The 72,089-nt window shown below is 40.7% G+C and overlaps 1 pseudogene; it reads right to left on the bottom strand.

Annotated features, from left to right (window-relative positions):
• Positions 1-53,596: 53,596 nt before the first annotated feature.
• Positions 53,597-54,918, bottom strand: LOC118591506 (annotated as a pseudogene).
• Between the last annotated feature and the right edge of the window lie 17,171 nt (positions 54,919-72,089).

The following is a 72,089-nucleotide window of genomic DNA, read 5'->3' as shown; positions in this document are numbered from 1 at the left end:
TTCATATTCCCTGGCTTTACTGTAACTACCTAGACTCCCAGTCTCTCAGCATGAGGCAAGAGACCTGCAGCGGGAAACATTCTAAGGGGTATTTATGCCCCTATGAAAGAGAGGAAAAACACTCTGGCATTTTCCCTGTGCTGGCAGAAGTCACAGAAGAATAACAATCAGGTGAGTCACTGGGCTGCTCCAAGTGGTAAGCACCTCTTTTAGGATTATGGGGTTTAACTGAATTGGAATGGGAGAACACAGGCTTGGAGTGGTAAATCTCTCGCTGTACTGGAAAAACAGGAACAGCTCTATGAGTTGGGGAGGGTACTGGAGGAACGAATCTGTCTTTCTTCCTTCTATGGTTAGAATCCAGGCTGTCGGAGAAGCCATTGGCTTAGTTCCCATTATCTGTCTCCTCACTTCCAGAGACAGGACAGGACTGGCAAGAGGGCATGTAAAATGCCCAGGAGGAGGTGCCTGGGTCCATTATGCAGCTCCTCCCAGTGGGAAGTTAGGATAGTCTTTGGTAATCAACTTCCCTTCCAGAAAAGACACTTTCCTCCACCAGAAAAATGAGTGTAATCAGTCTGGCTGGCTGATTTTGTGCTTTGAGATTTCCTGGATGAGAGGCTCTGTGTAAACTGGGGGCACTGTTGTTTTTGTACCTGGCTGCTGGACCAAGAGAGAAGGGAAATGGGAAGGCGAAGCTAGAATGACTCCTTGGCAGGCAGTCTCCTGGCCTCTCAATCATGCCTGATGCTGCTGCAGAAGGTTTGGCACAGAGCAGCTGCAGAAGGAGTGTGAGGCAGGCCAGGCTGGGGCACAGAGGGAGAAGGATGTAAGCAGTAAGAGATCTGGAGGGTCAGCTGGCTGAGCAGACCCTGCTCTACTACCTGCTGTCTCTTTGCCTTCCTTGTGAGCCTTTGGACCCTCCTGTCATTTCTGGAACTCACGTTACAGGATTGCCAGAATTCCTCTTTAGCAAATAATAGAGGGCATCTAGGTCAGTAGAAGGACCACCCAGGAGAAGAAGAGGCAATCAAGAAGATGAGGATGAGGAGAGTGGGAGGGAGGAGTGGAGAGGAAGGGTATTAGAAACCAGCTCCTAATCTGGAGTCAGCAGAGGGCATCTTCCTGATCCATGTCCTGCTGCCTCCCAGACCACTTCAAGCCGGAAGCAGTGGCAGCTGTGCAGACAGACTGGGCCTCTCCCACCCAACTTCAGGACCAGAACTCCTTGGCAAAGTTTTCCTGGCCTTCCCAGGTGGTCTCCAATCTAGGGTGCTTTTAAGAAAAGAAGAGAATGTTGTTTCTGAGCAGAATGCCGCTACAAAGGGTAGACATGAGTCCAGGCCCATTGCTTTCGGTGTTTGCTTATTTTGGAGCTTTGAGATGGGAAGAATCCTACCAGTTGGAGGGGCTTCTTGGATGATGCAAGTGTCCTTTTCCATCACTCCTGCCTTGCCACCAGACTTGAAATGCCACTGCAGCGAGTGATGTCTGTCGGCTGCTTAATATGCAGGAGGAAAGAGCCATAAAGTCAAGTGTCTACAGCATTTAGTGTGACTATCAGCAAAATGCTGGCACTCCTTGCTTCTGTGCCTCATTATGCATGGCTGGCAAAGGTTCCACCTGGCACTGTAGACAGAGGCTTCAGTTGTATGTGTACATACAAGGGGACCTCACATATTTGCCATCCCTGTATATAAATACACTTGTGTGCTATTACAGATAACAGTTGACCACAAAACGGTAGCTGAGATCTTCCAATCACCATGAAAGGTGATTCTCACAGCAGCAGCATCTCAAGGATTTCCCTTTCCTACAGCCAGTCACCCAGTCACCTTCTGGGGACCAAGGAGCCCCATAGTTAATTTCATGGCTCCAGATATCACAGAAGGCTGTGCCAGAATCAAAATTATAGTTTTACCATTCAGTAGTACCAAACCACCCAGTCTCATCATTCATATAATAGTAATCATTCCAGCAAAAGTGCCAGGGCCCAGGTGGCTGGTTTCTGGTCTCTTGCATGCTTGGGCATATTTGGTCCTTCCTTGACCATCCTCGTCCTTCCTGTCCCTGGAGTAATGAGGTCTCTGCCCAACTGCTGTTGTCTTCTTATCATAGAACTTAGTTTCTGTTCTCTAACAGGTCCCTTTTTTCTATAGAACTCTGAAGATTGCTAACTTGGAAGAGGCCAGAGGATGTTGTAGGAGGCAGTGTCTCTCGCCTGTGGCCTAGGCATGGCAGGGGTGAGTTGCCTGCTCTTCTGGGCTGTACTCTGGGAAAGACTCAATCATAGGTTTCATTTATTAACTACAAAATGCTCTCTATTCTTTAAAGCTCAGAATCCATTTTTGGGCAGATATAACTCCTGGTGGCTAATGATGACACACCAATGTCTTCTCAGTGTGTATACAAGTGACCTCAGTTTCTCTTCACTTCCCCATATCTTGGGATTTCCTAGATGAAAACATCACTATTTTATATATTATTAATGACAATAGACATTTAATAACTCCAAGGCAACTATTGGAAGAATAAATTCCCTGGGGACAGGACAACTAGATATGATTGTCTCCTTTAACCCCTGACCATGGACTCAACCTTCTTGGAGTATTCCATTGATTATGATGTGATACCATTGTGACATCTTTTGGGGCAAGGGGTTGGGTTCAGGTCAGTCAAAGACTTCCTTTTAGCTGTGCATTGACTCAGTACTTCATTGCTGTCAAAACCAGAATTTGCCAAAGGGTATAGGGAAAAGAGGAAAATGTTAACAAAAAAGCAGTGTAGATTCTGAAAATGTTGGTTTATGATGGACAGTCCAATGGTGAGAAGTGATTCTTTCTCATTACACAGGAATTGAGAGTGTAGGGGGTGGTGCTTCAGGGACTTTTCACCTTTAAATAGTCTCTTCATCTTTTTCTTGCTTCCATCTAGATAAAGACACCCAAAGATTATAGGCCTCCCAAATCTAAGCTGTTTGCTCACACTCAGCCTGCACATCAAATGTGAGCCTGGGAGGAAACTCAGGGATCATTAGATGGCCTAACATCAAAGTCACCTAAGAGTTTGTTATAGAGACTTCTAGGCACATACCCAGACATTTGAACCCATGTATCTTGGAAGAACACCATGGTGATATTTTGGCTATTATTTTTCTTTTCTTTTTTGGTAATTTCACCCATAAATTTTAGATCATATCCACCCCTGCTTACCCACTGCACTGCAGTATGGGCAACTTACCATGGTCCACACCACTGACCCAAACTGACTTTTACTTCTGCCTTAGGGTTTCTATTGCTGTGAAGAGACACCATGACCACAGCAACTCTTATAAAGGAAAAACATTTAATTGGGGTGGCTTACATTGTCAGAGGTTTAGTCCATTATTATCACGGTCTGACATGGTGGTGTGCAGGCACACATGGTGCTGGAGAAGGAGCTAAAAATCCTATACCTTGACTGGCAGGCCACAGGAAGTGGTCTGAGACACTAGGTGTGGTTTAAGCATATCTGAGACCTCAAAGCCCACCTCAATAGTGACACACTTCCTCCAAGAAGGCCATACATACTCCAACAAATCCACACCTCCTAATAATGCCACTCCCTATGAGCTTATGGGGGCAATTACATTCAAACTGCCACACCTTCCTTGGTAACCATCACTGCCAATAGCTCCTCAGCTAGGGGTGAAGACTTGTGAGATTCCCCAACCGCCAAGATGGAATGTAACTTGGCTTGATCTTACACAGGTCTCATACAGCAATCATATCTGCTATGAGTTCATGAGTGGAAGAACCCTTCTGGGCATGTTTATTGTAGTACTCTTTGCCAACTTCTGCCTCTTACAGTCTTTCTATCTCTTCTTCTACAATGTTTCCCAAGCCTTTCTGGGTATGGGGGAGCCTAAGTGTCACATTTAAGGCTGAGCATTCTTTAGTCCTTGATTCTCTACATTTTGAGCAGTTATGAATTTTGGGTGATTAATGCAGAGTATATTCTTTTTATTCCCTGAGAAAATGTATTCTCTTGACATTTCAAATATAAAGAAAATAAGGCCTTAGGTGAAATTTGTTCAGACTATGTAAATGTTAGCAAGAAAATGGTTTGGTTGGTGGTCTCCCACCTAGTTTGACCTGGCAGCTTAATAACAATTTTTTAAAGACAGAGTTTCATTAGGTTGGCTTCGAACTCACAGAAATATGCATGGTTCATCCTCTTGAATGTGGGGATTAAAGATATAAACCATTAGTTGGGTGGTGGTGGTGGTGGTGCATACCTTTAATCCCAGCCCTCTGGAGGCAGAAGTAGGCTGATCTCTAATTTCCTGTGCTACAGAGTGAGTGCCAGGGCAGCCAGGTCTACACAGAGAAACCCTGTCTCAGGAGAGAGAGAAAGAGAGAGGAGAGAGAAGCTATGCATCATCATGCTTGGTCTTTGATAACACAGCTTTACTTACATGTAGGACTCTATGCAGAAATGTCCAGTGAAGGCATACTGGCTTGAAGGTAGCAATACCCAATGCTCACTGTGTTGGACAAAGAAGGAGGAACACTGCAACATGAGGACAAGACACAGGAGGAGGTAAATCTCCAGTGACTTGACTTGCTCTTCCTGTTCAACCCTATTCCTGTAGACAGTTTGAGAGTTACCCTTTTTCCTTTATTCAGCATCATGGGTCATTCATCAGCCCTTATCCACCCTACTCTGTATGTCGTTACACCTTGGTCCTGTGTCTTGTCTTTATGACCCTTGGAGATCTTTCTTCCTCTAGAACACAGTAATGGAGTTTTTAATTGCCCTTCTTAACCTCCACACAGGGCTATTTCTCCTACTTTGTATGGTCTTTCTGAACCTTCTCACACACAACTTTCTCATTTCTCCTTTGTCCTCATTTCTGATTGCCTCATCACTGACAAGATGGAACACTGAAACCAAATGATGAATATGAGACTTAAGTGAAGCCTGGTTGAAGAAGGAAGTGGTAGAAGAATCATTGCCCACAAGATGCAGCAGGATATCTATGAAGACGCCTAGGAGTGGTGGCTTTTAGACACAGAGACTCCACCCTTTAATTCTGCTGTGGTTCTTGCCAAAAGGACTAATATTGTTTCCCTTTTCCCTAGCTCTTCAGCTCCATTTACAATTACCTTCATCATGCCCACACATACTCTCTATACTTTTTCTCTCAATGATACAAATTGAGATCCAGATGGCAATTCATGGGAGAAAAGAAGAAACTTCCCCTAAAGTTCCTGCCTGTATTTCCTCCAAAATTCTTTCACTCCCCTGCAAGCAAGAAGACACCCTTGGAGCTCTGTGCATCAGGTTTTGTTGAGTTTGTCTCTCTGTAATGAGTTCTTTGTCACTGTTATATTTTACCTGCTTCTCAGCATAAGGTATTTTGACTTCCTTTCCTTTCATGTAACTTCTTGCACTTACTACCCCTAGGCAGTTTGGGAGGGGACTGTGAAAGTTAGTTCTGGCCTAATGCCCCTCTCAACCAAGATGTTTAATGTATAGCTGATATGTATAAGGAGTCAAAGGCAAAGGCTAGTTGTCACCAGGAGATGTAGCTGAGCAACCTCGGTGCTAGGCAACAGATTGGAGCTCAGAGAGTCTTGGTTCATTCCATCGCCAGCTGCACAGAGCTTGGCCTTGACTAAAGGAAAGGTTTTATTTGGTTAGAGGAAAAGCCAGAGAGGAATGGAGGAAGGATTGGGGCAGGAGTCTGGGAAATACTGAGAAAAGGAGGTAGAGAGTAAAGGTGAGAGATGAAAATAAACAGAAGTTGTCACTAAGATGTTTGACTGTCATTAGGGACAATATCTAGAGAATGACCTGGGAGTCTTTTTTCCCCCATAGATTAAATGATAACAGCTAATTACGAATTTACAAAACTGTTTTGATCATGTTATTTGGTTGGTGAATGCATCTTCCAGGATGTCAAAATTTTTTCTTAAAAACCTTCAAAGCCTTTATCTCCCATGGTTCAGAAGTCAGTATCCCCTCTCTTACTGCCTGGCTGCTACATACTGACCTGCAGCATGTAGCTGGGATGGAATTCTACAAGAAAGAGCAAGAAACAGAATCATTTATAGAAGATTATGGCAAAGAACAGAAGGGGAAGGAAGACAGGTTGAAGAGGGAGGTCGGGCTGAGCCTTTCAACTTGATGATGGGACAAATTTGGTGTCAGCCTTGTGGCTGAATGATACTCTGCTTTCTAGTTTCTTCCAAGTATTCTTGGGAGATGGTTCATGGGCTGTGTGTGTAGATGATCCAGGAAAGCCTGTCTTAGGCAACACAGATCAGAGGAAATAGCCTGACAGTGTACTATAACCAAGCTGGACATACACAGTGGCAGAGCTGAATGACTCAAGGCGTTGTATGCTAGGAACATCTGGTATATACATTTTAATTCCTGAACATTTCTACTAACCAATTTACTCTACCTACACCATACCAAGTGTTCTCTGTGTGCCCTCTTCTCTAACTAGGTACCCAGCTCCAGCCCTCCCCCTGCCAAGTGGCTAGAATGACTAGAAAGAGGTTGCAGCATGGTCAAGAACTCAAGTGAACCTTTCTCACCATCTACCTCATGCACATGGGATGAATGATGGCGTAGCATCCTAAAGGCCAAAATAGGGTACTTAGGAGCTGTCATTTCCCTTTGCTCAGCCAATTTGTATCAGTAGTGAGCTGTCAGAATCTCTCAGGTTCACAGAAAGGTGTCTGAACCCAGAACACACTTGGCATATGGCTAGCGGGGCACACGCATTTGGGCTGTGTGCCTCATCCCTAGTTGAGATCTATCATCAACAGCCAAGTCTCAAACACTGCAATTTACAAATCTCCTGCTTTTGTGGTTTGTCTCCTCCCTAGGGTGTTTCCCAGGCCTGGCTTTGCCTGGAAAGTACCAGGTGTGTTTGGTCTTGGGTTTATGAGATGTCTCTTTCAGTTTGGCTTTGAAAAGCTAGACAAGAAGAACACTGGGGACAAGCCCATTGTAGGACCAGATGAAGATATTCTGCAATAGAGAGGTATGTGCACATGCATGTGTATGTGTGTGTTACAGAAATAATTTGAAGATAGGAAGGTGCCTGGAGACTTACACACACACACACACACACACACACACACACAATCACTCTTAAAGAAACACACATTTGGAAAAAGATAATGCTACTTAAAATTCACATAAACAACTAGATGAAATGTATCTTTCATCTTCCTAAGTGGAGCCCTTATGCTTCACTCTGGTGAATTTGTTGTTGACCACACATTGAGCCCCTTTTGTGAATTGGTAACCCCATCTTCCAATAGAGAAACAGCCTGCAATTACATAATGATTTTCCTCTAGCACATATTAAAAAAACCCATTCTATAATCAGCATCTTAGACTACCACTTACTGTAGAGATGCATGTCTATGCCATTGGCCAGCCACACTAATCACAGAATTGGCTGCAGGGTGACTAACTCTGAGAGGATTGTTTGGTAGACAGTGGTGCTAACTGAAGTTGCTGCTGCAGCTTCTCCATGCCCCCCAAAAGCAGAAGTGGCATTTGGGACCCCTTTAGTTTCTAAGGGAAAAAAAAGGGGCAACCTTTAGCATCTAGTGCTTATAGATTGTAGCAAGGGTATTTCCCCATAATTATCACACACAATAGTAGAGATGAGTATAATTTGGACCTGCTTCTCTGGATTGCCGGGAGATCTTGTGAGCAACCCATAGCTGCATTTTGGTAAAGCGTTCTTCCTTAAATCAGCAAAATTTGTTTGCCCTTGTTTTCAATTAATATGATTGATGCAGAAATTGGTATTAGAGATGATCAAAGACAGTGGTTCAGGGAGATGGAGGGTGACTTTGAATTTGATTTTCTGGTCTTATTAATTGTGAGGGAAGTAAACTCCCAGGTTATATGTCAGCACAGAATTCTGGCAGTAGCTTTCAATGATGTTGCCTATCACATTATTATCTATGGTGATCCTCATTAATGTATCCACTAAAGTGGATTCAAGGAGACTAGTTACCTGGAACAATTTAAACGATAAAACGTGAATTACTGTTGAGTGAGCAAGGTTCTTCACATAATGTTAACATTAAAATAGATGTAACAACTAATTTCTAAGCTTAAACTACACCCTAAAAAACAGAAACTTTTTCAGAATCTGCTAAAAGACTCCAATTTACTCCATGTTTATGCTGAGATGACCAAAATCATCTTCAGAATCTGGTCCTGTCAGTATCAAGTATTCAGAGTTTTATTGTATATCTCGTATAAAAGCTAAGACAGTTCTCCGCCAACCATGATACTCCAAAACATGTAATGGGGTATACAAAATCACTTATATAAACCAAAATATTCTGAATCCCTACTCCCCGACACCCCATTTTTTTGGTGCGTGTATTACATGCATATGTGTGGCATATACATGTGAGTTGTGTGTGCATGTATGATACAGTCCAGAGTTTCATGTCGGGTATCTGCCTTGATCACTCCATCTAATTTTTTAGGATGGGCTTTTCACTGCGCTTGGTCCTCACAGATTCATCTAGACTGGCATGTTGTTGATTGTTTTATTCTTTTTGGAGAGGTCCGCCATCCAGCTCCCCAAAAAATCACACATAGAGGCTTATTCTTGCTTACAAATGTCCAGCCTTAGCTTGGTTTGTTTCTTGCCATCTTTTCTTATCTTTAAATTATCCCAACTAACTTTTGCCTCTGGGCTTTTCCCATTCTCTTACTTCTGTAAATCTTACATGGTTTGCTGTGTAGCTGGGTGTCTTACCCCTGATGTCCTCCTTTTCTGGCTACTTCCTTTTCTTCCCAGCTTTTTCCTTCTATATATTCTCTCTGCCTGCCAGCCCTGCCTGTTTTCTCTCCTGCTTTGCTATTTGCTGTTCAGCTCTTTATTAGAACATCAGATATTTTAGACAGGCAAAGTAACACAGCTTCACAGAGTTTAAAAAATGCAACATAAACAAAAATAACACACCTTAAAATAATATTGTACAACACTAGCAAGCTAGCCAGCCCCCATGAGCCTCTTGTATATGCACCTCCCCAGCAACTGGGCTTACAAGCATATACTTCCACTCACAGCTTTTTACATGGGTTCTGGGAATCGAAACTCAGCCATTCATGCTTGCTAAGCAAGCATTTTACTGAATGAGCCATCTCCCCAGCACCAAGCATCTTTTTAATAGTCAAAATGTCCCCTCTTTTCTTTCCTAGTTATGATAAGCCTATTGTAATTAAAGTCCCTGGAATGAATGACTTATCTCCTCTTTTAAACCCGATAACACAAGCCGATAGAATTTTTGGGATCAAATGAAGCTTATAACCTGGAAAGACACATTGATGTCATAATGGGAGAAGGTTAGGTGCTAATGCCCTGATTTTCCCCCTCCATCAGAGATAGGTGAACTCATCAATGGACTGACTATACATGTACAATTTAGCTTAGTTCTATGATCTTGTAACTCACTCAGGAAAAGTGCTTTCCCTGGTAACTAGCAGTTCCAAAGGGGGGGAAAATACAGTGGCAGGCAGGAGAGACTCAAAACCAACTTTTAACTGGAGGTCAGAGGTTAGACCCTGGGCCCTGAAAACAGAGTCTGAACGGCAGCCTAACCTGCTTTGCTCCCATCAGCCTTCCTTTTGGGGCAATTTGTAGTTCAGTATTGCTTCATCTACTCGAATGATGCAGGAACTGCTTCCTCTGGTGTCTCTACTTGACTAACTGTTTAAATGGTGTAGAAACATGGTCTGGAGAAAGCAATGGTGGATTTTGAGAACCTTGAGCAGGTTGTGACTCCAATGGGACCCGCTGTCCTAGATTCTGTTTCTTGACTGAAGCAAATTAACATAAACTGTACCTGGTAGGAACTTGTACACCCAAGTGCTTTCCCTCTATTTCAATAGGAAGAAAAACAGCAAACTTAAAAGGTTGAGTTCACCTAGCAGGGACAAGAATATACCCTGTGCTCTTTCTTCAGGGTATGGTAAATCTGTATCATACATTTTGCTCATAGATTATTCACTTATTGCTATTCCCACTGAATATCATCTTGATCAATGATGGCACATATTTGTCAGAGTGATGGAACAAAATGGCACAATAACAATTCAAGGACTTTCTATGTCAGACACATGTGGCATATTCCTGCAATGCCCTGTCTGTAAGGGAGATACACAGTACTTGGAAGGATTTGAGAGATAACATGTGAGTTGTTCGGCTACATCTCTCTCATTCATACATTGGTTGACAATTTTAGATATCTTCTTGGTTATCAAATTTGAGTTACAGCATTGCCACTTGGCTTTTATAACTCTGCAGATCCAGGAAGATTAAAATGTCAAAGATACATTAAGATGCTTTAGGAACCCCATAGAAAACCTTGAATGCAAAATCTCAACTTTGTGACCAAGCATCTTGGAGCACTGCCATTTTTTTAAAAGCAAAGAATTTCCTCTTCCATTTTGGCAAACTTGTTGCCTTGCTATAAACATCCATGGGACATGTAGTAACATGCCTGTACTCAACTGGGTCTTAGGCAATCAATCAAACCATGCATTGTATTAGTATGAATACACAGCCCTGGAAACAAGAAGAGGCATATAAGAGATCTTAATGAAAGCATCTCTGCATCTACCTCTTGCACAAAATTGCTTTTATATTTTCTGTATACCCACTGCAGTCAGACTGTCACATTCCACATCTACACCGATAGTGTCCTGATCACTTAACCCAAGAAGAATATATATATATTGAAGATATATATAATCTTCAAAAGTTATCTAGTACAGTCCTAAAGTCCTAATTGGGGATTGGTTCTGGAAAGCAATAGCCACATCTCCCCAAATACCTTAATTTCATAGCTAGACAGCTAGGAGGGGGTAAGCAGAGGCCATTGTAAAATACACATTACCAAGAAATTAAGAATTCCTGTCCTTAGTTGCAATATTCAAGTGTGATGTATTGTGTGATTAATCAGACTCAAATAGGTATAGTGACAAAATGGCCTACAGTTTTCTCAGAAAGCTCAGTGTTCCCATACTTCAGATTTAGTTTTAGCAAGTGACTTATCAGCATAGATTGCTTTACCAAAAGCAACATCAAATTTGGTTGTGGGCAACCCTCTTTCAAAAATCCCACTCCTCCACTAGATTTCTATGGCTTAGAGGAAATAGATTGGGAAATATGGTGATAATAGCTACAATCTGATAAAATTGCCATGGCCTGGAGGGCCTTTGGCTCTACAAGTCATATTTCTTGCATGCTTTAGGGAGCCTTGTCTTAAATTGCATATTGGACCACATGGGGTTGTAAATAAAGGAAATAACCAGGTTGCATGATCCAATTCAATTCAACAAATATTTAAATTTAAAACACAGTCATTTCTTCAGGGGACTTAGGACTTTGGCTGATAGAACAAAGTGAACAAACTTTATTGTGTGTGATGAAGAAAAGGACAAAAATTACTACACAGTAGTAACAATGTATCTCTATATTGGTGCATGGTTTAATTCTTTATGTGTGCATAGGTGTGCACATTCATACTCTTAATCTAGAAAGAATTTAAGGTGGATCCATAAATATATGAACAGAAAGATGAAACAAATGTAAAATATTCAAATGAGGAAAGTGGTAGAAAGAAAATATCAGAACAGCAAAAATAAGATGTCACAAGTGTTTAGTACACATGGTGTGTGCTATATATTTAGTACAGATAGAAATAAAATTGACTTTAAGCTATCTAGCATCCTACTAAAGGAGGAAAGCAAAGAATAAACACTAAATTTTTAAGGAAAATAACTGAGTTCCTCAGGCCAGGGAAGAAAGTAGGCTGACTGCAGCTCTTCATCTCTTCCCTCAGTCCCATCCACATCTCTGAAGCAGACCACCTGCTGCAGCCTTCCTTACCCTTCTCCCCAACCCCATATCCAGTGGGTCACAGAGACATTCTTCTCCTAAATTCCCTCTTCCACCCACCCTTTGCTTTATCTCAGCCACCAACTCCAGCAGGCACTGCCTAGGAACCAACAGGCCATTCTGACCAGTCAAACAAGTAAGCTGGCTACAGATCTTTACCTCTCCATTCCTACAAGCCCAATCCCCCAGTCTCATTCCCAGCTCTATAGCAGGTCTTGTGCTATGGCCTCTCCTCACTCTCTGCTCCCATTCGCAGGGAACTAAGGAGGTCCTGGTGGAATACCATGCATTCCCCCCTCCCATGGAACTCCTCAGCATTCACCCAACTCCCCCATCTCCATTCCCTAATACCAGCTCCCAATACCCAGAAACACATTTTACATAGAGCTTCTAGGGGCCCCACCCATCAGAAGCCCAAAAGAATTTCTTAAAAGGCAATACACAGCCACCAAACTCTCCTAAGAAACAGACAGGAAACATAAACCGAGGGACAAAACACATGCCCAACAAAGACAAGACCAGATATCAGCATCTACAATTGCAGTCTTCCCAAACCCAGATGCCTAGATGCTAACATAAAAACATAATACTAGTCAGGATAATATGTCTCCACTAGAGCTCAGCAACATGGCTAAAGCACAAGAAAAAAAAAAACATAAAATGGCCTTTATTAATATGACAGAGGGCCTTAGAGAGGAAATGAATAAAATTCATGAAAAAACAATCAGTGGAAGGAAATGAATAAAAGAGTTCAAGACCAGAAAGTGGAAATAGACTCAATAATGAAAACCTAAACAGGGGAAAATCTAAAAATGAAAAATTTAGGAACTTGAGGAAAAACCTCAGAGGCAAAGTCTCATGGCACAAAACATTCAAGAAATCTAGGATATTATGAAAAGAACAAATCTAATGATAATAGGAATACAGGAAGGAGAAGAAACCCAGGTCAAAGGCACAGAAAATATTTTCAACAAAATCACAGAAGAAATTTCCTTAACCTAAACATGGAGATGCCTATCAAGGTAGAAGAAGGATACAGAGCACCAAAAAGTCTGGACTGTATAATAGCCAGAACATTAAATATGCAGAACAGGGAAAGTATATTAAAAGTTGCAAGGGAAAAAGACTACCTAACATATGAAGGCAGACCTATTAGAATTACACCTGACTTCTCAGTGGAGATTCCAAAAACCAGAAGGGCCTGGACAGAATGATGCAGACTCTAAGAGACCAGATCCCAGCACAGACTACTACACCCAGCAAAACTTTCAATCATAATAGATGGAGAAAATAAGACATTCTATGATTAAAATGATATTTAAGCAATCTCTATCTGCAAACCCAGTCCTATAAAAGGCATTAGAAGGAAAACTCTAACTTAAAGATGTTAATTATACCCAAGAGAATAAACACAGAGAATAATCACAGATAGATCAGACAATTAAAAGAGCAAGACAAAGAAACACACACACACCACCACCACCACTACCACCACCAACAACAAGAAAACAGGAATCAACAAACACTGCTTGTTGATATCTCTCAATATAAATGGCCACAATTCACCTACTAAAAGACACAGACTAACAGAATGGATGTGAAAACACAACCCATCCTTTGCATCCAAGAAACATCTTAATATCAATGATAGACACCATCTCAGGGTAAAAGAATAGAACAAGATATTACAATAAATGGACCTAAGAAGCAAGCTGGTGAAGCCATTTTCATACCTGATAAAAAGACCTCAAACCACAACCAATCAGAAAACACAGAGAAGGACACTACATACTCATGAAAGGAAAAATCCAGTAAGAGGACAACGTAATTCTTAACATCTATGTACCAAACACAAGGTCACCAAAGTTTGTGAAAGAAACACTACTACAGCTTAAATTACATAATGACTCTCATGCACTGATAGTGGGAGACCTTAATACCTACAGACAGGTCATCCAGATAAAAACTAAACAGAGAATTGGTGCGGTTAATTGACATCATAAACCAAATGAACCTAACAGATATTTACAGAACATTTCATGCAAATACAAAAGAATATATGTTCTTCTCAGCACCTCATGGAACTTTCTCCAAAATTGTCCATATGCTTTGGCACAAAGTAAGTCTTGACAGATACAAGAAAATTGAAATGATACACTGTATCTTATCTGACCCTATGGATTAAAGCTGGATATCAACATCAACAGAAACAACAGGAAGTTTACAAACTCGTTGAAACTGAACAACTCTCTACTGAATGAAAAATTCTACTGAAGACAGAATGTCCACTGAAGACAGGAATTAAGAAAGAAATTAAAAGCATTCTAGAAATGAATAAAAAATAGTTCACAACATACCCAAACTTATAGAGAGTTCTAAGAGACAAATTCATAGCAATACATAATTACAGCGATCCACAGCCAAGCACCGGGCCAAGCTGCAGGAGTCCAGTCAAAGTGAGGGAAGAAGGATTCTATGAGCAAGGGGCATCAATATCATGATGGGGAAACCTACAGAGACAACCAAACCAAGCTAGTGGGAACTCACGAACTTTAAACTAACAGCTGTGGAGCCTGCATGGGACTGGACCAGTCTCTCTCTGCATAAGCAAGACAGTTGTGTAGCTTGGTCCACTTAAGGGGCCCCTGGCAGTGAGATCAGGGTCTAACCCTGGTGCATGAGCTGGCTTTTTGGAGCCCATTACCTATGGTGGGACACTTTGCACAGCCTTGATACAGAGGCGAGGGCTTGGACCTGCCTCAACTGAATGTTCCAGGCTTTGCTGACTCCCCATAGGAGCCTTACTTTTTCAGAGGAGAGCATGGAGTGTGGGTTGGGAGGGAAAGGCTAGGGGGAGTGGGAGGAGGGATGAGAGGGAGATCTGTGATAGGTATGTAAAATGAATAAAAAATTTTCTTAATAAAGAGAAAATTAAAAATGCAGCTTATTATTGGTCAAAAAATTGGAGAGATCTCATACTAGTAACTTAATAGCACACTTGAAAACTCTATAAAAAAATAAAGAAAAAAAAGGAAAGAAAAATATCATACCCCAAAGGAGTAGATGGTAAAAAATAAATGCATGGATATAATTAGTAAAATAGAACACACAAAAAAAGCAAAAGCAATTTAAAGAATCAAAACAAAGAGTTGATTCTTTGATAAAGCCTATAAGATGACAAAGCTTATGCAAATTCAGTAAAAGGCAGAAAAAAATACCAAAATGAGCAAGGTTAGAAATGAAAATGGGGACATACCAATAGACACTGAGGAAATCCAGAGAATCATAAGGACATACTTTAAAAACTTATCCTCCATCAATTTGGCAATCAGTGACAATTTTATCAATATATAACACCATGGTAAAGTCAAGATCAGATAAGCAATTTAAATAGACCTAATATCCCTAGTGAAACAGAAGCAGTCATCAAGTCTCCTAAACAAAAAATATCCAGAGTCAGATGGTTTTAGTGCAGAATTTTACCAGACTTTCAAAGAGTTAATGCCAATATATTATTCCACAACAGAGAAAAAGAAGAAATTTTGCCTAATGAGATCACAGTTACATGATTCTCAAACCATAGAAAGACCCAGCAAAGAAAGAGAATTACAGACCAATTTCTCTTATGAACATAGATGCAAATGTTCTCAATAAAATGCTTGCAAACTGAATCAAGAATATATAAAAAGTTCATCCACTGTGATGAAGTAGGCTTCTTTCCAGAGCTGTAGGGATGGTTGAGCATATGTAAATCAATAAATTTAATCTATCATATAAACAAACTTGTAGGCCAAAAAAACCCCCCCCAAAAAACATGATTATCTCATTAGATGCAGAAAAGACCTTTGACAAAATCTACTACCTCTGCATGATAAAAGTCCGAAGGAGATTAGTGATACAAGGGACACATCTCAACATAACAAAGGTACTTTTTTAATGGTTAGATTTTAGAAAAAAAACACAAAATTTAAAATTTCAATTATAATATATTATAAAACACACAAGATATAATTTGTAATTCTGTAATGCATAGTATGGTCTATTATTAGATGGACTAAAACATATGTAGATTATAAATGGGAAAACTGGAACTCACACCTCCTGATGTCGAAGCTTATACCAAGCTACAGTAATCAAAATGTGGTGAGACTGGCCTAAGACTTTAGATCTTAGAATATTTAGATAGATCACTGGAATAGAAACCACGTTCCAGAAATAAAGTCATCCATTTAAATTCCATTTAAAATGGAGTGATTTTTTTTTTTACAAGAATGATACAACACAAGTAAAGAGTAGCTTTCTTAGTAAAGATACCCATACAACTGAATATTCAAATATCAAAGATAAATTTGGGGCCCTGCTTACTTCCTTATACAAAAACTTCTTTAAATGGATTATTGACCTAATCAGAATGTGAGAATAGCAATAATGCAGGAATACATCTTTACGACATTGAGTTAATCAAAACATTTTAAATACACAGCATAAGCATGGAGCACACACATATTCATTTTGAAATATGATTCACAAAAAAAAAATCACAAGAAAATTAAGTGAAAACTTAGATTGAGATAAAATATTCACAAGATAAGTATCTGATGAAGAGGTTGCATCCAAAATAGATAAATAAATATTACAACTTAATACCTCAATCATATATTATCATAATAAACTTGTATCTAATAAAGATATACAGTGGCCAACTACATGAAGGAGGGTCCATATCCTTTGCTTACAGAAAAGTGAAACTCAAAATGATCTTTTTTCTTTTAAATTTTCTAATTTATTTTTAAAAGGTTTTTTTAAAAATCATTTTACATACCAACACTGGTCCCATCCCCCTACCCCTGTCCACTCCTTAGAGAAGGTAAGACCTCCCTTGGGGAGTCAACAAATTCTGGCATACTAAGTTGAGGCAGGACCAAGCCCCTCCCTCCCTGTGTCAAGACTGAGCAAGGCACCCCACCCTAAGGAATGTGTTCCAAAAAGCCATTTTATGAACCCAGAATAAGTCCTAGTGCCACTGCCAGGGGCTCCCCAAACAAATCTAGGCATATAACTTTCACCCACATTCAGAGGGTCTAGTTCAGTCCCATGCATGTTTCCTAGCTGATAGGCCAAAGTCCTTGAGCTCCCACCAGCTTGGGTCAGCTGTCTCTGTTAGTTTCCCCACCATGATCTTGACCCCACTTGCTCCTTTGATCCTGCCTCCTTCTCTTCAACTGAAGTCTAGGAGCTCAGCCCAGTGCTTGGTTGTGGATCACTTAATCTCCTTCCACAAGTTACCAGATGTAGGATCTATGATAACAATTAGGGTAGTCACTAATCTGATTATAGGGAAAGATAAGATCATGCACCCTCTCCATTATTGCTATGCATCTTAGCTGGTGTCATCTTTGTGGATTCCTGGGGATTTCCCTAACCTTCAAATGGTTCCCTCTACCAAGATACCTCTTTCATTGCTCTTCCTCTCTGTTCCACTCTTCACTTGGCCATCGCAGTCCCTCCTGTTCCCATCCCCCATCCCTTCCCTTCTACCCCCCCCCCCCACTTAACTATTTTCCCTTCCTGGGGCCCTCCATGTGTGTATCCCTTAGGGTTCTCCTTTTTACCTCGCTTCTTTGGGGTTGTGAATTGTAGCCTGGTTATCCTTTGCTTTGCATCTAATACCTATTTAAGAGTGAGTGCATACCATGTTTGTCTTTCTGGGTCTGGGTTAACTCACTCAGGGTGACTCTTTCTAGTTCCATCCATTTGCCTACAGATTTCATGAAGTCATTGGTATTTTTATCACTGAGTTATACTCCATATACACATTTTGCTTATCCATTCTTTGGTTGAGGGGCATCTAGGTTGATTCCAGATTCCAGATTCTGGCTATTATGAGTAATGCTGCTGTGAACATGGTTGAGCAAGTGACCTTGTGGTATGATTGAGTATCTTTTGGGTATATGTCCAAGAGTGGCATTGCCGGTTCTTGAGTTAGGTTGATTTCCAATTTTCTGATAAACTGCCATACTGATTTCTAAAGTTGCTGAATAAATTTGCACTTCCACCAGCAGTGGAGAAGTATTCCCCTTACTCTACATCCTCTCCAACATAAGCTATCATTAGTGGTTTTGATCTTAGTCATCCTGACAGGTGTAAGATGGTGTCTTAGTGTCATTTTGATTTGCATTTCCCTGATGGCTAATGATGTTGAGCAATTCCTTAAATGTCTTTCAGCCATTTGAGATTCTTCTGTTGAGAATTCTTTATTTAGCTCTGTACCCCATTTTTAAATTGGAGTATTTGATAGTTGATGTCTAGTTTATTGAGTTCTTTGTCTATTTTGGAGATCAGCTCTCTGTTAGATGTGGGGTTGGTAAATATCATTTCCTATTCTATAGGCTGATATTTTGTCTTGTTGACTATGTCCTTTGCCTTACAGAAGCTTCTCAGTTTCAGGAGATCCCACAATAAAGTCACTTTACAACAAACCCATAGCCACCATCAACTTAAATGGAGAGAAACTCAAAGTGGGTCCACTAAAATCAGGAGCAAGTCAAGGTAGTTCAGTCTCTATATCTATTCATTATAGTACTTGAAGTCTTAGCTAGAACAAAAAGACAACTAAAGGAGATCAAGAGGATACAAATTAAAAAGGACGACGTCAAAGCATCTTTATTTGCAGACAATAATGGAAGCATATATAAGTGACCCAAAAAAGGAAACCAGTAGCCCACCTATACACAAATGGCACACAGATTTAGAAAAAAAAAATCAGGAAAGCAACACTTTCCACAATAGCTTTAAGTAACATAAACTATCTTTGGGTAATCCTTAGTAAGTGATAGACTTGGATGATACAAAATTTGAGTCATTGAAGAAGGAAATTGAAGAAGATATTAAAAGATGGAAAGATATCCCATGCTCATTGACTGGTAGATTTAATATAGTAAAAATGTCCATCATACCAAAAGCAATCTTCATATTCAATGCAATCCCTATCAAACTTCCAATACAATTCTTCACAGATCTTGAAAGGACTATTTTCACCTTCATTTGGTAGCACAAAAACAAAACAAAACAGGATATCTAAAACATTCCTGACTAATAAAAGAACTGTAAGAGGTTCCATTCTCCCAATTTCAAGTTCTACTATAGAGCTTTAGTAAGTAAAACGGCATGGCATTGCTACAGAACAGATACATTGATCAGCTGAATTGAATTGAAAACCCAGATGTAAACTCACACACCTATGGACACCTGGCTTTCGATAAAGGAGCCAGAAATAAAAGCCAGAAAAAAAAAAAAAAGATAGCACTTTCAACGAATGGTGCTGGTGAAACTGGAAGGCCACAAACAGAAGAATCCAAATAAATCCATATTTATCATCCATCCATGAGAATCTATTCTATGTCTCTGTCCCTGTCTCTGTCACTCCAAATTGACCAAAGGCCTCAATATAAAACCAAATACATTGAACCTGACTGAAGAGAAAATGAGGAATAGGCTTGAACTCATTTGTACAGGAGAAAACTTTCTGATTAAAACATGGTTAATGCAAGAACTAAGATCAACAATTAATAAATGGGACCTCATGAAACTGAAAAACTTGTCCACAGCAAAGGGTTCTCCCATTTAGACAAAGTGGCCTGGTACAGAATGGAAAAAAAAAGACATTTTGTTTTATTTTATTTTATTTTATTTTTATAACCAACTACATATCCTACAAAGGGCTAATATCTAACTAAAATATATAAAGAACTAAAGAAACTAGATGTTGAAAAATAACAATTATCCAGTTTAAAAGTGGTATATGTATCTAAACAGCAAATTCTCAAAAGAGGAAACTTAAGTGACTGAGAAACACTTAAAGAAATGTTAAACATCCTTACGCATCAGGATCAAATCTACTTTGAGATTTCATCACACGCTGGTCAGAATGCCAAATGTCAATATAACCAGTGACAACCCATGCTGATGAAGAAGTGAAGCTTTTTAGTCCGTGTTCTATTGCTGTGTAGAGACACCATACCAAGGCAAATCTTACAACAGAAAGCATTTGAGGATTGGTCCCAGAAGTTTTGTCCATTGTCATCAAGTTATCAAGCATGATGGCTTGTGTGGTGCTAGACCAGTAGCTGAGAGTTACATCCTGATCTGCAGGTGAGGGTGGGGATATCTTGTGTGAGCTTTTTTGAAACCACAAAGTCTAATCCTTGTGAAGAGTTTCACATCCTGGCCACTGAGCATTCAAATATATGAACATATGGTGGCCATTCTTATTTCAACTGCCACATGGAGTAAGGAGAAAACTCACCCATTGCTGGTGGGATTGCAAGCTTGTGCAATGGTCACTATGGAAATCAGTGAAGGGGTTCTGTGTGAAGATGGAAAATGATCTACTAAAGACCCAGTTATACCACTCTTGGGCATAGATACAAAAGATGCTTCATTCCACAAAGACATTTACTCAACCATGTTCATTGCTATCCTATTCACAATAGCCAGAAACTGGAAACAACCTAGGTATCCCTCAATGGAAGGGTTAAAGAGAATATGGTACATTTATACAATGGATTATTACTTAGCCATTAAAAAAATGAAATCATGATATTCACAGGTAAATAGATGGAACTAGAAAAAAAAATATCTTGGATGAGGTATCCCAGACTTAGAAAGACAATTAGGGTATATATTCACCTATATGTGAATATTAAATGTTAAGTCAATAATAACCAAATTATAATTCATAGAACCACAGAGGTTAGGTATAGAGTAAGAGACTAGGAGGTACAGATAGATCTCATATATATATATATATATATATATATATATATATATATATATATATAGAGAGAGAGAGAGAGAGAGAGACAGAGAGAGAGAGAGACAGAGAGAGAGAGAGAGAGAGAGAGAGACAGAGAGGGAGAGAGAGAGAGAGGGAGAGAGACAGAGAGAGACAGAGAGACAGAGAGGGAGAGAGACAGAGAGAGACAGAGACAGAGACACAGAGACAGAGACAGGGACAGAGACAGAGAATAGATTCTCATGGATGGATGGGTAGCCTGAAACAAGAGGATTAATTGTGAAGGGGAAGGGCAGAGTGGGATTAAAGAGGGAATATGGGGAGAGACAGCTAAAATTACCAGCCATTTTAGTGATAGTATTAAAACACAACAAAACATAAATATCCTAAAATCTATACATCCATGAAGTTGATCTAAATGAAATTGCCAAATCATTAATGGGAGAGTTCCAACTGGCTATCTCTTATCACTTAATGAAGCTTCCAGTACTGTGTTTGGGTAACAATTAATTGAGTTGTTGGCCAAAGGGGTCCCATGGTCATCTCCAAACAACCCAGACTATTTCCAAGATGATAGATTGCTCTCCACAAACTGATAGCAATCCCCATTGCTGAAGACAATACCTACACAACTCATTGAACTTGGAGAAGTCAAGCTGGTGCCTACATACAGCCTTCACCCCTACATTCTAGAATTCTTGGCACAGGAAGGTACTTTGAAGGCTATAAAAAGAGAAATATAAACATCAAGCCAGCCACAAAACCTTTGATCTAAAATAGTGTCCTGCTTGCAAGATATGCTAGAGCATTGGCTGCACAAACCAAAATCTGATTTGACTTAAGACCTGCTCCACAAGATGGAACCTATACCCAACCCTGCTTGGGTAACCAAGACCCTGACACCAGATAGCCTAGGGACCTTAGATAAAACCAAATACTTCTTTAAAAAGTTCTTTAAATAAACCAAAATAAGATAACTCCTAATGACCTTCTGTGATATTTATAGATCTTTGTCTTGTTCAACAATCATCAGATAAGCTTCTTCCTGCAGGAAAGGGGAACAAATACAGAGATCCACAGACAGACATTACATAGAGAGTAAGAGACCTTGGAACACTCAGCCCTAAATGAGATGTCCCCATCAGATCCATCCCCTCAGGACTCAGAGAACCCCATGAGAGAGGGGGCAGAAAGAGTGTAAGAGACAGAGGAGATGGAGGACACCAAGAAAATAAGGCCCATTTAATCAACATGATCAATGCTCACATGAACTCACAGAGACTGAGGCAGTGTTCAAGGGTCTGTTCAAGTCTTCACCAGGTTCTCTGCATGTATATTATGGCTTCCAGTTTAATGTTTTTATGGGATTCCTCAGTTTGTGAATGAGTTGCTCTCTGATTCTTGTGCCTTCCCTTGGGCTCTTTTCCTTCTGTTTTTTCATCCAATTCTGATGCTTTAGTTTTTTTTCTTCTTATCTTGTTATATTAACATATTATTATACTTTAGAAGCATAATGGATCTGGATAGGAAGGGAGGTATGGAGGAGCTGGGAGGAACTGGAGGGAGGGGAAACTGTAATCAGGATATATTATGTGAAAAATAACCTACTTTCAGCAAAAGGGTTAAAAAGAAAAAGAAAATACATGAATAGGCTGGGGGTATGGAAACCAACGTTTATTTAGCAACTGTCACATTTATTTCCAACATAGTCTACAGAAAAGGTGTTGATTCATATTTTTGAAATTAGAAATGTGGTATTTAAAATGTTTAAAATAAACATTTTAAGCTGCTTTCATAGCTATTAAATCTAAGCCAGCTCTCTAACACTGCATCCCATCCTCCTTCCAAACTGCCTTCACATATCTAGGAAAGCCTATTCCTGAGAAAGCAAGCATGATGAGGCACTCTTTCCTCCCTTCACCAGTGGATGCCTTCCAAACAGCCAAGGCCAGATTTCCTCAGAAACCACGTGAACTTGCCCATATACGCACTAACCATTTAACCGTCACATGGCAGTCAGAGCAAAGGAAGCTGCTGTCAGCTGCCTCTTCTCAGCAGATGTGCAGCCATCTTGATAGAGGGAAGGAAAAAGAATAAGTAGTAGATACATTTCTGCAGAAAGTTTTAAGTAAGCTAATTTTTTTAAAAAAAGATAAATACTGAAGGAGTATGGTAAAGTGTATTTTTCTCTTCTAAGGATGTCATGAAGAGGCTTTCTCTTCAATTGCCTAGTAATTACTAGCCTCCCTGGCAGTGAATTACCCTATATTAATTAACTTTATTTATTGCTGTTGGCAGAGTGACTGTACAGTAAATCAAGCAATTAACAACCTCCTATATTACACTCAGAAGAGAGGTAACGAGATGCCAAACAGATTAACTTCTTTTCTTCATGTTCTACCCAGTGTCTTTCTTTTCAGGGTGTTGACCTTTGTGCTATTACTATTATGGGAATTTGGTTAGCTTGGGTGGAGTTTTGAGGTCCCATAAAGGGCAAAGATGTGGGCACAGTAGCTTAGATGAGTAAAGTTCTCAATGGGAGGAGCTAAACTCCTTAATCCTTGAGGATAAACACACGATGCTCTTGGAACAGGAAATGGGGATGAGCATGGCTGCCATGATTTCTTTGCTTATGTCTGTCAGTCCTTATATTTTATGTTAGTGGTGATGGCAGGAAGATCTCCCTATCTCTAATGGCTCAGATTGCTGATACAAACACACACTGGGATATCTAGAAATCCTCTGCTGGATTTATTAAATCTATAATAAGTGGTCCTGATGGAAACGTATGTGACTTTAAGAAGAAAGATATTACTCATTTTCTGGAAAGGACTCTCTGAGATGGATGTCCGTGTTCTTTAATAGCTATATCCTAATTCAATAAGGTGTCATCCAGTGGCACCCTCAGCTTGCCATAGCAGTATAAATGCCCACAGCTTTCCTCTTGGTCCAACGCATTAGTCCAAACCCAAGCACAAGCATCACATAGAATCTTCATATCTGCTGAACTTTGCATTGCTTTGTTAAAATGTTAAGAATCCTACTCTCTGTTTCCTTTTTTATGGATGTCTTTCTTCAGTTACCTGCTGCCAAGTGTCCTGCTAAGATGTTTTGTTTTCTTGGGGGGAGTGACTCTGTCTCTGAGCACCTGACTATGTCCACCTTAAAAAATTCAGGGAGGTGTTTGAACTGAACCAATCCATGACATTGATTCTATGAGTTGCCAGCTATCTCCTTCCTTGATCAGGCATACATTTATTCCAGGATCCTTTGGTGCTCCTTGCCGAATATGTGTCCAGTCATTTTCATGACCTCCTAATAGTGAAGCTACTGGTTATTTGAGGCCCAGCAGCTTAGAGATCACTTTTTGCTAGTGAGTATTCTTTGTCTTCAAAAAGCCACATCCTTGAATTTTTATCCTGACCAAGTGGCCATGAACTGAGTTGGCTCTGCAGACACCAGCCTTTTCTCCTGTGCTTGCTCAATTCCTGGTTTCACATAGGATGGCTTTTATACTCTCAGATCTCTAATATCATGAATCTTATTAGTCTGAAGAGCATCCACACAAAAGATCAGAAAGATAGAGATGCAATGCTGGCTTGGGCTTGAGATCTCTATAGCTAGTGTAGAATAACTAAGTAAACTAGCATTTAAGACCTTTAAAATATGATTTTAGGTGGGTAGGTAGATTATTAAATGGATAAAGCATATGTTATACAAGTGTTGAGACCTGAGTTTGAGTCTTTAGAACCCACATAAAAGAGATTATCTGAAATCCCAGTGTTCCTAAAAGAGACGGGAAGCATCATTTGAAAACATGTATACTCAGGCATGGACAGTTTGAACCTTGGATATTATTATTTCTTGTATCTGCTGTTTGACCATAGTCTTATAGATTAACACAGCAGAAAATTCTTATTTCATAGTTAGGAGTCAGAAGTCATAAGCCCATCCTACAGGGCTAACGCTAAGGTGACAAGGCCATGTTTCCTTCATACCTTGTCAACTGTGATTTTTAAAAACAATATAATGGAAAAATGCATTCACACAATAAGATATTGGGCAGCAATAAAAATGAACAAAATTCCACTACATGCAATATTGTGATGATATATTTCATGTAAATATTGCTTATATTTTAAGAGACTGGAACTTTTGCTGGGCCTAATAGCCAGAATTAATAATATACCATTAGATGACTTGTTATTTTACTGTGTTTTTGCTGTGTATTCAGCCTGTTTAATCTGCCTTTATGAGCATAATGTATAAACTAACCTTACCTGCACTGATCTTCTCATGAAATCAACATTTATAACCTAAGCTAATGCAGAGAAGTAGGGTTAGAAATTGACATCAGGTACATGAAACTTAGGGATTCTACAGCAATGTTCCAATTGACTGTGGGGGTTCTGAGACACATTGGGTTCAAGAGTATTCCTTACCATTCTTGTTTAAGACCACAGTGGAGAGTGTTCATCTAGTAGTCAATCTTCCATCCAAGTACAATTGAGTTTTTTCTAAAACACATTCTCTCAGGACATTCCTAGCAAATACAACACTAAAATCCATCATCAACCTATTCTTACAGCATAAAAGACAGGAAAATGTAGAGAAAAAAGAATATATGTATATACACATATGTAGTTGGAGACCTTCCTTCCAGCCCCCCACCCCCAGCCCTGTTAGTCCAACAACCCATTTGTAAAATAAACACACAGACATTTATATTATTTAAACTGCTTGGCCATTAGCTCAGACCTACCATTGTCTAGCTCTTACACTTATATTTAGCCCATTTCTATTAATCTATACTTTGCCACGTGGCTTGTGGCTTATTGGTGTCTTTACATGTTGCTTCTCATGGTGGTAGCTGGCAGTGTCTCCCTGCCCCAGCCTTTACTTCCCAGAATTCTCCTCCTCCTTGTCCCACCTACCCTATCCTTCCTGCCTGGCTACTGGCCAATCAGCACTTTATTTTTCCCAATCAGAGCAACACATTTGACGTACAGAACATCCCACAGCACACATATAAAGCATAATGTATCATTTATACATATATAGAATACAATATACATATAAAGCATATATTATATGTACATGCGTACATAGAATATAATGAAAGTATACACATACATAACATACAATATGTGAACACATTTTTAAATTATATACAATATAATATTTGCACACAAAGTTATAATGTATTATATTTGCAATACATACATATAGCATTACTTTGGAATTCTTCAATTCTTGGCAGGTGGTAAGTTTAAAACTGCATAAATTCCCCCTTTCTGATGTTAATAAAAAAATGGCCTTATTCCTACATTTTTTGGTTTTGGTTTTCTTTTCAGTCAGAGTCTTGCTTTGTCACCTAGGTTGGCCTCAAACTCAAGATCTCCATTTGCTAGGATTACAGATTCCTGCTGCTGTGCCCAACTCACCCATTTCTATAGTTGAATGGTTAGTTCATATATTTTCATCATTTCAAAACTAAAGAATTTGAATATAATTTGGATTATATTCCATGAGTTTATTAAAAGTTGATTATCAATTATAAGTGACTACCAATTTTTAAAATTTGAACTCATCTGCTGGAATTAGATATCACTGTTGTTTAGAGAATGCCATGTGTAGCAACTGCTTGGTTTTTTGTTTTTTTGGTTTTTTTTTTTGGCTATTGCATGATAAAACTTCTTAATGGTTCATAGGCTCTGAAGAAAGATGTTTTGAATAAATAGGATAAAGAGTTCACTACTAATATGTTGAAATTCCATTATTGCTATTTAATGTCTTTTATCCAAATTTTTCTTTGTTTTAATATTAGAAAGGTGATCCTTCCTATTTTAAAGTATTAATTTGACATGTTGGTAGATTTCCTCTGATTTTCTTGATTGTTTCTGTCTTGTTGAGTTTTGTCTTAGATGTCTTTATAGGATCAGTATAACTTGCTTTATTGTTCAGACTAGCCTTTAAATAGTCTGACTCAATTAAGATTACACATTTTGTTTTTATTCCCAGATTTAAAAAAGCCCAGTCTTAATTTATCCCTTCATACTTGCAGCTTCCTGTCTTTCCTAGATGCCTTTAATTATATGAGCTGTATTTACATGGAAAGTCAGGAACCAAAGTGGTTTATCACCTTGTGTTAGATGGAAGGTCACACAGGTACTTCACACATTTTTCCAGGCCAATGTCATTAAAGTATGTGGCTAATACATCTGTGGCAACTTGATGTTTCTATTCAGGTTCTTTATATTAGCTACTGTTTTTGAAACTCTATAATCTGAAATTACAATTTAGAGGTTCTCAAAGAGTGTTTCCAATTCTATACTCCTCCTGACTTATCAAAACAACAAATGAAGAGGTCTGAGGCTTTCATCCTCAGGGGGGAGAGTGTGGGACATTTCATTATTTCTATTCTTACCCCTTTTCTTTTGCAGTATTTGCTAATGCACGTTTTTACTGTTTTATACTTACTAATGAAATCAGCAATACTATCAGCTTCAATTTTAGATGCATGCACTTCTCCCCAACCAGATTAAGGATTTTAAAACTAACTTCTGTTTTAATGGTCAGAGGATTTTACCACTCCTCTGTCATGTAGTTATTCCCTTCATTAGCTCTAGATTGTTTTCAACATAGTATTTACATTCAAGTGACAGTTTGTTTTTTTTTGTTTTTGGTTTTTTTGGTTTTTCAAGACAGGGTTACTCTGCGTAGTTTTCGTGCCTTTCGTGGAACGCCCTCTGTAGACCAGGCTGGCCTTGAACTCACAGAGATCCACCTGCCTCCGCCTCCCGAGTGCTGGGATTAAAGGCATGTGCCACCATCGCCCCACAACACTTTTTAAAGAAATACATATGGCCATTAATGTTTCCTAGACACATATATTTGCCAAGGAAACTTGAGTGCTATAATTATTTCTTTATGCATTTTCTTGACATTCTTCAAGAATGTTCAAGTTTTCTCTTTTACCTTTTGGCTTTGTTGTTATTTTAAAAAAGAATTCTGAGACCAGTAAGATTATTCTTTCAGTGACTGCTTGAATTAAAGCTCTTGGCTATGAGAAGTAAAAGAGGATTCTCACAAACTTAAGAAAACAAGATTGACTGAGGGGATTATGTTACAGAATCAAAAGAAGAATTGAAATCCAGGCTTTGTGAAGGTCAGAAACTAGGATAATTACAGCTGCTTCCCGGATCTTTCTAGAGTGAAACTATTAAAGTGGTTTACTTCGAAGACTTCGAGCAACACACTGGTTTTTGGTCAGGCATCCTTTCCTGGGAGACAGCATCATCATGGTCTCCACCACAATATCAAATGACACTGGCCCTCATTGTTCACCCTCCGGCAGGCTGTGGATCACCAAGACACACTAGAGAACCCCTAAAGGTTAAAAAAAAAACCTGACAGCTGAAGGACAGCTTAATTTGTGCCTGCCGGTGTACCTTCATCCATAAAATAGGTTTTTTTAAAATTTTTTCTTTATTATTATGTGTTTTAAATTTTATATATCAGCCATGGGTTCCCCTGTCCTCCCCCCTCCCGCCCCCACCCCTACCTTCCCCTCAGCCCCTCCCCTCCATTCCCATGTCTTCCAGGATCAAGGTACCCCTAGGGATTCATTTAAACCTGGTGGATTCAGTACAGGCAGGTCCTGTCACCTCCTTCCAGACTGAGCAAAGTGTCCCTGGGTAAGCCCAAGGTTCCAAACAGCCAGCTCATGCACTAAGGACAGATCCTGGTCCCACAGACTGGGTGCCTCCCAAACAGATCAAGCTATTCAATTGTCTCACTTATCCAGAGGGCCTGATCCAGCTGGGGGCTCCACAGCCTTTTGTTCATAATTCATGTGCTTCCATTTGTTTAGCTATTTGTCCCTGTGCTTTTTGCAATCTTGGATTCAACAATTCACGCTCTTGCAGACCCTCCTCTTTCTCGACAGTTGGACACCTGGAGCTCCACCTGGGGCCTGGCTGAAGATCTCTGCATCCACTTCCATCAGTTATTGGACGAGAGTTCCAGCACGACAGTTAGGGTGTTTAGCCATCTGATCACCAGACTAGGTCAGATCAGGCTTTCTCTTGACCATCGCCAGCAGTCTACAGAGGATGTATCACTGTGGATTTTTGGGGACCTCTCGAGCACTCTGCCTATTCCTGTTCTCATGTGGTCTTCATTTATCATGGTCTGTTATTCCTTGTTCTCCCTTTCTGTTCTTGATCCAGCTGGGATCTCCTGCTCCCCTAAGCTTTCTTTCCCTCAAATCTTGCCCTTCATTACTCCCACTGTCGTCTAGGTTGTTCATGTAGATCTCATCCATTTCTCTGTCATTGGGTGATCCTTGGGTCTTTCCTAGGGTCCCGTTTTCTAGGTAGCCTCCCTGGAGTTGTGTAGCAGTCTAGTCATCTTTGTTTTACAACTAGTATCCTCCTATGAGTGAGTACATACCGTGTTTGTCCTTCTGAGTCTGGGTTACCTCAAAGTCTCCCAGGAGGAACAGACACCAGGAAATTATCAAATTGAGAGCTGAAATCAATAAAATAGAAATAAAGAGAACAATACAAAGGATTAATGAAACAAAGAGTTGGTTCTTTGAGAAGATCAACAAGATAGACAAGCCCTTATCCAAACTAACCAAAAGACAGAGAGAGAGCATCCAAATTAAATCAGAAATGAAAAGGGGGACATAACAGACAATGAGGAAATCCAGAGAATCATCAGGTCATACTTCAAAAACCTCTACTCCACAAAACTGGAAAATCTAAAAGAAATGGATAATTTTCTGGATAGGTACCACATACCTAAGTTAAATCAAGAGCAGATAAACCACTTAAATAGTCCAATAACCCCTAAGGAAATAGAATCAGTCATTAAAAGTCTCCCAACCAAAAAAAGCCCTGGACCTGATGGTTTCACTGCAGAATTCTACCAGATCTTCAAAGAAGACTTAATACCCATACTCTTTAAATTGTTCCACACAATAGAAGCTGAAGGTATATTACCAAACTCCTTCTATGAGGCTACAGTTACCCTGATTCCTAAACCAAACAAAGATGCAACAAAGAAAGAGAACTACAGACTGATCTCCCTCATGAACATTGATGCAAAAATACTCAATAAAATTCTGGCAAACAGACTCCAAGAACACATCAAAACAATTATCCACCATGATCAAGTAGGCTTCATCCCAGGGATGCAAGGGTGGTTCAACATACGAAAGTCCGTCAATGTAATACACCATATAAACAAACTCAAAGAAAAAAACCACATGATCATCTCACTAGATACAGAAAAGGCATTTGACAAAATCCAACACCCCTTCATGATAAAGGTCTTGGAGCGATCAGGAATACCGGGAACATACCTAAACATAATAAAGGCAATCTTAAAATAGTTTTATTAATTCTTTGAGAGTGTTATGCAATGTATTTTGATATCACTCATCCTCCTTTCCTCCTCTTAACTCTTCCTCAATCCATCCTCACCTCTCTTACCACACCTTTCTGTCTCTTAAAGCAAAATCCACTAACTGAAGTTTGTGCTCTTCATATACTCCTGCGTGTGGTACCCCCAGAGGGCATGTTCACTCTATCAGAAGCTACACCACTGAAGAAAATTCTTCTCCCCCTGTAGTTTCCACAGCTCCTCAGTTCCAGGTGGAAGCTCATACACCATTTCTCTTTCTGTACTCCAATGTTGATTGCATTGTTTATTCTGGTCCTGTGCAGGCAACCACAGCTGTGTGCTGCAATCATTTCCTGTACATAGGACATTGTTTCACATCCCCCCCAGTCCTTGACCTCTGCTCCTACAAACTTTCTTTCCTGTCTCTTCCATGATGGTTCCTGAGCCTTGGGAAGAGAATGTGATATAGGTGTTCCATCTGTGGGTGAACACTCTACTGACACTCTTTGCACTTTTATTAGTGTGAGTTTCTGCGTTAACCATTGTTCACTGCACAAAGAACCTTCTCCGATGAGATCTGAGAGTTGCACTTAGTCTATGGGTAGAGATACAAATTTAGTGAGCAGTTGGATATCATGTCCATTTAAGCAAAGTAATAGTAGTAAGTTCATTCCTGGGACCCATGAGCTCACCAAATCTTGGCCAGACTTACAGAACCAAATATAGGTTTCTTCCTATAGAGTGGGTCTTAAATTCAAGCAGAAGTAGTTGGTTACTCTCATAACGTTCATGCCACTACTGCACCCATGAACGTATCTTGGGTCACTCACTGGTCATTATAGTAGTTCATAGTTTTCACAATTGGGTAAGACTATTGACTTTTCCTCTGTCAGCTTCCAAAGCACCATCTGGTTCTGTGAAATCTAGCTATCACTGAGAAAGCTTTCTGGTCATTACTAACTTGATTTTCCATGTTCTGTGACTAATGAGTGTAGTGTCTTCAACAATGGGGTCTTAATATAGTGGGGAATAAATAACAGTGGCAATAGCCTGTTTTCATTTGAGGGACTTCCAGACAACTCTGACCAACAACTTTGTTTATTATCCCACATCTGGTATTGTATTTTTTAATTTGTCAACCAATGGCTAATGAGACGAACATAATATATTGTATAGGTTAACTATAATTGAACTCTTTTAATGGATATATAGAAAATATATGCTTTTATATTGAACACATTCTAAAAAGAGAGAAGATAGCCGGGCGGTAGTGGCACATGCCTTTAATCTCAGCACTCGGGAGGCAGAGCCAGGAGGATCTTTGTGAGTTCAAGGCCAGCCTGGGCTACCAAGTGAGTTCCAGGAAAGGCGCAAAGCTACACAGAGAAACCCTGTCTCGAAAAACCAAAAAAAAAAAAAAAAAAAAAAAGGAGATCCCAGTCCACCATGCTCTTACTTCTGGTAGATTATCAATTTTATTACAATTTCATTTTACCTAAAGATTTCATTTGAACAAAGATCTTCTGATTCCCTTACCTGCTCTATTCTTCCATTTCTCTGCCCACTTAAGGCTCCCTCCTCATTATTCCCTTTGTTTCATCAGTCCTTCCCCTCCCCCCCCCCTGGTTTTTCGAGACAGGGTTTCTCTGTGTAGCTTTGCGGCTTCCCTGGATCTCACTTGGTAGCCCAGGCTGGCCTCGAACTCACAAAGATCCACCTGCCTCTGCCTCCCAAGTGCTGGGATTAAAGTCGTGCACCACCACCACCCGGCTCATCAGTCCTTTTAAGAGCGTTATTTTCTCATCACCAATGATTCTTTTCTACTTTTCTGTATTCTACAGGTATCCCTGGTTAAATTCACAAATCTAAAAATTCAATGTATACACTGTTGGTCAGAATGAAATTTTTATAGTCACATAACAGTTCTTCAGAAAACTAGAGACACATCTACCATCATATGATCCAACTATACTACTCCTGGCCATATACCCAAAGGACTCTACTTCCTACTGCAGGTCAGCTCTTCATCTTCATATGCAAACCTCTATTATATTTTCCATTTCCCTTTGTCCAAATAAAGTAACATATTCACAGATACCAGAAGGTGCGTGTTGGACTGAAGGGGACATTATTCAGCTCATTACAGTATGGAATATTAATATTAGTGAAATTCCAATTTTTCTGATTTCAGTGGTTTTCCACAAATGGCCTATTTGTAGTATAGAATTGTATCAGTTACTTTTGCATTGCTGTGAGCAAAATATCTGACAAATATAACACAGGGGAAGAAAGACTTTGACTTATTATTTTAGTCCATCACAGAGGGGAAAACATGACAATGTTCATGGTGGAGTCTTCTCATGTCATGGCTCACATGGAAACACAGAGAGTTCCAGAATCAGGGCCAGGCTATAACTTTCAAAGATCAGCCCCCAGTTTCCAACTTCCAGCTGGGCTCCACTTCCTAAATGTTCCGTACCTTCTCAAACTCCTGCCTTCTGCTAGGGAATAAAACACAAACCTATGAAAACTTTTCTGATTCAAACCATAACAAGGATCCAATCCAGTATTTCACAATTCACCCTGCTACCACCTATATTCATGGATTTCTCTGCTGCAGAGAAATTTCTCAGCTCCAAAGGTACATAGTTTTCTCTCCTTTATTTTTTTTTGTCCTTCTTTCCAGAATTACCAATTTCTCTTTTCAATGCATCTGTCATATCTTGCTCCATTTAGGTCCTTCTGCCTCAATTTCCCCTTTTTTCTTTACTATTTCTGTCTGCTCTTTCAGAAAGCAAACATTTCCCGTTCTATTGAGCATGCCAGACAGTTTCCTGACATCTCTTTTTTCATCTTGCAGTAGCTGTTGTGGGAGCAATGCTCTTCCTCTGAGTGTTCTGATTTTGTTCTCAGTGAAACACTCAGATATGCTACAAACTAGCTGTCCTAGGTGTTTGCCAACATGCATGCATCCTTCCCAATATATGTTCACAGTTCAGGTAGAAGAATCAGTCCCTTGGCTCAAGTGGTAAAAGGTCTGGGTCTCTCAATCCTAGAGAGGCTGAAGAAGAGTGAATGTTGCCTGTCTGATGCCAGGTGGTCTTTTTGAGACGGAACCTGAGTAGATATTTACTGCTATTTTCCTTGGTTCTCTATGATTGCAAAAGATCCCTAAATTTCTGTGAATAGACTAATTATTACAGTATGTATTTATTGGTAGGGTAGTCTTTCCATTGGTCTAAGGCTTGGGGTGGGTTTATAGACTTCTGACTCTATAAGGATGGTGCTTATTTAGAGATGTATACCATAGTAGGAAAGAACTGAATTTAAATTCCACTGTGTGCCTTATAATGACATTTGAGCCCTAGATGGGTCATATCTATTACAATAGCCCCCAAAGATTATATTGGAATTAAAGAATTTTTACTGCTCAATGAAGCTAAAGTCATCATGAAATAATACCATAATTCAGTACTTATGGTTGTGGTGAGGCTAATGTAAACAGACCTGATGCCTTGACAGTTGTACAAAGGGTAGTTTACTTGTAAAGAGGGTGGTGGGGAGGTGAGTAATGGCAGCAAACTCTTACATCATGTTTCCATAATTTTCACTTATGCTTGATTCAGTCTCATCTTGTGTCCCTTATGGCCCTAGAAAACATACACACTCTCTCTCTCTCACACACACATACACAAACACACACACACACACACACACACACACACACTCACGTATACACACACACACACACACACACACACACACACACACGTAGGTTTGTTTTACACAATTCCCTGTATGTTGGTAATGTACACTCCACAATACTTATGAAACTATGAAGTCACCTGATGATGCATTTCTGGAAATAGCTTATTCTTAAGTAACATGGGACAGTGTTGGCTTAGCAATGTGCAAATATGAAACAGAGGTGGCATTTTCCTCTCTGGAGCTCCAGTTCTGATTCTGTTAGCTACCTTTACTTAAAGACTGTAAAACAGCTTCCTGATGTGTAACAGATAATCATTAAATCTCACATCATTAAGGGGTATAACTGGTATGCTTTGACATATATGTCTATGAAAACTGTCCCCACAATCAGGGTCATATGGACACCTACCATCTCCTCTATTGCAACCCTTCTTTCCCACATACCTCCTCACCTCCATCTTTGCCCCATGCAACCACTGCTCAATTTTATGTAATTGTAGATTTACTTGCATTTTCTATCATTTTATTTCTGGTTTCTGTCATTCACCATAATTTTGAGATTCATTTATATCACTTCAGCTCTCTACAGTACCTTCTTTTTCACAACTGAAGTCCAATTTATATTTTCTTTTTTATACAGACAATGCTTTTCATATCACAGTGCGGGGGGAGGGGGGGGAGAAGAGAAGCAAATTGAGATCACAAAGGATTTTCCTTTTACATTTTCTTCCAGAAGTTACATGGTTTTAGATTTTACATGTAAGTCTTGTGTGAGCTCATTCTGTTACTATCACAAAATTTCACAGACTGGGAAATTTATGAAGAACAGAACTCTGTTTCTTATTCATGGCATTGACTTTCTCATCCATTGCACCAAGCCTTACCTCTATGTTGCTGACTTTCCTTTCCAGGTCTCAGGTTAAATTCATTTTCTTTCTCTCTTGCATCTTATTTGAAGTCACTGATTATTTTTACAATCCAATTATTATTGAAGTCTTTACCTAGCAATTTATCTATTTCAGTATTATTGAGTTCAAGAGTTGAGAGATTATAATCTTTTGAGGGAAGTCATGTTACCTTTTCATGTTCCTCTGTGTTGTAACTTGTATATCTGTTAGTTTTAATCTCGCATCTGGCTTTATTGGGGGACTTTGTTATGGAGCAGCTACTTTTGATGTAAGCGTGGGAATAGGAAAGAAATGAAATAACATAAGTAGATAGGAAGAATAGAGGAGAAACAACTTTAAACAAGTAAAAGGAAAAATAAGAATAGAGTTGTAGAAGAATGTTATGTAAGGTAAAGGAGCAATAAACTAAAATCAGATAAATGTGGAGAAAATAAAATAAAAGTATGAGGGTTTTCTTAATGAAATGAATTTGGAATACTAGAGTATAAAGAAAAGTGTGGAAATTCAGCAAAAAGAAAAGAAAAAAAATGAAGGGAAAGAAAATAGATTTCCCGATAATGAAAAAAAAAGTACAAACAAAAGTAAATGTATGAAATCGAATTTAAAACATAGTTTATAAAGACATGAAAAAGTAAAAATATTGCCAGGCGGTGGTGGTACATGCCTTTAGTCCCAGCACTCGGGAGGCAGAGGCAGGTGGATCTCTGTGAGTTCGAGGCCAGCCTGGGCTACAGAGTGAGTTCCAGGAAAGGTGCAAAGCTATACAGAGAAACCCTGTCTCGAAAAAAAACTAAATCAAAACAAAAAAAAGTAAAAATATTGTTGAAAGTGTCATAAAAAGACAAAAATGATAGACAACAGGCACAAGGAAAAAAATGAACCAATGAAGTTTTGGAGTGGCTTTGTCCTGAATCCGTGGAATGTGCCTGTCATATGCATGGTGTGGTCAAGCTGTTGGATTTGAGTACTCTTTCCTTCCCTATGGTGTATGCTGCTGTTAAACCTGGGTTCTATGTTGGACAACAGTATGCTGCACAGGAGAGTCATATTTCCTTTTTAGTATCCCCTCTTTTCATTGTTTGGTCTGGGCTGTGATTAGTGTGTTAAGGCATCAGTCTATTACACAGGCATAAGATATACATAAGGAAGGTATTTCTAATATCTAGAGTTTCCCTGAAGGCAGTGAGCTTCCTGAAGACTTATATTAGCATCTGTGAATGAAATTCCTATTCATGAAGACTGTGGAAGCAACATGTTGACAATTGTTCTCTAGTCTAAAAAAATTCTAGGGATAAACAGATTTTTGTTTCTGTTCTGCACACCTTACACCTTTAACATTCATGTAGAATCTGCTTTTCCTTTCTTTCTTTCTTTTTTTCCCCTGAAAGGTATTGATTCCTCTCTTAAGCCCATAAGGTAACAAAGCAAGAAAAGAAAGAAAGAAAAAAACTGGCATCTCTGCTTTCATTTTGTGTATCCCTTTTATTTTAGGTCAGAATCCTGCTTGCCCCTTTACAGACCACATTCATCACTTGAGGTATGTCATCCTACCTGACCTGCCTCTTCCTGCTCCAGACTGAAGGCACAGAGATAAGTCAGTCTCAAACCTGCAGCCACCTGGGATTTGAAGGACAGCCAAACCTGGATGGACAGACCAACCTTCAGAGAAGGGCAATTATCCATGATGGTGGGGCTGCACTGTGGAGCAGAAGCAGTCAACTTGCAGGATCCAGATTGTTCCCATCATGTGATGACAGCATTAACAATTTCTCAGACCATGTTGAAGAACCAGAACTGAGACACTCATCAACCAGACACTGCACCATAACCAGGGAAACTTAATCATGCATCTCACCTGCCCCCTTCCCAGTTCCTTCTCTCTTAAACATAGAGCCTATGTCAGCTGCTCAAGATGAACTTGGCATCACTGGACCTCCTTATTCGGTCCTCTAATCTTGCACTGATTTAATCTCCTCTGTCTGCTGTTCAGCTTGTCTTGTCTTTGAAATTGGCAAATTGGCACAAGTGACTGAGCTTAGTTTGTTGGTGCTGCCAAAGCCAAGGCTTTTGTCTTAAAATTTCGGTTTTACGAAGGAGAAAGTGGGGGGGGGGAAGGTAATTCCGATCTCTGAGGTACCTCTTTAGTTTAGTGGTCAGGATGTCAGTCTCATATTTCTGAGCTCTGCCATACATTTAATGGCTCCATCAGTATTTATTATCCACTCATTCTGTACAGGCACTCTATTAAGATGATAGGATAATAAAAGTCAGAGGGAAAAGTCAGATGAAAGGAAAATGTAGAAAGGTACCTCCAACCTAAGAAACTTGACATCTGCACATAGTCCTAAATTTCTGTACATATTCCATAAGCAAGATGCAGTTACATATATAAATAATTAAGGACTTAACCCTCAAAAGCTTATGATAAAATTAGAAGCAAAACTAACACCCCAAACAGTAATTTTCTATTATAAAAACTTTAAAAACTATACTATCACATGGAAAGCCCCAAAGCATTTCATGGTTGCCAACTGGATTCTGCAGAAAATTAATTTCATGAGGCTAAATGTCAATGTGTCTAGAGTGATCAGAGGAAACTCAGTGGGGAGCCTGAGTCTTGAGCTCAAAGAAAGTCTCAGAATCACATCCTCAGAGGAGGATGACAATTTCCAAACCTCCCAAGTCTTCCATGGGAACATCCTACTCTCTAGATAATGAGCTGTTGGGGAAGGGATGGCATTTTCCCTCATGTTTGGTAGGACATGCTGGAGTTTAAAATAGGAGTCTTCAAGATGGTCTGTGGGTGATGTGAACAGCAATGTAAGCAGCCTTGTTATTATTAGGAACAGATCGTTTTAGGTTAGTGGATATGACTATTCTCTAAAAATACAAAGTCTGAGTCACACTATGGGCATCTAATTTCAAGTGATTGCCCTTCACCAACATATAAAGTCTAGCAATTCTCTAATTATGCCAAGGACCGTCTCCTACTTACAGCTGACTTGTAACCCCCAAAGAGAAAATTGTCTTTTTGTCTTTGTATAGGGCAAGTGTTTGTGTGATTCATTTCCAGGATAAGTTAAGGTAAATCAAGATCAAAGCTATCTGTCTAGTGATATTAAAATGGATCCCCTTCCACAAGGGCACAATTATGCGTTCTTCTCCTAATGCTGTCTAGGTGCTGAGAGACATACACTGCTTTACCAAAATAAAAATCCCCTTTGCCAATCAGCTTGTGGGAAGTCTGGGATTATACCATCATTGACTCATTTCTTTCATTTTCTCTCTTCCTAGGTTCTTTGATGTGTAAGCAAGTAATTCATGCTGAACAGCTAGTGAGAAGTCAGACCTGCATGTAATAGTTGATTTGGGGAGGGAAAGTAGAAGGCGCCATGAAAGCAATATGCTACAGCCCAAGGGATCATCGATTCTCTTAGAATATACCTATTTGTGAAACATCTTACCAAGTTAGCCTAAGGGGGAAAACGCAGTGTCCAGCACAGCTCACAATCCTGAGTCTTACTATGCCCTCCAGAGGGGATGGGTCATATCTCTTCCCCTGGAAAGGCAGAGGGGAGTGAAGGCTGGGACTTCTCTAGGAAATCCCCTTACTGGGAGCCTCCTTGGGCTTTCTGCAGCTAGCTCTCCCTGCTTTCCTTATTTGTGAAGAGTTGTACATACCTATGCCAAGTTCTCATTGGGTATGTATTCCTCCAAAGATCAGGGACTCTGCCTTCATTATCCTTCATCATCCCACTGACTTGTAGCTAGCAGGGCAGCCATTCAGACTAACATCTTCCCCATTGGTTAAATCCTGAGAAACACAACATGCCTTCACAGATCTTAGGGAAAAGAGAGACATGAAAAAATAAAACAAAACAAACAAAAACCAGCAAATACTTGGAAATGGAAAAAGAAGAATATCAGGAAATTTTTTTCTATCAAAAGAGATCATAGAAATTTTCATGCAAGTGTTCAGAAAGTCTTCAATGATGCAATAATAATATACTTCACACCATGAACAATGACTTCTGTGTGAACAATGATGGCAACCACTAACATCACAGCCAGGAGAACATGGGGCCTGAGAACTGAGTGTGACTTTCTGAAGATGGACCAGAGATTCAGTTACATGGAGGCAGCCAGAACACACACAATAAATAGTACAAGAGTTTCCAAGCAGCTAGGGAAGTACATCCTCAAGTGGCCTAGGCTTCCCTTTATTCCTGGAAGTCTACAAGATTAATAGGTAGTTAGATCTCAAAAGCATCTGCTCCGGAGAAACAGCACAGAGAATCTGGAGAGGATTAGAGGGATAAGATAAAGGAGACAAACAAGCAGGATGACTGAGTAGGATTAAAGAATTCATAAAATGAGTTCTCATTCAGAGTGAGCAGCAAATGGATGAAAGACTAAATGAAGAAAGAGATCAAAGCAAAAGACTTGTCCATGGAGTGAGATAACATGGTATGTAAAATAAAGTTAAGTCTTTCAGATAAAATCGTTCTTAATTGTTCTTGAAGACAGTCTAGCTCTCATGGAAGGAACTCAAGGGACGAGGCAGAGACTCAATTGCTTCCAATGCTACACTTGAATAACTTGATCCTGAACCCTACCAATCAGTTCAGGTGAGGTTCTCGTTGTTACTGTAGCCTCTGCCAGAATTCAACCAGGTTTCATCTCGGCCAGATCTGATGAGCATCTTTGGGATTCAAAGTATGAGCTACCGCTAGATAGGAACTGACCTTTTACTGAGCCCCAAGCAATGACAGAAGAGAGTGAATTGCATCAGCTGCCTTTCCAGAAATTGACACATTGCTGCAGAGGCTTCTCACTGCACTGAATTGACCAGATGTCCTGAGATTATAACAACAGAGTTCAGTACCAGGAGGAAAGATGGGTTGTTAGAAACGTCGACAATTTGAGTAGATTAAAGCAAAGAGGCCATCGGAGATTTAACTGCCTAGGTCCAGTTTGGTAGCTTGGTTTCCAAGTTAAGCTTTAGAAGACATGGTTAGAAAAGTAACTGATCATTCGTAAAGGCACAAGGGTCATTAGGAATCATCTGCTTGGTACCCTGCACTGAGTAATAATTATCAAAGTTCCTCTGACTTTCAATGTGTGTGTATATAGATTGTCTTCTATAGAGGTCCCCAGAGCCACCCTCCTCTTTTCCAAACTTGCTTCTGCTCAAGGACTCGGGTCTTCAAGAGTAGCCTCCCCACTTCTGATTGGGTTAATCTTGAGCAAGTGGACAGAGCAAAGAGACAGATGCTTTTGTTCCCTCCTTCTCTTGAGCTAATTGTGTGACTCCCATACCTGGTTCTGTCAGACACAGTACTTTTCAAGTTCCAGGCTCTTCATCCCCAACCTCTTTAAGGCTATCTGAGTGAGCCCTGTTGTTTCTTCTTTTGGGTTGCTGACCATCTTCAGTGATTTTCCTAAATCCTGCCCACATCTTTGTAAATAGTTCTTACCTGAAGTTCTTCTTGTCTATTTTTAAGAGCCATCTCTTTCTTAGCCTACCTTGTAGATACAACCACCACCATAGACCCATTTTCCAGCCCTCTCCAGAACCTTTCCTGCCTGCTGAGCAGAGTCTTGTCCAAGGAGTGACTGTCAAGGGTAAAAGGCCCAGCAAAAGCCATTCATACCTTGTTGATGAATATCTTTCTTAGCTAAATGATAAAGTACTCATATCTTACTAACAAAAGCCACTGCTGTTCATAAAGCTATCTTCCGGTAATTTCTGAAGTGCTTTTCTCATCTAAACTTGGTTATTACCCACCCACCTCACAGAGCTGCAGGTCAGTTACCAGAAAAAAAATTTAAATCCCAGACAGACCTCTGACTCCAAGTTCAGGGCCCTTTCTACCAAAATGTGCCTCTGGATTGCACTGTCATTACACAGCTCACAGTCACCACAGTGATGGGATGGGGCTCTGGGGGTTGACAGTTGCTGTATTACATTGATTCTTGAGAGGAGCGATGTAAAAATCAAAGGAATTCTTGCTCTTCTGAAAATCTAAAGTGTTTTTTTTTTTTTTTTTAGTTTTAGTTTTCCTCAGCTAGATGACAAGGACAGGAGAGAATTTGTGAATGGAGGATAACATGAAGCAAGCAGGCAGGAACAGTAGTCTTCTTTGTTGTTATTTTGACTGCTGAGCATGGAGGCTCAAGAGATTAATTCTTAAAAACAACCCTATCAGGTGTTGATGGTTATTTCCATCGTATGGATGGATATAGAGGTTGATAATAGTGCAAGGAGTTTAGAAAGTAAAAAATCCAAATTTGTTTTGTTTCAAAGCCTGGAGTATTGGTCTTTGGACTTTGGCCTTCTCTACTGTGGAAAGGCATGAATTGGTTTAGGAAAATATTTCTTATTTATTTTCTTATTCTAATACAGTCTTCAAACAATACCCAGGCTATCACAGAAGGACTGTTTCCAACCAACAAATGGGAGCTAGTCATGACTTCCTGTGTAAGCTGAGCCAGCTTCCCCCACAGAAGAAGCCCTTGGAGAGTTTGGAAGGAGGGGCAAGTGCCACCTTTGGTTTTCTTGTCTGTAGCAAATTCTGAGGCCCTCACACTGAAAGATACCTGTTAGCATTCACAGTTGGGTTTCTGTGCACACTTGGCCTTTTCTGCTGATTAATAATTGAAAAGAGGTGGATGGTAAACCTCCTGCTAGTGATAATTACCTAATTCCAAAGGGGGAGGAGGAGCTACCCGGGGCTTTATAAATATTGAACAAGATCCTTTCATCTCTGTAAGGCTCTGAAGCCTTTGACCACATCTCAGGAAGCTGTTTTATGGTCCTCCTTTAACCTGGTGGCTATGGCACCTGGAGTCACAGACTCCACTAATCAGTGTAGCCAAGTAGGACAAAGTGTTAGCCCAGAAATGCTTTCATGGCATGGATGGTGCACGTGTGTGCCACCACTTCTAGGCCATTGTTCTTTTCCTTCCAGAGCAAAGAGCCCGCAGTCAAGAGTGTATCAGCTTCTCTCTTTTTAATTGTTTAGTCTTTGTTTTCACTGCTGGGGTCACATACTCCTGTTCCCAATAATGCTTGGACCTGGAGCCTGTGATAAACGAGTCAGAGCAGTTAACTTCTTAAGATAAATAATTTAGCTCAATAAATAAGTGAAAGTCTATAGTGTCTTCAGCAGCTCTGGCAGCTCATTCATCTCCTGTCTCCTCAGTGTGTCAAGTTGTGCCATGCTGCTGGGACTTTCCCAGGCTGATGGCCTTTTCCTGTCCTGACACAACAAACAGCATTTTGTAAGAGAGAGATGTTTCAAGTGCTTCCTCCGTGCCTTTGCAATCACTTGGAGGAGTCGTTGAAACAAGCAGCCAATTTGCAGGATAGCCCCTGGAGTGAAGCAGGCAGGTGGGGTAGGCCAGTTCCAGTCCCTCCTCTGACACTGGGTGCCAGTGCCCTGGGAGACGATGAGATAAAAGGAAAAAAAAAAAACAGCTTGTAAGCAAGGCAAATTGTAGGTCCAAGAGTTTGTGGCTGGGTTGGTGTCCCAGGCCCTCCACTGGAAATCTTGCCTGGTTACAGGAGATGGCCGGTTCAGGCTCCATATCCCTTATTGCTAGGAGTCTTAGCTAGGTCACCCTCATTTATTCCTGGGAGTTTCCATTGCTCTAGGTTTCTAGCTCATCTTAGAGATGCCTCCAGATTCCAGTTGTCTCTCCCAGTACTCTCTCCCTCTATCCTCCCCCACCTGATCCCTCCTGTTCCCATCCCCGTTAACCCTTCCAAGTCCCTTACCCCATCCTCTGGCAATGTTCATTATATTTCCCCTTTACAGGGAGCTTCATGCATCTCCCCCACTCCAGCCTTCCTTGATACTTAGATTCTCTGGGTCTGTGGGTTGTAGTGTGGTCCTCCTTCACTTATGGCTAATGTTTATTTATGAGTGAGAACAAGCCATGCTTGTCTCTCTGGCTCTGGGTTACCTTACACAGGATGATCTTTTCTAGTTCCATCCATTTGCCAGCAAATTTCCTAATGTCATTGTTTTTAACCACTGAGTAATACTCCATTGTATAAATGTACCACATTTTCTTTATCCATTCTTCAGTTGAGGGACATCTAGGTTGTTTCCAGGTTCTGGCTATGACGAATAAAGTTGCTGTGCACATAGTTGTGCAAGTGTCCTTGTGGTAGAGTATAGTGTCCTTTGGGTGTAGCTGGGTCTTGAGGTAGTTCGATTCCTAATTTTCTGAGAAACTACCATTTTTATTTCCAAAGTGGCTGTACAAGTTTGCACTGGAGGAGTATTCATTCCCCTTGTTCCACATCCAAGATGGTGCAGAAATTGTGGGAGTGACCAACCGATGACTGTCACAGCTGGAGACCCATAGCACCAAGGGCCAGGACCCAGAAGCGAGATACCCTAGAGACCTAGGATAGAACCAAACATGAGTGGCAAAAAAAGGCCAATGGAATTACTCCTAATGATGTTCTGCGGTACTCAGAGATTGGTGCCTAGCTCAACTGTCATCAGAGAAGCTTTACCCTAGCAACTGATAGAAACAGATGCGGAGATCCACAGCCAAACATTAAGTAGAGCTCAGGGAATCCTACAGAAGAGGCTGAGGAAGGATTGTAGGAGCCAGGGATGTCAAAGGCACCACAGGAAAACCCACAGAACCAACTAACCTTGGCTCATAGGGGCTCACAGAGACTGAATTGACAGCTAGGGAGCCTGTATGGGGACTGACCTAAGACCTCTCTGCATCCATGTTATAGTTGTATAGCTTGGTCCTCTTGTGGACCTCCTAGCGGTGAGAGCAGGGGGATGTCTCTGACTCTGTTGCCTGATTTTGGGACCCGTTCCTCCTGATGGATTGCCTCATCCAACTTTGGTGGAGGAGGGGGTGCCTGGTCTCACTGCAGCTTGATATACCGTGGCTGGTTGATATTCCCCTGTATCTGAAGAGAAACAGTGTAGGAGGAGTGGATGGGGGGGAGGGCTAAGAACAGGGGAAGTTTTGGTTAAAAAATTTCATAAAAACAAGAAAATAAATAATAATAATTTATAGGCAAGAAATAAGGAGAAAAAGAAACAGGAGGAGATCTGGAGACAGAACATGGAATCCTGGGAGAAATAAGGAAAGCTAAGAATGAGCCTGTGTGCTAGCCAGGGTTTCTACAGAGAGACACACCAATGTGAATATGATGGATGGCAGGGTTTTTTGTTTGTTTGTTTGTTTGTTTTTGTTTTTCAAGACAGGGTTTCTCTGTGTAGCTTTGCGCTTTTCCTGGAACTTGCTTTGTAGACCAGGCTGGCCTAGAACTCACAGAGTGCTGGGATTAAAGGTATGTGCCACCAATGCCCAGCTGATGGATGGCAGTTCTAAGCACACACACACACACACACACACACACAGAGAGAGAGAGAGAGAGAGAGAGAGAGAGAGAGAGAGAGAGAGAGAGAGAGAAAGAGAGAGAGAATGGATATTGGCCCTCATGATTATGGCTGATGAGTTCTATGATATCTATAAGACAGAGCTCTTCTGACAGTGGTGATGTAGCTTAATCTAACGACCAAGGCCCAAGAACTTGAAGAATCTTTACTGTGTCTTGAAGTTCAAAGGGCAAAGAGCTTCTGAGGCCCAAGTGCATGATGGGTATGGGGAAGACTGTTTCAGCTCTCAGCTCCAGTAGAAAAAGTAACCACTTTTTTCTCCTTTTCTTGTTCTAACCAGCCTACCATTTGCTTGGATGGCACACATCATACTGAGATCTGGTTCATTCAGCCAAGATCTGGTTCATTCAGCCACCTGACCAATAAGCCAGTCTCTCCCAGAAATACCTTTACAGTTGCACCCAGAACTAATATGTGATCAGTTTTCCAGGCATCTCTTAATCCAGTCAAGTTGACAACTAAAACGAACAATTTTACTCTTCAGAGCAACCTGAAAAAGTAGGGGAAAGGAAAACACCGAAGCCATGTGGAAATTAACGGCACATTACGGCAGAGTCAGAACTGAAGTTCAGTGTTGACTGCCTGAGGCCATTTGCTTCCCGTTCTCACCTTTTTCTGTCTCTCTGCAATGAGAGGGATGAAAGCCTGCTGCCCAAGGGCCAAGCACTGTGTGCTGGCCATCTTACTCCTTGGATACTTACAGGGGCGGGGTGTGTGTGTGTGTGTGTGTGCCACACTGGTCATCTCTTAAGATTTAGATTCCTGGGGCTCTGGCCTGGAGCAGTCCATCTCTAAACCTGCCAGAGACAAGCTCAGGAACACATGTCTGTAAAAGGAGTCCCACTTGAAAAGTCCACTGCCATCCCTTCCCTAATGAGTCGCTTTCCCAACAGAGGAAAAGATGAAAGTTCTCCCAGCTGCCCTTTGTAAACCATAGAAAGGCAAAGCAGGAACAGACTGATGTCAGTTAGGGCCAGAAAATTCACCCCTACTCGAAGAGGGCTGTTCTATCAGTGCAAAATCCAGCCGGGTGGGCACCACAATCCAATTAAAGTAATTGCTGTCTAAATGGCCCTTGAAGAGGGGACATAGTCACTAAGGGCGGGGAACAGCCTCCTTCAAGGAAACCGGAAGGCTGGAAAACGCAAGAAACAATTTCTCTAGATGGAAAATGAACGCAATGAATCTGTGTGCGGCAGGAAATCTTATGAGAAAATAAGGCTTTGGGAGGATTTATTGAAAGACATAATTGCAACAAGTATATTGATTTTACATAGATAAGAAAACAAATGTTGGCAGGGATTGAATTTGGTTTATTACATTTATTTCCCCACAGAGTTAATGCATTTAAAGACATGGTTTATTTTTCAAATGGAGAAACATTGTTTTCAGAGACCTTTATTAGGTTCGTGACGATTCCCCCGACTTCCCTTTCCAGGAAAATTGGTTTGTAAATGGGGTCTGGGGGGTGGGGAGTGTGGAAGTCCTCTCTTTCTGGGATATTCTGGAACCAGAGACTGTTGGTACTTTCCGCAAAAGGAAGAGCCACTTTCTGGATTTCCTCTTTCCTCCATATACCCTCCTGAGAGCAGGAGGGAGGGAGTGCGGTGCACACCAAGCTCAGCCACAGGAACTGCTGGACAGAGCACCTCTAACATTTAGAAACACCCCCAGAAGCAGAAACCATGGGAACTTATCTTTGGCATCTATTCTGAAACACCTCCCACCCCACAAGAGAGATTCTGTATTATTGATGGGTTAAAGTTCACAAGGATTAATATTATGTGGGAACTTACAATTGGGCAATTCTGTCATTATTGTGCTTGTTCTTTCTACAGCCCTATAGGGTAGTCATGATTCCTGATTTATCCAAATGTCAGACCTCAGAGATTAACAAATATGATGTGTTGATTTTCCTGATTCCAAAGTTTAAATTCTCCTCTATCCCAGCAACTGAGTTTTAGCACAAGGGGCAAGCAAAGGACTCTTCCTCTGTGGTTGGATTTCAAAGGAGCTAAGATCTGTTTGATCCACAAGGATGGCCCCTTAAGCCCATGATCCATACATACAAGTAAATCTCAGAAGAGGCAAAGAGGAAGGGACCTAGGTGTGAAGAATGTTTCCCTCTCCGTGGTACTCTGACCTTAGTTCCCAGTACTCCATCTCAATGGCAACAAATGGCTTGAGCTGGTTCTTATGCCTTCTTCTTCCCTTTTTGACAGAGCTTAGGCATGCGTGCACCTACATGCACACGTGAAGGGTGTGGAATTATGTCATGAGTACCTTGTACACATGTGGAGGAAAAAGTACAACTTTGTGAAGTTATTTCTTTCCCTCCACCTTCCTCTGGGGATCCAGCCATCAAATGCAGGGAACCAGGCTTCTGTGGCAAGTACCTCTACCCACTGAGGTAACTCACTAGCCCAGATTATGTATTATCTTATTAAACAGCTGAGACCCAAAGAAACAACACGAGCTCCTAAACTTAGCCCATCTCCAGAAAGTTTGGGGTCAGATCCTGTGATGCTTCAGTTCTTTCTTAGCCCTTCTCATAACTTTTGGGGTGATTGCAATGTGAGCTGCAAGCATTAGTCCCCCCTTTCCAGAGCACACAGAACCAGCCACCTCTTAACTGTTTGCTCCTCTTCCTCTGATAGCTTCGGCCATGTAAATTATCCAGCATTAATCCTGCTTGCTCCTAAATCTCCCTCCAGCTTTCCCCGAGTAACTAATACTTGTCTTAATCACATCCGAGACACAGCTTTATATGCCACTTGCAACAACACGTTCAATTATGATTGATTGGAATTTAAGTTCTGATTTCTCTTAGAACATAATCAGTCCTGAATGGGAAATTTTTACAGTGACAATTAAAATAATGAAAGTGAACTTTAAATGACATTCAAACAGTGTCACCTGGGAGTGCCTCACAACACTGCCCTCTCTGCTGCATTGTGGGAGCTCAGCTATTCAGCAGGCCTCTGCCTGGTGCTGTTGAAGCAGGAGGAGTGGTTCCAAGGACTGAGGTTAACCCTTCACTGACAGCCTTATTAAAACACGCTGCACGTTGCCCGCTGCTTAATAGTGTGTTCCTCTGGGCTGATTTCTATTTACATCTAAAAGGCATGTTAATTGTGCAAATGTATAAACAGCCACCAAGTAGCTCCACCGAGGGAAACTCTTTGCTTTGGGAATTTTGTTCTAGGAACCAGTTGGAGATGAGAAAGTTCTTTGTAAACAGTACACTTTGGCCCTTTGAATACCACTGATCTGAAAAATCAGCCCAACCTTGAAGTTCTCCACTAGGCAAAGGCTCCTCAAAGAGGTCCAGAAAAAAAAAAAACAAAAAACAAAAACCACAAAACCAATATTTCTACCTGGGAGCTCAGTCCTCTGTAGCTTGTTGCTTCCATGGACATGTGCCTGGTATGACCTTGAGCAGTACTTCTGTCTGAACTTATACACACAATGAAAGAAAACGGTACCCAATAAGGAAAGAAATTATACTAATAGCAAGACTCTTATAATGGATTGTATTTCCTGAGAAGGGACGGCAAGATGTGTGTGCCCAGCTGGTATTAAGAGGCTTCTAAAATCTAGTTCCATCTGATTCCATCACAAGCCAATAATCACCCACCTTGTTACATATCAGACTTCTATTTGGGTCTTGTTTGAATTCACAGTCTCTACCTCACCTGAAATAACCTCATCCTGGTGGGTTCTCTCCTTGGCAGATCACCATCCTCAAGTTGAGCCTGTTGTATCCATCTTCAGGTTGTCAACATCCATGACAACATCATGCCAGTCCTCCTACTCCTCATGGGACAATCCTAGACATTGTATCAAATCTCACAGGTTATAAAGATGTTAACAGTAGCATTGTATTGAAGCCAAAAGCTACCATACCTTAAAAATCTGTTCTGTTTTAATGAAATAACAGTCAGACAATGATAAAGATAATTAGTGAGATAGAAACTTGGCAGAACATGTTTTCTTTGTGGAATCTTTTAAAGCGAGTTTGAGTTCACACTTTTCATTTCACAGCTGAAAACCTGAAGTGCAGATGTTCTACTGTCTGATAGCCTTGTTACAAATCATTCATTCCTGTGTGACTGACTGTAAATAGGGACCATATTTTATAATTTGCTTGTATCTGACACAATTTTTAGGATCCTGGCCAATGTCAGTCCCAGCTCCTGTGAAAATAAATGATCTCTTCACAAATTTGAGGAGAATTCTACTAAAAGATGTTGCTCCATTTTCTGTTGTGATAATAACATACTTGAAGATGAGTAGTTAACAAAACAAAAGGCTATTCATTTATTTGGCTCATTCTTACGAGTCAGAGACATGTGAGAACAATGTTTGCTCTGTTTCTGGAAGGGAACTCAAGGTGAATGGGATCATATGGAGAGAGAGGGAGGAAGAGAGAGAGAGAGAGAGAGAGAGAGAGAGAGAGAGAGAGACTTGTATTAAAATATTTCACATTTATAGTAATGTACCCAGTTCTGAGAGACCTACCTTGATCCCCTAGGACAGAGGTTCTCATCCTTCCTAATGCTGTGACCCTTTAATACAGTGATCAGCTCCAATCATAAAATTATTTTCACTGCTACTTCATAATTGTAATTCTGCTACTGTTATAAATATTAATGCAAATATTTTGGGAGATAGAGGTTTGCCAAAGGGGTAACAACCTACAGGTTGAGAACCACTACCAGAAATCTATTCAAAGTTCATGGACAAAGCACTTTTCAGACATTGTCAGAAGACTAGGACACTACTTGGTTCTATGCTGTTGTGAAACATGTAACAGTAGGTAAGGCGACAATGAATGACCGGAGAAGTATACTGAGGACACATAAGAAAGTTGTAATGACACTATTAATGTCCAATTTGTGTTTGAAAGGATCTCACAAAAAAGAAAAAGGATTTTTCATAATGGTAAATGAGCCGATTGATAAAAACACATAGTGATTCTCAGAAGGATAGTTGTATAGCAAGAGTCTGGAAGAATTCAGGACAACAATCAATAGAACTGAATGAAGATATAAATCCCAGTCTTAGTTGAGAATTTTATTAATTCTGTCTTATAAATTGACAGACAAATCAAGAGAATAGCAGTAAGAATAAATATTTGAACAGTGCCATCAACCAAAGGACCTAATTTATATTCCATTATTATATCCAGTAGTAGCTGAGCATATATTAATTTCAAATACATATGTGATATTTACAGAGATATGTCATGTGCTTGGCCAAAATCTTAAGACTCAGTACATTTCAAAGGACTGAAGTTACAAGCAGCGTATCTTCTGGTCAAAAATAAAATAAAATAAAATAAAATAAAATAAATAACTAAAATCAGAACCAGAGGAAGAAGATGCAAAAATAGAACTAATTATCTGAATGGAGAGATGACAGACTGTTCACTTCAAGTATAAGGAAAGGGGACACAAACCAATAAATACCAATAGCCTACAAAAGACAAGGGAATGGCTTTTCTCCCAGAGCTTCTAAAATGAGTGGCAGTTTGTCAACCCCTCAACTTTAATTCAGATTTCTTACCTCTAGAATTTTAAGACAAATGCGCATTGTCTCAAGTCTGTATTTGCGGAAACTTGTCACATGGGGAATATTAAATGAATACAGAAGAAATTAGAAAATATTTCTTCTGAACAGCAATACAATTTAGTAAATATATGTATATGATTCATCTGCTAAACTCTTTTACCTTAAAATGTCCATATTAACAATAATTAAAGTCCAAAATTTCTTAAGTTTTTAATCTTAAAAAGCCAGAAAACAACAAATCGAAGCAAAGTATTATAAAAAGGAATTTTAAAGGTTAGCAACTATGAAGTGGAACAAATGAGGTGAGTGTTAACCAAATATAGGATAAAGCAAGAATTAAAAAACTCAGTTCTTTGAGTAAGGTTAAAAAATGTAGGAGCCTGGGGGTGGAGAGATGGCTCAGAACTTAGGAACACTGGCTGATTTTTCAGAGGACCTGAGTCCAATTGCCAGCATCTACACAGTGGCACTCAATCATCTCCTAACTCCAGTTCCAGGGCATCCAATGATCTCTTCTGGTCTCCTTAAGCATATAATACAGACATATGTAGGGAAAACAGCCATATCTATACAAAGTACATATGGATATTTTGTATGTATGTATGTATGTATATATATATATATATATATATATATATATATGTGTGTGTGTGTGTGTGTGTGTGTGTGTGTGTGCGTGTGTGTGTATGTGTGTATTTTGTATATATATATACAGTATATATGTGTGTGTATATATTTATATATACATATAAAGCATAAAAAAGAAATGTAGGTACTGGGGGTATTGTTCAATGGTTGAGAGAGCTTCATTCTCTTGCAGAAGACCAGAGTTTGGTTCCTAGCACCTGCACAGGGTGGATCACAATCAACTCTAACTCCAACTCCAGGAGATTTTGACACCCTCTTTGGGCACTGCACTAATGTGCACAGAGCCCTCACACATTAAATTAAAAAAAAATAAAAATAAATAAATATAGAAGTCCCCAAGACAGATTAAAAGCTAAATATAGTAGATTTTGTATCCTCAGCATTTAGGGGTTTGGGGCAGGAGGATCACATGTTCAATCCCACCTGGGTTACACAAAAAGTTTCCATTCTTCCTGAACTATAAAACAAAACCCTGTAAAAACAAAAACAAAAACAAAAACAAAAACAAAACAACAACAACAAACCCAAAACAAGTAAGAACAAACAGTACCAGAGGTCTGGTCAAGAAAAACAAAAATTGGAAATAAGGGAGAAATTTCTGGAATGTGTGCTAAAGAACTTGACAACAAATACAAAATGGGAAAACTTCTTTCAAAACAAAAGTTACCAAATGGATAGAAAAAAAAGTAGATGACCCAGATAACCTCCTATCTATTAAAAAAATTGAAGTAATAATTTAAAACCTCCCTACCATAAGACCTTATGGCCTGGCCAGCTCTTCTGTAAAATTCTATTAAATGTTTTGCAAAGAAAAACCCCTGGTGCAAAAGCTCTCACAAAAGGTAGAATGGGAAACACTTCTGAGTTTGTTTTGTGAGACCCACATAACCACAATCGGACTAACAAAACCTGACAAGGACCTCACCAGAAAATAAAATTAAAGAGGCATACCACTTGTGAACAAGGATGAATCAAAACCCTTAACAACTGTTGAGTCCAACACCATATAAAGAAATACATCACAACAAAATGAAATTTATTCTGGGACCATCCAGTTAATTTAACATTTGAAACTCAATCAATATATTGTTCCTATAAGAAATACAATGAAGAGAGTTCCTAAAATCATCAATGGATATAAGAAGACACATGAACAAAGTCAATGCTCATTCCTGAAAAATAAAAAAATAAAGCAGAACTTCTTCAATGTGATAAACAGAATGCATGTTAAACCCATAATTCTCATTATTTTAATGGAGGAGAATTTGAAGTGTAAAGTGAAGAAAAAGGTATGGCTGGGGAGATGGCTCAGCAGCTAAGGGACTTCTTGTAGAAGACCAGAGTTCATTTCCCAGCAGCCAGGTTTGGGAGTTCACAACCATGTTTAATTCCTGCATTAAGGGATCCAACTCCCTCCTCTGACCTTCATTAATGGGCACACACACACACACACACACACACACACATACACACACACACACAAATAAATGAATAAATCCTTTTCTAAAACAAGAGCAAAGCATGGCACCCATGCTCCCCATGCCTATGACATGTAGCATTCAAAGCTATCCAATGCAATTAGGCAAGACAGGGGGAAAACATATAATCATTATTAGTGAAGGAGAAAAACTGTTTATTTGCAGATGCTATAAGTGTTCATATAAAATTCCAAAATAATTTTGAAACAAAATGAAAACAACTCCTGGATCCAATTCATAAATTTAGCAAAATCTGAGATTCTAAGATCAGTATACAAATATGAATGATATTCTTTTTTTTTCTCTTCAATTAGTTTTTTTTATTATTATGTGTTTTAATTTTATACATCAGCCATGGGTTCTCCTGTCCTCCCCCCTCCCGCCCCCACCCCCACCCCTACCTTCCCCCCAGCCCCTCCCCTCCATTCCCATCTCCTCCAAGACCCAGACACCCCTGGGGACTCATTTAAACCTGGTGGATTCAGTACAGGCAGGTCCAGTCCCCTCCTTCCAGGCTGAGCATGTGTCCCTGTGTAAGCCCAAGGTTCTAAACAGCCAGCTCATGCACCAAGGACAGGTCCCGGTCCCACATCCTGGGAGCCTCCCAAACAGATCAAGCTATTCAATTGTCTCACTTATCCAGAGGGCCTGATCCAGCTGGGGGCTCCACAGCTGTTGGTTCATAATTCATGTGCTTCCATTCGTTGAAACGAATGAATGGTATTCTTAACTACCAGCAATCAAAAAAAAAATTAAGAAATCAATTTCAATTATAATATCATCAACAACACAAAACCCCTGAAAAGAATTTTGGAAAATAGGTAAGAGGTCTCTCTATAAATAACAAAGTATTGATGAAATAAATTAAGTAAGACTTAAGTAAGTGGAAAGATAGACCATGCTCATGAGTTGAAAGTTAGGTGTAGTTAGAGTTTTCCTGCCTGGCTCACAATCAGGGCAAATCTCTCTTACCCGACAGTCCCACAGTCGCTCAGACCCAACCAAGTAAGCACATAGAGACTTATATTGTTTACAAACTGTATGGCCGTGGCAGGCTTTTTGTTATCTGCTTCTTTTATCTTAAATTAACCCATTTCTATTAATCTATAAGTTGCCACGTGGCTCATGGCTTACCTTACATCTTTCTTGTCATGGTGGCGGCTGGCAGTGTCTCCCTGCCCCAGCCTTTGCTTCCCAGAATTCTCCTCCTCCTTGTCCCACCTACCCTATCCTTCCTGCCTGGCTACTGGCCAATCAGCACTTTATTTATTTTAACCAATCAGAGCAACACATTTGACATACAAAACATCCCATAGCAGTTAGGACATTATAAGAAATGTCAATTCTCTTTATATGGATTTGTAGTGTCATTTAAAAACACCAAGTGCATCCTTAGAAGGTATATTTTAACTTGTTTTGGTTTTTTTATGCAGTGCTAGGAATCAAACCTAGGGTCTTAGAACTGATGGGCAGCACTCTATCGTTCAACTACAGTCCCAGCCCTCAGCCAACTTTTTCTCTTTTCTATTCTAATGTGTATGGATGTTTTGCTTGCATGCCTGTCCTGGTTCCTGCAGAGGCCAGAAGATGGCATCTGATCCCCTGGAACTGGAGCAAGCTGCCATATCAGAGCTGGCAATCAAACCTGGGACCCCTGAAAGAGCCGCCAGTGTCCCCCCTCACCCTCAGAAGAAAAGTTTGTAATTATATTTATGTACAGAAACCTTAGCAGTGTACATTTAACCCAGTTTAGTGGCGAGTTCTTTGGCCTTTGCCTTAAAATTCAAGCCACAAATTAGGACCCAGGATGTAACCTCCCCAGTGGTGGCGGATCTGAAATGACTCATCATTTGTCATTGTAATTGGTCCTAACTGCTTCCACCAGCTGAGCCAGACCGCCCTTGTCTTCCAAGTTAACCTCTGTGAAGGCAACAGAGGTTAACTGTCTTCCTGTGCATGTCTTCCTGTGGACCAGGAAGTTTCCCATGATGATGCAGTAGGGGACCCCCATCTTTTGACACAGGGTGGGCAGGAAGACCACCAACTCAATGGGGTCTACATCATGGGCAGTCACCACCAGCTGAGCCTTCTTGTTCTCTACCAAGGTTGTGGCAATATTGACCTCTGCTCAAAGGACAGGTGATCTCTTAGTTGGGACATCCCCTTTGCTAGCTGCTTTCTTCTCAACACAGGCCAACAGCCTTTGTTTCTTTTGCTTTGTCTCTGGCCTGTACTTATGGGCAAGCTTGAGCAGCTGGGTAGCTGTTTGTCATCCAGGGCCTGGGGGAACTGGTTAATGGCAAGAGGTACTTTGAGCTGTGTTAGAGACCAAGATTTCAGGAACCAAACATGAACCATGGAAAGTACTAGCTAAGCCAAAGAACAAGTCATAAGCCTACCACCCTTCCCCAGAGCAGTAACACCTGTTTACTAACTGGAGGCTCCCAAGATAAGAACATGCCACAGTCAGGTGTCATGGCAACCGAATGTAAAGAGCATTCCATGGTCAGGTAGCCTAGCAACAGAACAAATGGCCCCTGACCAGTGACCTTAGCAGACGTCTTGCAGTTGCACAACCTGCACGTCTCCCACGTTCTGCACCCCTTCCATGTCCCTTCCCCTTTCCTCCTTCCTGCCCCTTCCCCTCTTATGCTATATAAGCCATGCAGAGAGAAATAAAGATTGGCAGCTTTATCAGAATCTGTCTTGCTGTCCATCTCTCATGTCCCCTGTCTCTCATTCGCTCCCACAGGTGGGTCGCCCCTGTTGAAACCCTGCTGGCCTGGGCAGAGATGCTTATAGAGGATGGCCCTTTGCTGCAACAGCCTAATGTAGCGAGCCGGGGCCATATGATAAAGCATGTGAGATCTCTTTTGGGATGGATGTCCTGTCCAGTACCAAAATTCTTGGGCCTTTTATCAAACAAAAGATTCACTACCTTTTTGGCCTCCTGTCTCCTCATGACAGCCGGGGTCAGGGCCACCTTCTTCTCCTTGGCCTTTGTTCCCTTGGGCATCTTGCTTGGTTAGAGGAGAGAGAAAGCACAGTCGGTGTTCTTAACCTCTAAGCCATCTCTCCAGCACCAGAAGATCTTCTTATAGAAATTAACAATCTGATTCTAAAATTTATATAAGAAATGAAAAGTAATAGTTACAGCATTCATGGAAAAGAAGAGCCTTGCTGGAAGAGGAACACCATTTGGTTTTAAGGATGATGAGTAAGCTGTAATAATTACAAGAAATGCTGATTTTTGCCTAGGCAAATTGATCAATACAATAGAAAGACCATGTTTAAAAGGTTGAATGACTATTTAAGCAAAAGTGAATTTAAGAATGTTTTGAATGGGGAAAGGGAGTCCTTAAATGAATAATAGTGGATCGAGTTGGTATCTATAAAAAAAATTGTTTGACTTTTAACTAAAAATAGATAAATTAAATCTGGTCTGCAAATAATGTAAAACTGCAAAGTTCTTAAGGAAAACTTCAGGACTGTACTTTTTAAATTTGGTAACCCACAAAGATTTCTTACATAGCTAAACTACAAAGTTTAACAGATTTCTTTTTTTTTTTTCTCAACAGAGGTAAGGTTTTAAAATGAAATGAAGGAAATAACTAAACTTTACGACCTCAGACAAAGAAGAAAATGGCAGCCAAAGAATAGGAGAAGAAATTATAATATAGAGTCCTTTTGTTTAGCATTAAAATACACTGATGGGCATGAATAACAGAAATAAAATCTAACAAAAATGGGGGAAAGATAAAGACAAACAGATTGGAGGCAAACTATTAGACAACAAACCCACAACAATGTCCAACACTTTAAGCAAAAATGATGCTACACTACATATTTACAAATGTGGCTAGAATCAGTAGTTTGAAATGTTGAAATAGTAGCTGAGAAAATGGAAGCATCGTGTATTGCTGATGGAAGAATACATCATAAAAGTAAGCAGAATTTATTGTGGGGCATAAATCTATTCTTAGGTACATACCAAAAAAATAAATTATAAAATGTATACCTACAGAAGGAATTTAAACTTCATTCATTTTTATGTTCACTGGTGTTTTGCCATGTGTGTCAATTCCCCTGGAACTGGAGTTACAGAAGAGTTGGGAGTGGCCATATGGGTGCTGACTTGAACCTGGGTCCTCTGGAAGACCAGCCCTCAGAAGGACTTTTTAAAGATCATGTATCCACAATGTTATTTATAGTAAATGTTCATAGCTGGAGGAAATATAGCTGATTTGAAGTATGCTCATCTAATAGAATCAATGCAGCAATTGAAAATGGATTGAGAATACACACCACAACACATGCAAATATCAGAAGCACCATATTGAATTAAAGAATCCAGGTGCAGAAAGGAGCACCTACTTACAATACCATATTCAACAATAAACAAAATTAGCTCCTGGAAATACAATAGTGGCTTACTCTTGGGTGTACAGACAAGAGCAAGGGACTACAAAGACAAACAGATTTCTAGAGTCCTGGGAAGGCTCTATATCTTTATTAATATTTTGTTTACATGGAGAGAGAGAAAGTGTGCATTAAGCAGGTTAAGATTCACTAAACTGTATGCTTTAATATCTGTGTATTTCACTCTATGTAATTATATCTTAGTAATATAAGTTCTACCTGAAGAAAAATAACAGAACAGCAATCTAAACCTGACATTTTCAGTTTCCTAATGTGAAATTAAAGCTTGAAAAAGGAAGCTGTTTCACTAAATCTACATCTTCCTCCAAGATTTTAATTAACTATAAAACAAGATTCCCTTAAACCCAATGCCAAGGTGTCATTCAAGGATAAAGATCAAGGCTTTGGCCAGAGTGGAAGGGGAAGCCAGCTAAATCTCTAGGATTTCATAGAGTTGGGGTAAAGATGGTGAATCACTTGGGGATTGGTTGTTCTTGGCTTGCAACTGGAGACTGAACTCTAAAGACACGTCTAAATCTTTAGCTGAGGTGAAAGAGAGATGGGAAATCAAGAGAGTGAGAGAGTAAGACAGAGACAGAGACAGAGATGGAGAGAGACAGAGAGTGCCTGAGAATGAGAGCCAAATACTGACTTGTAGTCTAAGTCTTAACATTGAATGTGGATGTTGCAGCTGGGAAACAAGCAAGAAAAACTACACTGTTTACTTTTTCTTAGCTTTTTATCCCTTTTAGGTCTTCCTTAAATTGGGTGCCCCCACTACACATGCACACTTGCTTATTCACCTAGTGATTCAAATGTCAATCTCAACTACAGGCATGCTCATAGACACTCCCAGACATAAGCACACCCACCATTGGACCACCAAGTCAACAGATAAAGTAGCCATCATACTCTGTGGACATAGGATAATAAGGGAGATATATCTGGAAGTCAAGTCTCTGAAAACATTGCACAATATTCTGTGGTCCCTATGCATGATGGTCAGTAGGGAGAGGAAGCTGGACGGAAAGGTGAGAAGCATATCAAAAAGGTTTTCTACAGAACACCAAGAAAAGAGATTCAGTGAGGGGGTTTCTTCCCATAGGGCTATGAGTTGAATTCTGACAGTTCCCTTCCTGTAGAACCCAATGTTGCAAAATACACAAGTTAGTGTGGGAGGAGGGTGGTGCCTTAGATGTGGTCCATCCCCTCTGTCTCCCAGGCAACTTCATATTCTGGAAGAAAATATGACATCAGGCACCCGGATTCTTTCCTTCTGATTTCCTCCTCTCGGTTCTAATTTTTAAAGTTTATCTATTACTGTTATTAATATTCATTGTTATTATGAGGTGTGTGTGTGTGTGTGTGTGTGTGTGTGTGTGTGTGTGTGTGTGTGTAGACATGCACATGCTATGGCTTGTGTGCAAAGATCAGAGGATGACTTTCACAATTTGACTTCCCATCGCCTGTGGGCTCCAGGGATCCCACTCAAGTCCTCAAGCATATGTACCAATGGTTTGTACCTTCCAAACCATCTCACCACCCCTCTTCTTGGTTCTATAGCTGTCAGTTCTATTCCATCTCCTTAGAGCCTGATCTGTGATTAGAAATTCACACCAAGGTGATAATGGGTCCTAAAAATATTAATGGCAGTCCAAAGTGTTAATGGCTATTCCCATCAACTAACTACCAGCGATGTACTAGCTAATTCACTTGCAATCGATCACACTTTAGCCTATGGGAATATAAGGTAGATATTCCAGGCTGGCTGTGGAGATATAAGGGTATCAATAGCTCAATTCCCCTAGCCAAGCCTAGTTTTGTACTTTCCTAACCCATGGCCACTACTGACCCTGTGCAAAAAAAGCATATTTCCAGCCCCTTGGTATGCTTTCAGTGAAAACCTACCTGGTGTTTGTTGTTGTTGTTGTTTATTTTAATGACAACAGCATGGGCACATTTAATGAGACCCTGTCAGGGTTACAAATATAGGTAAGTGCCATGGAAGTCAGTATATAAGGAACATTCCTTGCCTTTTCATGGTTAGTGGAATTCACAACCCAACTATTTCTGCATGCTCAATTAAAGAGAATTATGGCACTTTGTTTATGGTATTTAAATACATGTATGCATGTTTGAGAAATAAGATCCAAATAATTGTTTGAAAATCTTATAATGGACCTTACTTGGTCAGAGATGAGCACATGGACATGGCAACATCCTTGCCTTGATGAAGATTTTTTTAATGGAGAAGAAGGCCTTCCTATCATGTCTGAATACAAAACACAGTCTCTGAAAGGCATGGGTGCCTGGCATGGTTTGGTAACAGAAACGGTTTCCCTGAATGTGATACTTGGGGTGAGATGAGAAGGCAGCAATACAATCCTGCTGGAGCAGTGGTTCTCAGCCTTCCTAATGCTGAGACCCTTTAATACAGCTCCTCGTGTTGTGGTGACCCCCCAACCATGAAAGTATTTTGTTACTACTTCATAACTGTAATTTCCCTATTGTTATGTTATGAATCATAATCAATGTATCTGCGATGCAGGATATCTGATATGTGACCTCCAAAGGAGTCCCACCTCACAGACTGTGAACCACACTGTGCTAGAGGAAGGATCAAGAGGTTAGGGTAGCCTCTGAGGAGGTGTAAAAAGAGGTGATACCCTGAGGTAGGAAGGCTAAAGCATGTGTGGTTATTTAGCAACAAATTGTCAGCCCTGAAAACATACATATAAGTAACATTATATGGACTTGACAGGTTATATTTCAGGATATATATATATATATATATATATATATATATATATATATATGTATAGTATTATATATTATGATATGATATATGATATGCATGTAGTAACAGTGGATTAAAAAAGAGACCATGAGTTTGAAGGAGAGTAGGGAGGAATATATGGAAAAGTTTGGAGGGAAAAAAGAAATGAAAACTGTAATTAAATTATAATCTCAAAAACAAATAAAAACGAAACAAAAGAAGCTTTTGTTCTCAGAACATAGAGCAAGAAGGTGTAAAAGAAGCAGGAGGCTGTGGAAAAGATGGTGACCCACTGTGGTGGACTATCCCAGGTCATACAAAAGAGTTTTTTCTATCATGAGAGTGAGGGAGAGCAGTTTGGCACCATGGCACATGCCTGAAATCCCAGCAGTTTGGAATGGGAGCCATGAGGATCATGGGTTCTGAATCACCTGAACTGAGGCATGAGATCCTGTCTCAGAATCCAAAACAAGACTAAGAGTGACAGAGAGCCACTGAAGTCCTTCAAGCAAGAAAGTGACAAGACAGCTTACTCTAAGCATGGGCTAGTTACCTCCTTTCTGGTCATTCATCTTCAATGAACTAGGAAATTGCTACTGTATGATCTCTAAGGCTGTGTCTCTGATACTTTATGATCCTTAATCCACTGGTACATCTTCTATTGGGAGATATTAGCTATGGGTGAGATACTTCTAATTCTGGATCTTGGGACCCTGTGGCTTCTGAGATGTCAAGATGACCAATGCCATGCACAGAGGGGATCCAGTTGGAAATATGAAGGAATACTGTGATTCCCCACCCTCTTTCTGCCCCAGTGGCCAGCTGTGCTTCCAAGATTGGGATATCTAAATACCACATTGAGGATCATGGGAAGCACAGCTAGATGACCTGTAATCAGCAGGTGAAATGACGAAATAATTAAAATCAGTTAACTGCAGTTGGTCTTTAATAGCCTCAGGCCTTATATCTGTAGATGCAACTGGATGCACATCACAAATATTTCCTTAAGAATAAAAATTAACAGAAAATAAAAACAATTCAAATAAAAACAGTATAGTATAATGTCTATATATCATTGATCTTGCATAATATAAGAATAAGTAACAAAGATGATTTGAAGCATGGGGGAGAATGTGTTTTGTCTATATGTAAATAATACAGGATTTTGTATAAGGGGCTTGAGCATCTGAGAAGTTCCTCTAAGACTGGCCTGGCTTGAGGAGGAGCAAAACCATCATTTCCCTTTATCAGCCTAGCTGATTGTTCAGCCTTCTTTAATGCTGGTCTTAAGCCAACTTCTACTGTTAGTCAAGCTGCCACATACACACACATTTAAACACACTACATCAATACATACATACCATATCAACACACATAAACACACAAACACACCACATTTACAAACAGAGTCACATACTGAAACAAGGCATTATCACCATCATCATCATCATCATCATCATCATCATCATCATCATGAACCCTATGCATATATTCTAACATACATTGCTAAAGACATTTGAGATCACTGCTGGTGCATGTCATACAGTTGATGGTCAACTGATGTTGCAGAGCATGCTCACCTTGGATGTGGTACATTGCAGCCATTCAATATGAACTTTTATTTATCCAGTCTCTGAAGTAGAGCTGACCTCATTCCTTTAATCATCAGAACTCATAAAAAGATACCAAAGCACTTGGCATTTGAGAAGAGCTTTCCAGATACTGAATAATAATAGGCTAGCATGGGCTTTTGGCCCTGGCAAGAGCACACAGTAAATAACTGCCAATCCCTACTTCAAGCCATTCTCTAACATCCAGTGAGCACTCTTAGCTCCAGAGGAAATTGAGGTGATACTAGCTGTAGCTATGAAAACAAGTGTAATTAAGTGCTTACAGATTCCATTTTGTCTCTTCATCCTCAGAGGAAAAAGCTGGTATTTCTAGAATCCAAACAGGAAAAAGAAGAGAAAAACTATCATTTTCCTCCTTATCTTCACCCTGCTCATCTTTAGCCATCTTTGATTTTGGTCTTATTAATGTGCACTCCAACCCAGCACCAGAACATGGTCAGGGCACCCACATGAACCTGGACTGTAAGAGGATGAGGAGCTGGGATTTGGATGTAAAGTCCAAAGTCTGAGACTTGCTACTGCAAGAAGTGTCTGTAGGATCCTGGAAAAGTAACTGTTTCCAAACCCCAGTTTCCCCATCCATGAAATGAGATAACAGCTTTACAAGTACAGTTTTGATATCTTTCTCTTGTGTCTCTTACCATCACCACTAAAGCAGGGCAGCTAACAGCTGGCTTCTCTCAGTGCCCCCCCTTTTCTTCCCTTCTTTTCTCTCCATGGTTTCTTCTATTTTTTTATGCTCATTTTATTCTTTGATGTTTATATTTAACTTAATGCTCTCTCAGTGCAAAAGGTCTTGAGCTGGATTGGTGTGAGCTTGGTTGGTGCCTCCTCTCCCCATCATGGTTGAGGGTGGCCCACTGTTGACCTTAGCACAGATCACAGAAGGTTCAGTGGACTATGAGGGAGAAGAAAAGGAAAGCATATAGTACATCCCAGCTGCTCCTAGCCTGTGGCTGTGAGTGGCATACATTGGTCCTGGAGGTGGAAGTGCTAGTCCTTCTGAGGGTGGGGGATGATGGATTCAGAGGGTGCAGGGAGCAGAGAAGAGAGACTGTCTCCTGGGAAACAGGCTTGCCACTTCCTCCTCCTCCTAGTTATTCTGCATTGTTCCTGTTGAATACCTCATCTTCTTAGGTGAGAGGCCCTAGCTGTCTCAGCCCCTCCCCCGCCTCCACTGCCACCTGCCTGTCCCCTTCTACACAAACCCTTCCCTCCAGGCAGCAGCAATCAGCTCACACTGTCAGAGCAACTTCAAGAAGGAAATAATGTTCATAGGTCTGGGAAAAAAGAGAGAAAGAATGGGGAAGCCTGGGGATAGAGAAAGAAGAGGCTCAGTGGGCCTTGGAACACATAGGGAACCATTTCTCACAAGCCACTCATAAGCTCTTATGAACAGAAGTTCCTGAAAAAGGGCACATAGGTGTTGAAGATCTTTCAGACAGAATGACTAGAATGTATGTGGTAAATGCATTGATTGGTGGCCTTCTGTTATTTTGTGACTATGAAAGTTCCTGTAACTAATCCCACCAAGGAACATGTGAGTCAGGACCACCTGAGTTAGAGCTCATGGGTCATATTTGTCCACTTGTACCGGGCCCAGAGTAAACTACATATTCCCTTTAGAACAAGGCAATGTTTTGCACTGACTGTATTGACACCACATCCTTTGTATCATTCCAATTCATGGAAGTTGGCAGAGATCTCATAGTTTACACACCCCATCCACAGAATCAAGCCTTCCAGGACTGGTCTCCACTTAGTCCCACCAAGAATAGGTAGCAGTCCAACTTTGAGTAGGTTTCTCCACTGGGCTGAGTTCTAATTTCCTCTACCCATAAGATGAGACAAGCAGGCTGCCGGATAGACTCATGTAGTGTCACGTTCCCTGCTGGCTCTTAGATGAACTATAAGCTCCCTAAAATGTTATGCAATTTAAAAAAAAAGTGGTCTTTGTAGGTATTTAACATGTGAAGAGGTGAGGGCCTCTGGCCTCAAACCAATGTCCTACAAAGCTGTAACCTGAAAAACAGGTTGAGGCTTTGAGGCAGATGAGTCATTAAAGTAGTTGAAACACTGTCCTAAATCTGACTCATGTTCTGGGTGTCCACCAAAGTAAGACTGACCACAGTCTGCTTCAGGGGGACACTAGAGAAAAGTGAGACATTCAGGTCTCAGCCATCAGCTGGACATAGAGCTGGATACCCCAGGGGTGGTAGAAACCAGACAGGCTGAGGAGATGCAGAGGTTCCCAGCACCTGCATGTTTCCTGCATACACCCACAGCATTCTGCAGAGTTAATAATGTTCACTTCTTTTGCCTGTACAAGCAGGAAGACTGCATTCCCCAGGTTCCCTTGGGGTTAGGTGGGGGGTTATTCTTGGCCAATAGGATGTGGGCAAATAGATGTAAGATATTTCCAGGCTGCCACTCCTCCTCCCTCTCTTTCTTTTCTTTATCTTTTCCTCCTCCCTCATCCTCCTCTTCTTCTTTAATATTTTAATTAATTTTAATTATGGTTATATGTATGCTTGTGTGTGGGTTTGTGTATTTGAGTGCAGGTGTCTGCAGAGGCTAAAAGAGGGTGTTGGATCCCCTGGAGCAGGAGTCACTAGCAATTGTGACTTGCCCTGTGTGTGAACTTGGGGCCTCTGTAAGAGCAATATGCACGCTTAACAGCTGAGCCACCTCTCCCGCCCAGATACCTTCTTTCTTGGGGATCATCAGGTATGGCTTCCTGATCCACAGGAGCAAGTGATACTGAGAAAAAATAAGACTTCCGTGTCAAGCCACTGGGATTTCAATGTCCCTTTGTTGTCACCAGAAACGCTAGACACTCCTGATAAACGAACTCTCAGGCTGCAGGCATAAGAACAGAACTCTTCCTACACAGCCCCACGCACTAGTAGAAGAACAGGATGGCAGTTCTCAGGGTCATAGTAGCTATTTAGGAGAGCAGCTTAAATCTAAGCAACCTAAATTTATACACTAGCTCTAAAATGTGCCAGCTGTGTGTTCTGTTAACTATCCAGTTACTCCTTGTATATAATTTTATGATGTTACTGTATTATTTAGTGATTACTGCCCCCTAATTCTTTCAAAACTGCATAGCTTAAGTTGTATTTGTTACTTCTTGTGGGTCTAGGATCAGCCTGCTAGATCTGGTCCTACTCTGGGGTTGAGATGGTAGCTCTTCTGATTTTGCATGAGTCTCTCCCAGGTTTTGGTGTTAACTGGCCACAGGCTTATTGAGGCCTCTGGTAGTAATAACTGAACTGCAGGTTTGTTCTAGATGGTCCAAGCTTGTTTGCACTGCAGTGGCAGAATTCCCAAGGACAGGATACAAGGCTGGGTCAAAAACATCACATCATGTTGTTCACATTGTGGGAGGAAAGTAAATCATATGGGAAAACAGAGTCCATCTTTAATTATCATTATTGATATTGGTAGGAGGAGGGATCTTGTGAAATAAGAGGATAAAGGGAGTCTATGATTACTAAAGTTTATTATTATAGCTAAACTTTCACTGCTGCTGCAAAGGTTAAATATGTTCAAACATGTAAAACATTTAGAATAGTGTATCTTGTACATTTTAAGGCCTCATTTCCTCTCACTGTGTCAACGTCTTCATACCCAGGTGTGAACACCTCAGCAGATGGTGATCATGCTTCCCAGTGTGATGATGCTCGGGTCACCATCCTTACCCTTCCTCGACTGTGACCCAGTGACCTTCAAACACACCAGTGAAATCCTCACACACCTTTGGTTTGTGTGTTCTACCCTGAATCTGAAGGAAGACACCTTCCTAAAGCTCTCTTCTAGCTCATCACATAGTTGAGCTACTTTACTAGGGTTTCCTCCATCAGTTCCTCCTCATATTATCAGGTGAGTCTCTGTCTAAGCCCTGAGTAAATAAGCAGTTTTCCCACAAATCTCCTGTGACTCCTTTTGTGGCTCCATACGATGGATGTGATGATCAACTCACAAAAGAAACTGAAATGAAACCCACATGGAGTGTATAGTCTGCACATCACAGTAACAACACATATAAAAACCGCTCTCATTTTAACTAGAATAAGAGTAATTCATTCTGGAGCCACTTCGAGTGACCATGGTCCAGGAACACATGTTTAAGTTACTCCAAATTCCATCTTTCAATGTGGAAGCAGTTTCAAGACTGTAGTTTTACAGAACAACCACAAAAAATAAAGTCTTGCCAAGGCAAGTTTGAAATACATGGTGGGTAGACCAGAGGGGCAGTTACAGTAAGATGGGAGAAGTTTTTCTAAAGGTTGATAATGTTGTCTGATTCTTAGTTTGGGGGTTGGTGGAATCTAGTAGCAGGCTAAGTTAATAGATTTCAAAAGGTTATTATCTATTAGTCACAGGATGTTAGTTCTGACACAGAGGTGGCTCAGATATGGCTGTTCCAGGGGTTGAATATAGCCCAAGATTAGCTTCTGGACCTTTAATATTCCCGTCTTGCATATTACTTCAGTTTTAATCAGTCAGTCTTCCAGACACAGGCTTTTTTTCAGGAACGTCTAGTAAGGATTGGGGCATACAGTAAGTGCTCAAATGATGTACATAATCATGTTCAACACTACCTTCTTTTTACACTCTTCATTGACAGGAAGGGTTGATCAGTTTTTATGTACACTGCTCAGGAATTTACACACTTCAGACTCACATCACACTAAGACATAGGTTTTAAAGCTTGGTAGAAACTTGTGCAAATTATCAGGTACCCAGTAGCAAAACCAGGTTCAGACTGAACACGTGTCCCTAATCCTGAGGTGAAGAGCTCCTAGAGGCTTTGAAGGAACTTCTTGTGGTGTCTATGTATGGCAAGGAATTCATATTCCACAATGTCACATTCAGTGGTAGTTCAATTGATACTGTTTGTCATCCTTGTAACAGGATATGGGGAACACCAGATGAAGCCAGCTCTCCTATTGCTAAGGGATGAGAGCCATGACTAGCCTGGATGTGGGTTTGGAACTCTGCATTTCTCTGTTGTATTAAAGCTGACGTGGGCCTTGCCTCTTTGGTCTTGCCAATGGCTTGGCTGTGTCTTCAACTGCATAATGAACCCCAGAGAGGTGCAGGTGTACATCAGGAACATTATTTTAATACTTTGGAGGTATTTGAAAGTGAAACCATGCTATCAAAGCACATCAGCATGGGTCAAGTAGGTCAGAATTTACAAAATTTTTGCCTGGAACCATGTTGACAACAAATATACTCCTGTTCACTTCCTAGTTTCTTGTGAGCACTAGAGAATGATCAAGAAGTCCCTGGCCTTGCTTCATCTATCAATCCTGCCATGCTCTTGCTAAATTCATGCTATTGGATTCTGCTTTCATTACCCCTAAGGCATTTTTCTTCAAAGGAACAATGTAGAGGCCACATGTAAACCCAGCAGAAAATAATGCTGTGACTAGGGAACAAACTTTGTCTTGGAAACAGGAATCAGAATGACCACATAATCGATCTAGAACTAGGAAGTCATCAATGGCCACAGTTCTCAACTGCATGGTCAGAAAACCTGCATAAGCCATCCTGTGCTCTATCAGACTCAGCCCCAGATGCTGGTTATTACAGCTGCCACATCATTCCCAGTTTGATTTTCCCTTTTAATGGTACAAATTATTTCTAGACAAATAGCAGCTCAGAGGTGAGTCTGTTTTGACCAACCATCAGGTCTTTGGATAACTTAATTATAGTATTTGGTGGCCTTAGGGATCATCCTTGTCCTCTCTAATTCTAACCTTTCTCATTGTGATGACAGAGATTCTTCTGTCTGGGTCAGAAGCATCCCTCAAAGGTCTGTGTTTAAAAGGTTTTGTTCCTACCTTGCCACTACTAGGAAGTGGTACTAAATCCATAGAGGTCCTTAAACCTTCTAGGTATGAACTTAAAGGGGATTGTGGCATTCTGGTCTTCTTTGCTTTCTGGTTGTCTTGGAAACATGTGCTCTAACAACCATTCCTCCTGCCTTACATCACCTTGCTACCGGCCCACAGCCAAGGGGCCAAGAGATCATGGATGCAAGCTACAAGGCTGTGAGCCAACACAAACATTTTCTCTTTCTGCACAAGTTATCTCGAGTATATTGTTCTAACAAAAATCAGCCCAATGAAGATTTGAACCAAGGATAAGATGGAAATTTTTCTCATTTTGTAAAAATTAAAAATGATGGTTCTTTCAAGGGGCTCTTATGAGAGTGATATCAATCAGGGATTTCCCATGGTGTAGAAACCTCAGTCACCAGTTGATAAAGAGCCACAAGGTTTGGGAGTTTCTGTCCATAGTCAATTGGCCTCACTGTTTGAAGGCCTGTGGTGAAAGGGGGTTCATCACAGTGGAGAAAATCACATCATGACCATAGACAAAGAAAGAAAGGAAAGGAAAGAAGTCCGGGGTTCTACAATCGCTCTCTAGAGCACACACTCTATAAGCAGGAGGATTCCCAATAGGCCCTACCTCTTCAAGTTTCTACCTCCTCCCAGTAACACCATAGGTAAAATGCTAATACCTGGGAATTCGGGGGGGGGGGGGGCGGGCACAAGCATTAAATATAATGATTTATATAACACTCACTGCTTTTTGTATAATTGAAACTTCACACAGTACCTCATAGAACTGGAGTATGGTAGAAGCCTTGATAGCTGGGTTTTACTACCTAGAAGGGTGAGGCAAAGAGATACTATGTACATCCTCCCAAGATGACATGGCTAGTAGAGTAAGATGAGGAGTGAGGACTCAGACTGACATTTCTTTTCTTTTCTTTTTTTTTTTTTAGTTTTTCTATACAGGGTTTCTCTGTGAAGCTTTGCACCTTTCCTGGAACTTGCTTTGGAGACCAGGCTGGCCTCGAACTCACAGAGATCCGCCAGGCTCTGCCTCACGAGTGCTGGGATTAAAGGCGTGCCCAGCGCCGCCGCCGCCACCACCCAGCCAGACTGACATTTCTAAACAAATGCTTCCTCCATGCAGGAATCTACAGGACCAACAGTTTTAAGTACCCACTTTCAGCTTAGTGAAAGTATATGAACCTGGAAGTCAGTCCTGGATGTAATCCAATTCCTGCTCAACATCGGGCAAGCCACCTTTCCTTTCTACTCCTTATAGTCGCTGGCTAGTAAATGAAACGATGCTAGCTAGCACCGTGAGTCTCTGGAACAGCCCTGTCTTCCCACCACTCTGCTGTGCCTCTACTGGCACTTCTTGCTCTGACCACAGAGCTATTCTATACACACAAGGTTGGGATTTTTCCTCCTACTCAGGACCTCAGGGCTGCATGGTGAGCTTTAACCCTGGAAAGAAAAGGAAACAGTGGCTGGGTATTCATTCCTGGTCCTCCACTTGTCCCTAATACTCCTTTCTGGTTTTTCCACCTGTTCCAGAGCCCTGGCATTCCTTTCTGCTTTCCTCACCTTCATCAGTGACATCTCTCACATCAACGAGGATTCTCAAATCATTAGAAAAGGACATGCAGACATGTCTCACAGACATGCAGAAGACACAGGAGAAACAAATCTTGTATCAAATGTGACACCAAGGTTCAAGGTGCCTGTATAATTAAATGCTGGAGTAAAAGAGGAGATTTCCTCTGGTCAAGGGTCATTCCAATCCCAGACAGTCCCAGCCCAGCCTGTGCTTGCCCTCTAGCCTCTTCTCCTAACAGGAATATATTGGTTGCTCTCTCCCTGTGGCCAGGATTCAGAACCTGGAATCTCAATCTTCCCAGCAAAAAAGAATCTATTAAAACATCCACTGCATTCAGAATTGAGCAATCAGTTGCTCAGAATCCATGATCAGTTCTTTGTCTCTTGGTGATAAAGTGCTTCCTTGGAGTATTTTCCTCATGTTCCCTTCATGCTTCAGAGCTCCCAGAGTTCTGCCGGAGACTCAGCCATCAGGAACTCTGATCACTACCACAGCTCTGTAAGCCTCCAGCCCTGAATCTGTATCATCCAGCTCCCAGGCACTGTGAGGACAACTCAGCTCCTCTAGAGAATACAGTGAGACCAAAGAGATTTCATGGCACCCTGATCAGTTCCATCTCCCACATCAGCCAAGTCAAAATCATTAGCAAAGCATGCAGAGCCTCACAGACATGTAGACAATACAGGAGAAAGAAACCTTGCACAGAAATACAAGGCCAAGGTTCAACATGCTTGCAGATGCTCGAATAAAGAAGAAGGTTTTTCTCTGATCTTTCTGATCAGTTTCAGGTCAGCCTGTCTTAGTTGGAGATGCTTAGTGTGATGGGAAGCTGCACTGTTTGCCTGAGTCTGTCCAAACTTGTATCTCACAGAGATGTTGGCTGTAGAAGAGCACCATGTGACATCAAAATCATTAACCAGACTCCTTTCTCAATCCCTGCTCCTGAGTACATGTGCTTCAGAGATGTCACTGGCTTTCTTCATTTGTTTATACATAATCCGCACCAGTATGAGGCTGACTTCTGGCTAGCTCTCTCAGTTTCCCACTCTCCTTTTGCCTTCTTCTCCCACACTGGCTTTGGTTTCTGACATTCTGTGGTATCCCCACGTCAATTTCCCAAGACTTTCCTATGTGGAAAACTCTGGAGTTGCTGAGGAAGATCAAGAGTGGGGGACCCCAATAGGATCTTTCTACTAGTATCTATCCAGCTTCACTAACCAAATTATTGAGTACTGGCTTAAGACACTAGAGGAGCTAATAGTCAACAAGCTTTGGGCCCTGGCCACATGAACAAGGGAGACACAAAGACTGTTTGAAGATAGGGAGAGCAAGCTATGCAATCAAGTGTGGAAGGGTTCTGGGAGGTTAACTTATATGCACCTGTAGATGAACAGTCTTATTAAATAAGAAACACAGAGCCAAATGCGCAATTAAGAGCCCAAGAGGTCAGAGCAATAGCTAAGAGCTAAAAACCTTACCCTTCACTGTTGCTGCTGCTGTCCTTCCCTCAGCAAGAAAGGCCTACTTCCTGTGTCTCTGTCTTTTTATTAACTTTCTGTTCTGCCTTCTCATTGGTTGTAAACCCAACCACATGACTTCCTCGTCACTGCCTGTCTGTACAGACCTCCAGGTCTTCTGTGGTTGATATTGAGATTAAAGGCGTGTGTCTCCATGCTGGCTGTGTCCTTGAATGCATAGAGATTTGCCTAGCTCTGCCTCCTAAGTGCTGGGATTAAAGGCGTGCACCACCATCACCCAGTATCTACTATGGCTTGCTATTAGCTCTGACCCCCAGGCAACTTTATGTATCAACATACAAATAAAATCACATTTCAGTACAAATAAAATATCACCATATGCACTAAGAGTAGAAGAGCAGAGAATAGAAAAAGCAAGCAACTCTTGTGGGCTGTGCTTTATACGATTGTGTGTGTGCTCATGCGTGCGAGTGGATGTGCATATCTTGGGAAGGAGCCAATTTCTATGTTGCTGAATTCTGAGGGTCAAGTTAAGTATTGAACAAAACCACAAGTTTATTACATCATTCTGTTGCGGATGCATTGCGAGCTGTGGCTAAAGATGCCTGTTGCTTATTTGCATCTATACCGTCTGTAGTGGGGCTGAGGGATAGCTCAACTGCACTGGTTTCTCCTGGGTTCTATCTCTGCTGTCTATCATCTTGCTTGAGGCCATTTGTTAGATGGCACATGTTCCCATGGTGAAGGTAGAGGCACAATAGAGTAAGTGGGGACCCAGAAAAGATAAGGGCACAGGGAGTGGTGGAGAATTGGAAATGACAATTCAGTTCATATTCAGGTGCACTAGCTTTGTCTGTTTAGGAACCTATTCTTGTCCCATTCTAGACCAGTACTCCCCTCCCGACTATCATATTCATTGGGTTTTTGCATAGGAGAGTAGGTTATGGTAGCCTTAGATCACACCAGTATAACTCAGAGGACAAGTGTATTCCTGGGGTCTTTCCAGATGGGTCTTCAGGGTGGCTTCCTCTTTATAGGAAGGCCTGAGAACAATCTATCTACAAGACTAGTAGGCAAATGGAAGCTGAACATGGCCTGTGGCAGTGGTAGAGGTTGGGGTAGGTATACATTCTAGGTCTTCCTTACCTCTAACTGACAATGTCTTGGCAGGACAGTATTCCATATCTTCCCTATCTCTTCCTGTTTTGATTATCAATACCGATTTGCATTTCTGGTAGTAGAAATCCCTGCAGTCTGCTTGCAGTGTGATGTATTTTTGGCTGTCTGGCTTCTGAATGTCTTCCCTGTATTCAGAGCATCTCCTGTAATAAGTACTGTGATCTGAGTGTGTCTCCTACCCAAACCCATGTGCTAGAAACTAATTCCTCTGTGAGGCAGTGCTGGGGAGTAGGGCCTCCTGCAGGTGTGTGTATCATGAGGAAGAAGTCTTTATGATAGATAGACTAGCTGCTGTGGGAATTTGCCCCAGGTGTAGCTACCTGCTTGTCTTTCAGTTTCCTGTTAAAATATAAAGCAGAATGAGGCCTTGAGCAGATGTGTCTTGCCCGGTTATGGCCTTCCTAGATACTAGTACTGAGGAATGAATTAACCTTTTAACCTATTTTCTTTATAAATTACCTAGTCTTACATCCTCCATTATAGTAACTGAGTACCTATAGTCCCAGCACTTAGGAGGTGAAGATAGAAGGATCAGGAGTCCAAGGCCAGATGCTGGGAAAATGGCTCATTTAGTAAATGAGTTAGTAAAGTGTCTGCCATGCATAGATGAGGACCTGAACTCGGATCTCCAGCACCTGCTTAAAATGCCAGACATGGTGGCGTGTTGTCTGTAGCTCCAGTGCTGGAGTAATGAAGACAGATGGACCCCTAGAGTTCCTTGCTGAGTCAGCGTGACCAGTTGATGAGCTCCAGGTTCAGTGAACAACCCCTTGTCCAAAACTGAGGAAGATGACTTGCTACTTGCCTCTGGTCTTTGCATGTACATGCACACATACACATACACACATACTGATAACATAGACACATGAGAGAGAGTGCATGAGAGCAGGGGAGTGCAGTTGTTCCATGACAGCCTGGGCTATCTGAGATTGTCTCAAAACACACACACACACACACACACACACACACACACACACACACACACACGGAAAGAAAGAAAAGGGATCAAGACATGACACACAGACACAGAACATACCCTCTACTATACACACTGAAAAGACCAGACATATTCCTGGACTTCTTTGAAATAAGATTCGGGAATCTGATTCATGCTTGGCTGACCATGTGAATCCTCTGCAGACTCTTCTGTGAGTAACTTCAAACAGAAAGGGCAGGGGACGGATGCTCTGGGAAGTGGTGGCTACAACAGCAGCAGGACCTTTCTAAGACAACGGATGTCAATGTAGCCACG

Source organism: Onychomys torridus, chromosome 9 (assembly GCF_903995425.1).
Source record: "Onychomys torridus chromosome 9, mOncTor1.1, whole genome shotgun sequence".
NCBI classification, from domain to species: domain Eukaryota; kingdom Metazoa; phylum Chordata; class Mammalia; order Rodentia; family Cricetidae; genus Onychomys; species Onychomys torridus.
This window is presented reverse-complemented; position numbering and strand designations above follow the sequence as displayed.